At 50.7% G+C, this 70,466-nt stretch overlaps 1 protein-coding gene across 1 annotated transcript; it reads right to left on the reverse strand.

Annotated features, from left to right (window-relative positions):
* Nucleotides 1–376: 376 nt before the first annotated feature.
* Fat2 (FAT atypical cadherin 2) lies at nucleotides 377–52,477 on the reverse strand. Its single transcript, XM_042688999.1, has 23 exons — nucleotides 49,231–52,477; nucleotides 47,058–47,372; nucleotides 43,410–43,468; nucleotides 40,908–41,219; nucleotides 39,997–40,207; nucleotides 38,419–38,558; nucleotides 36,978–37,259; nucleotides 35,229–35,439; nucleotides 29,314–33,372; nucleotides 26,835–27,031; nucleotides 26,081–26,234; nucleotides 21,227–21,460; nucleotides 18,217–18,600; nucleotides 16,050–16,264; nucleotides 14,503–14,640; nucleotides 13,179–13,322; nucleotides 10,853–11,050; nucleotides 8,811–9,621; nucleotides 7,590–7,732; nucleotides 6,269–6,716; nucleotides 4,197–4,350; nucleotides 3,301–3,761; nucleotides 377–2,138 (listed from the first exon to the last, which is right to left on the reverse strand). The coding sequence occupies exons 1-23, from the start codon at nucleotides 52,475–52,477 to the stop codon at nucleotides 1,609–1,611; spliced, it is 13,047 nt and encodes a 4,348-aa protein (XP_042544933.1). The 3' UTR covers nucleotides 377–1,608.
* Between the last annotated feature and the right edge of the window lie 17,989 nt (nucleotides 52,478–70,466).

A 70,466-nucleotide genomic window follows, 5' to 3' on the forward strand; every position in this document is an offset into this window, starting at 1 on the left:
GTTCTTGTTCTTTGAGCGCCACCTTGCGGTCACCTTTGGAAGTTCAGGCTGGGAGTGTGTGGATAAAGCGTAGAGGCCAGGGGCCAACACCTTTTCTCTTTTATGCACGCATGCGTGCCAGTATTGGGGCTTGAACTCTGTGTATCCTAGGCAGTAGTGAAGTCTCTTGATTGTGTCTGGGCCCTGTTTTTACTAGATCTTTAGGATCCTTTCCAACTCTCAGATTCTATGAACCTGGGGTCTGAAAGGCCTGTAGACACTCAGACCATTCTCCTAGCCCAGCCTGAAACAGGCTGAATGATACCAAACGTAACAGTAGAAAAAGTTACTTTATTGTTAAAAAACAACAACCACCAAGCACGCACCAGTCACGCACCGCACTCTCTCAATCCATTCTCCCCCATGCAGTTCCCTCTGGCTAGGGATAGCAGCCCCATGCAGGTCGCTGGGCAGTGGCTCTTCTATTTTGACTTTTGTCTCCAAAACAAAACCAACAAACCCCACACTTATGAAAAGGCAGTGGACCAGAGAGGGACTGGCAGAGGACAGGGCACTGAGGCCACCACAGGCCTCGCTGGCTTCTCTGCCACCCCAACTGCACACCCCCCCACACGTGTGTCTCACACACACACCATGTCCATGGTTGCTCACACCTGTGGACCCTAGCCCACAGTGACCCTCCATGCATAGGGCGGAGTCAGGGAGGGCAACACTTGATTGGCAGGCATCTGAGAGGAAGGGGCGGGAACAGGCAGGAATGGGCGGGAACTGGCAAAGGGTCCAGCCCTTGGCTCCCTGCAAACAGCGGTTCCAAGTTGCTTGTGTCTAAAGAGGAAATGTCTTTTTCTTTCATCCAGACAGCAAGGCTGAAATTTAAATGAAGTACTTATGTCCTTCCCGCCTTCAGGCCCTCACCCCCCCCCCAAAAAAAAAAGTGCCTGAGAAACTTGGGGGTAAAGAACCCAAGAGTTCCACGAAGTTTTGAATTCTTCACAAGAGCAAAGTTTGGGGGTGCTCTTGGCAGACCCAGGCTGGACCAGAGATGAAAAGAAACAAAGGAAATCCCTCTGCTGTTTGGGCTATATAAGGAGTGGCACTTCGGGGAGACTGGGGCCCCAGAGATGCTTCCGGGGGGAGGGAGAGGGGCACCTAGCCCAGTGCCTGGCACCCACAGACATAGGCAGACAGTGGATGAACGTGCGCAGAAGAACCCATGTGCAGGTGGCTTTACCTGCTGTTCCCCACTCGGCCGCTAGGTGGACCCCGGGGTGGAGCAGGGGAATGAACATCAACCCAGCCAAACTGGCCCTGTCGTCCGGGCAACGAGGTGCCAGGGTCAGCATCCAGCCCATCCCTTCTTGTCCATCCTGGGAGGCAGCGATGGCTGGTGTCCTAGGAAACCAGCTCCGAGAGCATCCCTTCTTCTCTGAACCCTAGCGCTTTTTTTTTTTTTTTAAACTCCATCCTCGGCTTCCTTCCATCCTCAGAGACTGGAAGGAAAAATTTCAAGTGGTGGGGTCCTTTCTCCAGCCACACTCCACTGGCTCCCTAGGAGACTAGAAGATGGGGGGAAGGACCTCCGGCTCCTCTTCCTCTGAGAACATGAAGCTAGAACATCACTTCTTCACAGCTCCCGTAATCACTCTCCACCATGTCTGAACCTTCATAATTGGGGGGGGCTCGGGGCTGGCCCCGACCCACAGGAGGTCCCCCTTCTACCTCACAGTCAGCGTACGAGGGTCCGGCCCTGCTGAGCCGCATGCTCACCCCCTTGTAGCCGCCCTCTGCCAGGCAGGGCCCGCCCCCTCCCTGCCGGAGCGAATGGTAGTAGCTGATGGCCGTGTACTCATTGAGAGAAGGCGGCAGCAGAGGTTCACGGGGGCCGGGGGCTGCGGGGGGCGGGGGCATCAGGTCTTCCAGGTTCTGGTTGCTGTAACGGGGTGGGAGGGGTGCCCTCTTGTTTTCCAGTTCCAGGGGGAAGGGGAACCCCCCGTAGAGACCAGCGGGCTCTGGGATCATGGCTGCACGATGATGGGGGGAAGGTGGCTGAGGATCCTGAGCCACTTCGGAGTGAGCGTACTGCCAGCGATCGCTCCTGGAGTAAGTGGGGGGCCAGACCGCAACTCTGCTGGGATACACTGCAAGGGAATGGCAAGATAGAGTGAGTCCTCCCCAGAGAAGGTTCCAGAAGGTCCTGTGGCTCCTATATATGCAATGCAGCACATGGCCACTCTCTGCCTGTTGTCTGCAGAGAAGATGGGGTGGGGGTGGGGGAGAGGTTCAAGGCCTCAGGGGTGTGTGTGTGTGTGTGTTTGCGCGCGTGTGCATGCGTGCACATGCACACTGGTCCTAGATCTTACTCAGGGCCTGAGTGGCTGTCCCTTGACAGTTAAGGTTGGTGCTCTACCACTTGAGCCACAGCTCCAGTTCTCACTTTTCTGGGGTTTATTGGAGAGGAGAATCTCATGGACTTGGTGACAGGGCCTTCAGAGCTCAGCCTCCTGAGTAGCTAAAATCCCAGGCGTGAGCTCTCCAGCACCTGGCAAAGCTGCAGGCATTGCCCAGAGCTGTCTTGCACAAATCTCTGCTTCTGGAGCCGAGGCAGCGCGAACCAGGTTCATAGCCTGACTCTAAAGCTGGATCCCACGGAGGGCAGAAATCTCCCCCCACAGAAAGAAACAAAGCATGCGCCTGCAGAGGTCACGTTGTCTGTCACAGGAAGGGATAAAATGAAGTGTGGTTTGGGAGAGATGGGGAGTCCTTGGTCGGTCCTACACCCCCTTTCTACCGCTGAGAAGCTCAGTTAGAATGAGTCACAAATACTGCACTCATTTGTAACCACTGGCAAATAGGCCAGAGAAATCAATCGAAAGTGCTTTAGCAATTCACCTACTTGTGAGCCAAAGATGGGGTTGGGGGGGGGTGGGGGAGGAGTTGTCCCTGTTGGACAACCAGAAACTTAAACCAACTGCTTGGCTTTCCTGTCTTAGAAAAGCACAAATGCAGAGACCTCTTCCTTATACTCCAGGAATTCTGCCCCAAGACCTAAGCACCACCTATGTTAAGTTTCTGGAAGGAATTGCAGTTCCGTGGAAGAGCCTTGGAATCTACAGGAGATGATCGCGGTGCCACAGAGCCACAGACTCTGGCATGAGAAAGCTGGCACTTTTCCAGCCCTGGCACGGAGACATCTGGAATACACCCCCCCCCATCAAGTCCCCTGACCCCCTAAGAATCCGATTGAATGTGTTCTCAAGGATTATTTAGGGGGTGATCCCAGAGGCTGGGGGGTGTACTGACCCATCTCCTCTCCTGACCAGGTCCTCTTCATGATGCACTTGTGGTCCGGATGTGGAGGGACCGCAGTGGATGTCGGGAGCCTGGGCGGCACGCTGCAGACCACTGGTTGCTGCTTAGAGTTTGGCCCGAAAGTGACGAGTTCACTGGGAATGGAAGTCTTGCTGGGCTCCGGTTGGTTCAAGTTGGTGCAGGAGCTGGTGGTCAGAGGGTCGAGCTCAATGGCTGGCAGGGCTTGGGTGTCTACCCCGATGCTCCGCGCGAGGAGATCGGGATCCTCCATCGTCACTGGCTTGTGAGACTTGCAGCGGCGACAGTAGAAGAGAAAGCCAGCCGTGCTCACCACCATGACCAAGATGGCCACGATAACGATCAGTAACTCCTGCTGTCCCCAGTCCCCCCGCGTGATCTCGGGTGTGATTAAGCAATGTCCTTCTGAGCAACCCCTGGCCTCCATTTCACACCTGGAGAGAGAGAGAGAAATAGGGTCCCTGGCCATTATATTGCCCCTTTCTATGTCCCCTAGTATGAGACAGGAAGTCCCACCCTTTGGGGGAGGGGCCCATGAGTGAGGGGGACATTATCAAACATCAGAACTCTCTCTCTCCTCCCTGGGAAAGTGGGATCTGCTACAGGCTCATTGGTGACTCTTTAGGAAATGGTGTGTCCATTAGTGGCAGCCAATCAGATCCAGGGATGGGATATTCTCTCCACCAATGAGGTCAGAGGTGATTGAAGTGGAAGCCATCCAGACACCCTAGCTGTCCTCTCCCAGTTGCTGCGTGGCCACTGGGACCAGGGTGCTTTACTAGGAGGTCAGAGTGCAAAGGTCACTTGCTATGGGTGTCAAACCTTAAGGGGTAAGAAGCCCAGGGCAGAGGGTGTCCCCAGGGGTTTACCTGTCCCCTGTGTAGGGGTGAGGGCAGTTACAGGAAGTTCCTTCCGGGGAGGACATGCAAGTCCCCCCTTCCAGGCACGGCACGGAAGTGCAATTCTCTCTCTGTAGTTCACAGTGCCGCCCGGAGAATGGTGGGGCACAGCTGCAGACGTAGCCTGGGAGGGAGACAGGAAGGGGGCAGAGGGACTGGCTCGTAGCTAGAGCCAGCTGCTTGCAGATCTGTGTGATCATGTCGACTCAAGAGTCTTAATGTAGGGCTGGGAAGGTGGCTTAGTGGTAGAATGCTTGCCTAGCCTGCTTGAAGCCCTGGGTTTCATTCCTCCATACCATATACATAGAAAAAGCTGGAAGTGGGGCTGTAGCTCAAAATGGCAGAGTGCTAGCCTTGAGCAAAAGAAGCTCGGGGACAGTGCCCAGGCCCTGAGTTCAAACCCCAGGACTGGCAAAAAAAAAGAAAAGAAAAGAAAAGAAAGAAATATTAATGTAGCCAGGTGTTAGTGACCCACATCTCTAATCCGAGATATTCAAGAAGTTAAGGTCTGAGAATCATAGTGCCAGCCTGGGCAGGAAAGTCCATGAGACTTTTCTTGCTAATTAACCACCAAAAAGCCAGAAGTAGAGCTGTGACTCAAGTGGTTCAGCATCAGTCTTGACTGAAAAAACTAAATGAGGACAGGAGGCCCTGAGTTCAAGCCTCAGCGCGCGCGCGCGCACACACACACACACACACACACACACACACACACACACACACACACACACACACACACACCCCTGAATGAGCCAGTCACTCATGGCTAAGTAATTCTACTTAGGAAACTGAGACTTGGAGGACACAGTTTGAAGCCAGCCTGGGAAGAGAAGTCCATGAAAATCCATCTTTGAAATAACCAGCAAAAAATAGGACTGGAGTCATGGCTCAAATGGTAGAGCTCCAGCCTAGCAAAGGCAAGGCCCTGAATTGAGATCTTAGTACCACTCACCGTACCTCCCCCCATACACAATTAATTGCCTTTGGGAACCTGGGGAGTGGAAGAAAGTGGAATATTGTCTAAAGGGAAATAAGGAAGAGTCTTTGCATGAACCACAGATGACAATAAATGCATGTCATCCTTCTATATTCAAACACCTCATTCATTCTCTCCCTCATCCCCCCAAATAGTAAAAGATATGTTTTATTGAAAGCAAAAAAAAAAAAAAAAAAGCCAGGTGCCAGTGGATCATGTTTGTAATCCTAGCTACTCAAGAAGCTGCAATCTGAGGATCAGGTTTCAAAGCCAGCCTGGGCAGCAAAGGCTGTGAGACTCTTATCTCCAGTAAACCACCAGAAAACCGGAAGTGGCACTGTGGCTCAAAGTGATAGAGTGCTTGTCTTGAGCAAAAGAGCACAAGGACAGTACTCAGGACCCAAGTTCAAGCCCCATCACTGACAAAAATAAAATACAATTAAAAAAGACTTGCTTCCTCTAGTTCAAGTCTCACACCCTCCAGCCGGCCATACAGGCTCTGAAAGGAAGAAGGCTGTTTGGTCTCAGGAAGACAAAGTTCTTCACCAAGCCCTTACACTTGACTATCTATGCCACACCAACTTGCAAACCACATGACTTTCCCTCTCTAGTCCCTTAGAGCAGCCCAGCAATCCCCTGAGCTGTGGAGAAAAAAAAAATAGATGAATATCAGCCTGGCCCAGAGCTGGTGGCTCACCCCTATCATCCTAGCTACTCAGGAGGCTGAGATCTGAGGATCTCGGTTCAAAGACAGCCTGGGCAGGAAAATCTGCAAGGCTCCTTATCTCCAATTAACTACCCAAAGAAAACAAAAAGGCAGGGGTGGAGGTGTGACTCGAGTGGTAGAGCGCTAGACCCAGGCCCTGAGTTCAAGTCCCAAAGCTGGCATAATCTAAAAAAAAAGGAAGAAAGAAAAAGGAAAGAAAAGAAAAGGAAGAGAAAGAAAACAGATGTAAATACTCTCTCCTGCCACAGGGGGGCAGTGGAGAGCAGGGGAAGAGTCTGCTTTGTGAACTGCACAGTGGTGACAGGGCCCTTTGCAGAGATTCCTGGGGTCCCGTCTTACCTGTCCCGGGGACCTGCGAGCACGTCCCCCCGTTGAGGCAGGGGTCTGGGCTGCAGGCGTCACTGCGTGGGCAGCACGGGCTGAGGGCCTCTCTCTCCAGCACGCCTGCCGTCCTCTCTGCATGACCCACAAGCTCCAGCCCCTTGCCGTTGACCACCAGGCCATCCAGGCAGCCTTGGAAACCCTGGGTGACATTGGGGGACGTGTGGGAAGGCACAGGGCCGCCACCCAGGATCAGGAGTCTCTCCTCCGGCCCCAGGCCTCGGCAGTTCTCCGGGATGATGAGTGAGGCTTTGCCCGAGCTGTCGGTCAGCAGGCGAACCCAAGCGTCCGTCAACTCCAGCCCCAGGGAATGCCACTCCCCATCATCCACCGGGATCCTGGAGGAAAGGTTGCCATAGAAACCACCTGGACAGCGGTATTCCAGCTGGGGCACACCCCTGGCCAGCTGTGGAGAGAAGAGGGTGGCCATCAGCAATGGCAAGTTGTCCTGCTAACTTTGCCCAGGTCAAACAGCGCTGTTTGTGTTTGCAGTTAGTGTTTGTGGTTGTTTTGGTGTTTGTGGTTGTTTTGGTGTGTGTGTGTGTGTGTGTTCCTGGGGCTTGAACTCAGAGTCTGGGAGCTATCCCTGAGCTTTTTTGCTCAAGGCTAGTGCTCTATCACTTGAACCACAGCCCCACATTGGCTTTTTCTAAGTAGTTTATTGGAGATAAGAGTCTTACAGACTTTCCTGCCCTAGCTGGCTTTGAACTGGGATCCTCAGATCTCAGCCTCCTGAGTAGCTAGGATGACAGGCCTGAGCCACCAGCACCTGGCCCCAAAAGTTCTTTTCTCATCTTTTTTAGGTCTAATTTTTTTATATGAATGAATTCATGTGATATGTCTTTCTGAGCCTGATTGATCTTGTTGGACAGGATGAGCTCTAGTTCCACCCATTTTCCTGCTGATGACAATTCCATTCTTCTTTATGGGTGAGTACTACTCCACTGTACACAGGTACCATTTTTGCTTTTCTCCCCCAGGGCTTGAACTCATGGGCTGGGCACTGTCCCTGAGCTGCTTTTGTTCAAGGCCAGCGCTCTACCACATGAGCCACAGCTTTTTCTGTGTATGTGGAACTGAGGAATCGAACCCAGGGCTTCATGCATGCTAGGCAAGCACTCGACCACTGAGCCACATTCCCAGCCGTGGTATCCTATTTTCTTGCAGCCAACATCCCTGGAAACCTGGTCGGCAGTGGCTTCCGGACATCCTCCAGACCTCCCTGGCCTCGTGGCTAGCCTAGGGCAGGACATGAAATCTCTTCCGCTGGCAGCCTTACCTTCAAGGAAATGGATGCCGAGTCATTAGAGACCAGGAGAATGGCCTGAGGCTGGCGTGTTTGCATGTGGAAATGGATGCGCCAGGTCCCAGCCTGCGCCCGGTACCGCACGTAGCTCTGACCATTGAACCTGGCTGCGGTGCCTACGAAAGCAATCAGAGGTATCACCACAAACTCACCATTATGGCGCCTTTGGATTGTTGGGGGCTTTAGTTTACTCTCTAATTGGACCCTCTGTTGATAAATGAGGACCTGGGGCTCAGAGGATGCGAATGACCCCCCCCCCCCCCAAAGGATAAAATGAGGGCTTGAACTGAGGCTGAGTGTAATTTTGTTTTGCCAGTCCTGGGGCTTGAACTCAGGGCCTGGGCACTGTCCCTGAGTTTCCTTTGCTCAAGGCTAGCACTCTACCACTTGAGCCACAGCGCCACTTCGGTTTTTTTTCTGTGTATGTGGTGCTGAGGAATCAAACCCAGGACTTCATGCATGCTAGGCAAGCGCTCTACCACTAAGCCACCTTCCCCCAGCCTCCAAATGTAAAATTTGAAGCTCATACCCAGCAGGCTGTGGCTCTAACTGTGGCTTTTGTAACTTGTTCTAAGTACTTTCCAAGTACTTGGAGTACTTGGTTCTGAGTACTTACTCTGGGGCAGGCTGTTGTAAGCTAGCAGCAGGAGGTCCAGATTCAGTCTCTACAATAGACCTACCCACGAATCCTCCCATCACGTGGCTACTAAATGGTAGAGCTGAGATTTGAACCCAGGCAGGCTGATGTCAACATCCATGCTCTCTGAGCTATGCTGTGAAACTGATTTGCTAAGTGGCCAGGCGCTGACTGCAATGCCAGAACTTGATTAAACCATAGCACAGAGACCACACCCATCATCATAGCACAGAGACCACACCCATCATCCTAGCTACTTAGGAGGCTGAGATCTGAGGATCAGGGTTCAAAGCCAGCCCGGGCAGGAAAATTTGTGAGACTCTTATCTCCAGTGAACCACCAGAAAACCGGAAGTGGAGCTGTGGCTCCAAGTGGTAGAGCGCTAGCCTTGAGCAGAAAGAGCTCAGGGACAGTGCTCAGGCCCTGAGTTCAAACCCCAGGACCGACCCAAAAAACAACCACCAAAAACCCCATGGCACAGAGCCATGGTGGGATTTGAACACCCGAGTAGACAGGTAAGCCCAGTGATGCGTTTTTTTTCCCAGGCCACGTCTTACCATTACAGGAGCAGCTTCTCTCCAGACGGTGTCGCGGCGTGAGGATGCTGAGCCTGGCTGTGCTATAGGGGGGCCCCACATTGGGGTCCAAGTGCACCATCATTTGGCATGACGGATCCTGGCAGCTCGGTCCCTGGCAAGGCCCCACGGGCAGGGCCGACCTTATCTGAATCCCCACCGACTGTTCCATCTCCTTGGCCGAGTGAACCAAGCCGGACGCCCATTCTTGCAGGTGGTGGAATGTTCTAGAAGGCTCCTCAAAGACCAGGAGCAGATCCACGCCAGGCCCGGCCTGGGCAGGTTGCAGGCTGGCCAGGTGGATGTTGGCACGTTTGATGTCTAGCTTGTGTCTGAGGAAACGCTGGAGGTTTCTCCAGTGATCGCTCACCAGCTCCTCCGGGGTGAGCTGCTGGAAACTCACCCAGAGGGCCTGGCGCAGGGCCTCGCGCCCCGCGTGCCACACGTGGACGTGGACCCCAGCGGTGGTGGCAAAGGTGCCGTCACTGACCGTGACGTTGAAGGAGTAGCGGCCACGGGGCAGTTCCTGGGTGGCGAGAATCTTGCCATCCGTGGACCCCACGGAGAAGCCGGTGCCCAGAGTCTCCTCGCCTGCTAGGCTGTAGGTCAGCGTGTCCTGAGGATCTCGGTCCGTGGCGTGGATCTTCCCCAGCACGCCACCGTGGAACCCCCTCTCCCCGGTGGTGATGAAAATCTCCAGTGGGAGGGCGGAGGGGGGGTAGTGGCTGGGCTCTGTGACGTGGACGTGGACCCACGTTACAGAGGACAGGGGAGGAATGCCACTGTCTGAGGCCTGCGGGGCAAAGGACACGTGGCCATTACTCCCGCATCTCTGCTCCGGGGCTGGCTGCCCTGACCTACACCCACCCCGGCCGGGCTGTGTGGTCATCACTAAAGAGCATGGAACTATGCTAGAGATCTGTGTGTGTGTGTGTGTGTGTGTGTGTATGTGTGTGTGTGCGCATGTGCGCATGTGTGCGTGCTGGGACTTGAACTCAGGGCCTGGGCACTGTCCCTGAGCTTTTTCACTCAAGGCCAGCGCACGACCACTTTCAGCCACTACTCCATTTCTGGCTTTTGGGTGGCTAATGGGAGATAAAGAGTCTCACAGACTTTCCCTGCCCAGAGGCTGGCTTTGAACCAGGATGGATCCTCAGTTCTCAGCCTCCTGAGTAGCCAGGATTACAGGCATACGGGTACCCAGTGACATGTTACTTCATGTGTTCATCTTTTGTCTCTAGTTGAACTGGAACTGTTCCTTTCTCAATCCCAGATTGTATTCCTAGTGAGTTGCATAGGATATGCAAATGAGACAGGGCTTGATTGGCTGGAGCATGGGATATACAAAGGAGAGATTGCTTGACTGGACAGATGGATGGATGGAGGCTAGGATATGCAAATGAGAGACTCCTTGATTGGACAGATGGATGACATCACCCTTGCCTGCCTGGGAGCCCATAGCTCATATCACAGCCAGATGCACTGAACTTGAGGTGGTAGAGCGGGGAGGATCTAGGGGGGTGAGGAGCGGGAGGATGGTCTGACCACCATCTCGGCCACTCTTGTGGACAATTCCTACACAGCCCGGGGGCAGTCCTGTCCACCATCTTGCCCATCGGGAGTCAGAGCTCATCTGGTCCCACACACTTCTGTAAGCTAGGCCTTGTTAGCACCTCAGTTCAGAGAGCAATCCGAGGAGGAACGAGAGCCAGGGTGATGGGCTCTGCCCGGGCACGGCGTGGGCACCGTGCGGGTTCCACACTCAAGAGCGTGACTTCCTAACAGTACCACGAGCCGGCTGCTTCACCTCTGCGTGCCTCAGTTTCCTCATCTGTAAAGTAGTTCTTTATTGTACCTGCCTTAATGAGTGTGCTATGGATGGGGGCAATGTTACTAACATGGGGGGCCCCCAGCCCGGTGTCCAGCACACATGTGGTCTCTATGCTGTTTCTACTGACAGACGCAAGCCGAGCGTGTGTGTCTGATTGCTTCCCGTCCCTGTGGCTGCCCAGCCCCGCGCTTACCTCGACCTGAAGCTGATACCGCTCCTGGGCCTTCCTGCTCAGGGCGCCGGTGGTCACCAGCCACCCATCTGGGGTCACTCGGAAGGTGGAAGCCACGTTCCCCTGCGTGATCCGGAAGGAGTAGGGCGGGCCATTCTCTGGGGAGTCCGGGTCACTCACGATCAGCTGTAAGACTTTACTTCCAACAGGGGAGTTCTCCTGACACAGGGAAGGAGGAGAAGCCAAAGGGGAGGGCTCTCAGCGCTCTGTGCCAGGATGGGCCTGGACTACAGGCTGGCGCTCATTCGCTCTGCCCACCTTTGAGTTGTTGCTTTTCAGCTGGGACCAGCATTGGGTCTTAAAATCAAAACTCGCTAGAGCGGAGATCAAAGGTGAAATCCTTTCCTATAAGACGGGGGAGGAGGGGTCCCCCTCAACCAAGACCCCACAGCTAAGGAGTCGTGAATAGAAATATTTGCATAGGGCTGGGAAGGTGGCTCAGTGGTAGAGTGCTTGCCTTGCATGCCTGAGGCCCTGGGTTCGATTCCTCAGCACCACATACACAGATAAAGCCAGAACTGGCACTGTGGCTCAAGTGGTAGAGTGCTCGCCTTGAGCTGAAGAGCTGAGGGACAGTGCCCAGGCCCAGAATTCAAGCCCCATGACCGATAAAAAGAATAAAAATAAAAGAAAGAATTGAGTAGCTGGGAAGTTCTAATTGCCAGGATCAACTGAACACTTACAAATGGTCTCTTCTTCTAGAAGATCAAATGATGTGGTAGACATTGGATGGGCACATTCAGAAATAATTAAGAATTTAAGAAAAAAATAAAGGAGGGAGGGCGTACTCCCTAATTATCATTCTAGCCTATAGTGTAAGAATTTAGTGTGATAAAACGCCACAGTGTTTATTAGCTGCTTCTTTGGAATCCCAACCTATGAACAGAACCTAGTAGTTGGCGGACACTGCTAATTGCCAACTGAACAGATATTATCTCGCTTTCTCAGAGTCGAGATACCTGAGCAAAAGAGTAAGAGGCAGAGCCCAGGCCTGAGCTCAAGCCCTACAATGGACAAAAAAAAAAGCACGTCCCCTTCTATTTGTCTTTGAAGATGATTGGTTGAGGATGTGATGGTAAACCTTTGGTAGCCACTTTGTGAACATGAGGGAGAAGGTGAAAGAATTTCAAAGAAGCTACCCAAAGCCATGATAGCATCTTCCTTCTCAAACAACCAGTTCTGGAATGGAATTTTCCACCATCCAACTTCTTGCTATATGAAATAATGAGCCTTTGTTACTTAATGAACTTTTCCTTAGGTAATCTGCTATTTGGAGCCAAAGCCTTCTAATACATATGCTAAACAAGTAAGAGTAGAGCCTGCCTAGAGATTGTACCCAGAACTTTGCCCTTTTACCTACCCTGGTCTTTACCTCCCTCATGCTTACAGCCTTGATGGTTCTCAAGGGAACCCAAGGCCCTCTTAAGTCCTATTTGCAAACCAAATTGTTTCGAATAAAGAGAACTTTTTGGATTAAAGCTTTTTTAGTTTGGTTTGGTTTGGTTGGTCCTGGGGCTTGAACTCAGGGCCCTGGTCATTGTCCCTGAGCTTCTTTTGCTCAAGGCTAGCACTCTACCACCTGAGCCACAGCTCCACTTCCGGCTTTTTCTGTGTCTGTGGTACTGAGGAATCGAACCCAGGGCTTCATGCATGCTAAGCGAGCACTCTACCACTGAGCCACATTTCCAGCCAATGCCTGATTATTTAAATCTACAGTCCCCTCTGGCTGGCTGTGTTACCCTTAGACATGACACTGGCAAGGTTATAGCCGTTTGGGTGTTTTGTTCTTCTTGTTTATGGTTTGTTTTTTTTTTAATATTGTGTGTGTGTGTGTGTGTGTGTGTGTGTGTGTGTGTGTGTCAGTACTGGGGCTTGAACTCAGGACCTAAGGGCTGCCTTTAACTCTTTTACTCAAGGCTAGCACTCTACCACTTGAGCCAACCCTTCATTTCTGGTTTTTTTGATGGTTCATTGGAGATAAGAGTCTCACAGGATAATAGACCTGTCAAGTACTTTGATGGCAGTAAATATTTCAAAATGAAAACATAGATAAAATTCTGTTGTACAATTTGAAAAAAAAAAAAAAAAAAAAAAAAAAAAAAAAAAAGAGTCTCACAGACTTCCCTGCGGAGGCTGACTTCAAATAGCGATCCTCAGATCTCAGCCTCCTGAGTAGCTAGGATGACAGGCGTGAGGCGCCGGCGCTGGCTAGCTGTTTCGGTGGACCTGCTGCTGGGAGGGGAAGGAGAGGAGGCAGGGTGCAGGCGCCATGGGTTGGCGAGCTCACCTGGACCGTGGTGCTGTAGTTGAGCTGGAAGAATCTTGGGGGATTGTCATTCACATCAGCCACGTGGACGTCCACCTCGACATCCTCGTGCTGTGGGGGCTGCCCGTTGTCTGTGGCCCGGAGTCTCAGGGAGTAGCTGGACGTCTGTCACAAGAGGCTGCGGTAACAACTAGGTCCCTCACAGGATCTGCCCTTTGACCCACGGCTCAGGTTTCCAGAAAAGATCGAGGGCCCCCCCCCATTCCCGGGGTCCTCTTCCCCTCCCACCCATAGTACTGCTGAGCTCAGAGTCCATAACTCGTAGAGAAAGACCAGCTATGAAACCAGGGGGCTGGGACTAAGCCTATGTTCCCAGGGTTGTTGTTATTATTACTATTATTATTATTGCCAGTCCTGGGGCTTGAACTCAGGGCCTGGACATTGTCCCTGAGCTTCTTTTGCTCAAGGCTAGCACTCTACCACCTGAGCCACAGCACCACTTCTGGCTTTTTCTGTGTATGTGGTACTGAGGAATCGAACCCAGAGCTTCACACATGCTAGGCAAGCATGTTACCATTAAGCTACCTTCCCAGCCCTTCCCAGGATTATTGTGAGGATCAAATGCCATAATGTGTGCAATCATTTTCCCAAGTAACTGACAAGGACCCCAAAACACCCCCACCCCACCTTGCTCAATGGTAGGAATTACCAGGCACCAGTGGCTCACACCCATCATCCTAGCTACTCGGGGGGCTGGGATCTGAGGATGGCAGTTCCAAGCCAACCTGAGAAGGAAAATCCGTGAAATTCTTTTGTTTTTGTCGGTCGTGAGGCTTGAACTCTGGGCCTGGGCGCTGTCCCTCAGCTCTTCAGCTCAAGGCGAGCGCTCTACCACTTGAGCCACAGCGCCACTTCCAGTTTTCTGGTGGTTCATTGGAGATAAGAGTCTCATGGACTTTCCTGCCCAGGCTGGCTTTGAACTACAATCCTCAGATCTCAGCCTCCTATGTAGCCAGGATGACAGGCGTGAGCTACCAGCGCCCTCCTGCCCGTGAAATTCTTTATAAAACTCCAATAAATTCCCAATGTGGAGGTGTGACTCAAATAATAAGAGCACCAAGCCGTGGGCAAAAAGGCTAAACGACAAGGCAAAGGCTCTGAGTTCAAGTCCCAGTACCAGCATGTACACACACACACACACACACACACACACACACACACACACACACAGTGGAAAATGATCTGAATCCCTTGGAAGACAGTCCAGGAATCAGGGGAGGGTGTTGATCGCAACTTGCCCTCTGGCTCTGTTAAGATCCACTTGGGCCCTTGTCACGTGACTCACCTGCTCCCAGTCCAGGGCTTTAGCCACCTGCAGCTCCCCCTTCTTGGGGTGGATGGTGAAGTGCTGGAGCTGATTCCCTCCTACGAGGCTATAGGTAATAGCACTGTTTAGGGGTCCATCCTCATCAGTTGCTGACACCTGCATGGGGGAGGGAGAGGGGGGAGGAAGGAATTATAAATGAAAGCACAAGAAAGATCACAGAGGAATCACAAGCTGCCCCTAGCAGTGTCCCCAACAATGACCACTGGGCCAGCAGCCCCTGTACCACAGACATGGTATGGGTGAAATGTACAGACATGGTATGGATGAAATCTATGGACTCCAGTGCGCCATTCATTCAATCCAGGGACAGGAGGTTGAGGGAGAAGTGTGCCCAAATGTGCATGTCTGAAGAAAATATAACATCTAGTTTTATGGGAGATTCTAAGGGGTGGGAGGGAGGGAGGAGTAAATTATTTGCCTCACGAGAGCATAGAAGTCGATGATATATTCTACCACCTGCGGAGATTAGAAAAGGATTCAGGAAGTCTCAAAGAATGAGGAGGGCCTCATCCTAGTGAGGTCATCCTAGCTCCTCAGGAGGCTGAGAGCTGAGGATCGCAGTCAGAGGCCAGCCTGAAGCAGGAAAGTCCGGGAGACTCTCCTCTCCAATGAAGCCACCCAAAGACTAGAAGTAGAGATGTGGCTCAAGTGGTAGAACACTAGCCTTGAGTAAAAAAAAATCAAGAGACAGCCACCTAGACCCTAAGTTCAAGCTTTGTTACTAGCATTAAAAAAAAAAAAACAAAAAACCAAAAAAACAAGACGATGAGGGATCTAGGGCAGAGAAACCACTTTAGGCAGAGGACACAATGCGAGAGACCACAGATGTGTGGTCGGAGCTTATGGTACTTGTTGGGAAATGGAAGGAGAGCAGTCCAGAAAGGGTGGGTCATGGAGAAGTGGGAGTGTGGGTGTGCATATTTAAATGCATGACTCTAGGCCACACACTATGATCGGCATCTTCCTTCCCAGGCTCAGGCAGGCCTCTAAAGTCTAGCTCTTCCTCGATCTTCTCTCTAGCCCATTCTCTCCCAACCCAACTCTATCGAATGGCTCTGATAGCTTCTGTCAGGAGAGATATCTTGCCCAAGCAGCTACAATTTCCAGTCTCATGTGTAGTGCATTGATTTCTTTTTTCTTTTTATTGGTGAGCATGCCCTTGTTCTGGGGCTTGAACTCAGAGCCTGGACATCGTCCCTGATACTTTGTGCTCAAGGCTAGCACTCTACCTCTTGAGCCACAGGTCCACTTCCGACTTTTTGCTGGTTCATTGGAGATAAGAGTCTCATGGCCTTTCCTACGTGGGCTGACTTTGAACCACGATCCTCAGATCTTAAGCCTCCTCAGTAGGTAGGATTATAAGCGTGAGCCGCTGGTGCCCGGTTGTAGTATATTGACTTGATAAACACATCCATATTCCTGGATGACTGTGGAGGTGAGGAGAAAGAGCCGGGGACCCATCCCCTGTGCCCTCATCCACCAAAAACAAAGCTGGGGATCCTTACTGTGAGGATGACGTTGCCCACGAAGGCGTTCTCTGGCACACTGGCACTGTAGCGCTCCTGGGAGAATCTGGGACGGTGCTCGTTCACATCTGTGATGTTGACCACAATGGTGGCCACATCACTGAGAGATGAGGAGCCCTGGCGGCTGCACTCGATGGACAGGAAGTGCTTGGGGCTTGTCTCAAAGTCCAGGCTCTGGTTGACATACAGGATCCCTGAGAAGGAGAGGTGTGTGGAGGAACTGGGTGCCGGTGGCTCATACCCGTCATCCTAGCTACTCAGGAGGCCGGGATCTGAGGATCATGGTTCAAAGGCAGGTAAGTCCCTAAGAGTCTTATCTCCAATTAATCACATACACACAACACACACAAAGCCGGATGTGGTGCTGTGGCTCAAGTGGTAGAATGCTAGTCTTGAGCAAAAAAGCTCTGGGACAGTGCCCAGGCCCTGAGTTCAAGCCCCACAACCAGAAAGAAAGAAAAAGAGTTATAGGAATAAGAGAAGTCACAAGAAACATAGGGCAGAGGACAGAGTGGTGTGGGACCAGCTTACGAAGCTCAGGAGGCTCAGGAGAGAAGCCCTTTCATTGATTCTCCTCATTGTCCTCTTTCTCTTTCTATTTTTTCTTTTTGGCTTGAACTCAGGGCCTGGGCACTGTCCCTGAGCTTCTTTTGCTCAGGGCTAGCACTCTACTACTTGAGCCACAGCGCCATTTCTGGCTTTTTCTGTGTGTGTGGTACTGTGAATGTCGAACCCAGGGCCACATTCCCAGCCCTCATCTTCCTCTTTCTTGTCCTCTCTTCTCCATCTCCTCCCATTTTCCTTATTGTTCCTGAGAGTCACCAAGTTTCCCTAATTAATTGTGTGTGTGTGTGGTGTGTGTGTGTGTGCATGCGTGTGCGCGTGTGTGTATACCAGTACTGGGGCTTAAATTCAGGATCTGTCCCTGAGCTTTTGCACCCAAGTGCTCTAGTGCTCACTTTGAGCCACAGCTCCACAAAATTCGGGTTTTCTGGTGGTTCACTGCAGATGAACTTTTCCTGCCCCAGGCTGGCTTTGAACCCTGATCTTCAGATCTCAGCCTCTTGGTGTGAGCCCAGGGCGCCTGGCTACGGACATACATTTCTCATTTTCTGGTGTCTTCACTGTAATAAAGAGGAATCATGGGTGGCTCAGGCCCTGTCATCCTAGCTACTCAGGAGGCCGAGATCTGAGGATGGCAGTTCAAAGCTCAGGCCGAGCAGGAAAGGCCAGGAGACTCCGATCTCCAATCAACCATCAGAAAACCGGGAGTGGTGGGGTGGCTCAGGTGGTAGAGCGCCGACCTTGAGCTAAAGAGCACAGGGACAGCACCCAGGCCCAGCAGGGTTCAGGCCCCACGATGGAGGTGAGGATGGGGGTGGGGGTGGGGTCCAGGCCTGGGGATCAGGCCCCACGATGGGGGGGGGTCCAGGCCCAGGGTTCAGGCCCCACGATGGGGGAGGTAGGGGGGGTCCAGGCGCGGGGTCCAGGCCCCCGATGGGGGGTGGGGGTGGGGGGTTCCAGGCCCGGGGTTCAGGCCCCACAATGGGGGGGGTGGGGGGGTCCAGGCCCCACGATGGGGGGGGTGGGGGGGTCCAGGCCCCACGATGGGGGGGGTGGGGGGGTCCAGGCCCCACGATGGGGGGGTGGGGAGTTCAGGCCCCACCATGGGGGGAGTGGGGGGGTCTAGGCCCCACGATGGGGGGGTGGGGGGGGTCCAGGCCCCACGATGGGGGGGGTGGGGGGGTCCAGGCCCCACGATGGGGGGGAGTGGGGGTCCAGGCCCCACGATGGGGGGGAGTGGGGGTCCAGGCCCGGGGTCCAGGCCCCACGATGGGGGGGGTGGGGGGGTCCAGGCCCCACGATGGGGGGGAGTGGGGTATAGAGGCCCCATGATGGGGGTGGTGGGGGGTCCAGGCCCGGGGTTCAGGCTCCACGATGGGGGGTTGGGGGGTTCCAGGCCCCACGATGGGGGGAGTGGGGGATAGAGGCCCCATGATGGGGGTGGTGGGGGGTCCAGGCCCCACGATGGGGGGAGTGGGGGGTCCAGGCCCCACGATGGGGGTGGGGTGGGGTGTGGGGGTCCAGGCCCGGGGTCCAGGCCCCACGATGGGGGGCAGGGGAGGCAGACCCCCCCCCATCTCACCTGTGCCGGCATCCAGGCGGAACCGGCCCTGCTCGTTCCCGCTGAGGAGGCGGAAGCCCGCGTGCCCGGCCCCGGGGCGCGCGAGCGCGGCCAGCGGCAGCAGCGGCGTGCCGGGCGCGGCGTCCTCGCGCACGCGCACGCTGTGCTCCGGGCTCAGGAACGCCGGCAGGTAGTCCTCCAGCCCCACCACCGCGACGGCCACCGTGCCCAGCGCCGACAGCGGCACCGGGCTGCCCAGGTCCGAGGCGCGCACCGTGAGCTCCAGCGCCGCCCGGGCCGGGCCCTGCAGCGGCTTCTCCAGCCGGATCACGCCCGTGGCCGCGTCGATGGAGAACTGGCCGTCGGCAGAATCCGGCAGGGAGTAGACCACCTGCGCGTTGGCGCCTGCGGAGAGAGACCGAGGGGGGCGTGCGTGAGGCCGGCCGCTGGCGCCCCTGGCGGCGCGGTGGGGGTACCGCCGCGTGAGGCCGGCCGCTGGCGCCCCTGGCGGCGCGGTGGGGGTACTGCCGCGTGAGGCCGGCCGCTGGCGCCCCTGGCGGCGCGGTGGGGGTACCGCCGCGTGAGGCCGGCCGCTGGCGCCCCTGGCGGCGCGGTGGGGGTACTGCCGCGTGAGGCCGGCCGCTGGCGCCCCTGGCGGCGCGGTGGAGGTACTGCAGCCCGCCAAGGGAGGCGTCCTCAACCATCAGACAACAAAAGCTGGTGACCCTGGGACTTTGCACCTCAGTTAGAATGAAAAGGAATAAAATACTGTCCTCGTCAGGCGCTGGTGGGCTCCCGTCTGTCATTCCAGCTACTCAGGAGGCTGAGATCTGAGGATCGTGGTTCAAAGCCAGCCCCAGCAGGAAAGTCTGTGAGACTCTTATCTCCCAATAAACCACCAAAAAATCAGAAGCGGCGCTGTGGCGTAAGTGGTAGAGCGCTAGCCTTAAGCTGAAGAGCTGAGGGACAGCACCCAGGCCCAGAGTTCAAGCCCCACGACCATAAAAAAAAAAAAAGATGATAGTACTCATAAACATACATGCTGAATTGAAACTTACTTGTACAACTACTTGAAGAGAACAAAAATTAAACCTGGTGCTAATGGCTCATGCCTATAATCCTAATTGCTCAGGAGGCTGAGATTGGAGGATTGTGGTTTGAAGCTAGCCTGGACAGGAAAGCCTGTGAGATTCTAATCTTCCATGAAACTACACACACACACAACAACAACAACAACAACAATAATAATAACCAGAGTGGCGCTGTGGCTCAAGTGGTAGAGTGCTAGCTTTAAATCAAAGAAGCTAGCTTTGAATCAAAGCTCAGACTCAGAGTTCAAGGTCCAGGTATGACACAAAAAAAAAAAACAATTTTTTTTTTAAAGCAGGGGCTTTGACTGGGTTGTCCAAGGCCTTCCCTGCTCCTTGTGGAGAGAGGTTATCTTTGCAGACTTCCTGTGTTATTTGCAACGTTTTATCTGGAATATCCAATATCAATGTATAGATAAGAATTGTGTAAAATAAAATGCGAATTGTAGTAAACTCCTTAAGGCAACAGAGCAATTCTGCATCTGATTGTGTGTTAGTTACGTGAATCTATACAAGACATCGTACTTCACGCACATACTTATACACACACAAGCTCATGCTACTGATAGGCCCACGAAAGGTTGCAATGTAATCTGAATAATCAGAATAAGCAGTAAATATAGATAGTAGTTCTCTGATTATTATTATTATTATTATTATTATTGCCAGTACTGGGGGTTGAAATCAGGACTTGTGTTTTCTCTTTCTTTTTTTGGGGGGGGGGGGTTCCAGTGGTGGGGCCTGAACTCTGGGCCTGGGCGCTGTCCCTCAACTCTTCAGGTCAAGGCTAGCACTCTGGGACTTGTGTTCTCACTTGTCTTTTTATTGCTCAAGGCGTGTTCTACTGCTTGAGCCACACCTCTACTTCTGGCTGGCTTTTTTTGGTAGTGAATTGGATAGAAGAGACTCCTAGACATTTTTGCCTGGGCTGGCTTTGAACTGAGGTCTTTAGATCTCAGCCTCCTGAGAACCTAAGATTACAACATGAGCCATTGCATTTTGGCTACCTTGAAAGTGTGTGTGTGTGTGTGTGTGTGTAGCCTGGGGCTTGAACTCTGGGCCTGGGCACTGTCCCTCAGCTTTTCAGCTCAAGGCTAGCACTCTACCACTTAAGCCACAGTGCCACTTCTGGCTTTTTTGGTGATTAATTGGAGTTGAGTTGCATAGACTTTTATGCCTGGGCTGGTTTCCAACCGTGATCCTCAGATCTCAGCCTCCTGAGAAACTAGGATTCCAGGCATGAGCCACCTGACTACCTTACATGGAAAATAGTTCAGCTTTAGCATCCAGAAATTGAAGAATGAATCGGAAGCACTACAGTGGTATTAGAACCAAAGGTTCCTTTTTTGTTGTTGTTGTTGGTGGTGGTCATGGGGCTTGAACTCTGGGCCTGGGCGCTGCCCCTCAGCTCTTCAGCTCAAGGAGTGCTTTACTACTTGAGCCACAGCGCCACTTCTGTGTTTCTGGTGGTTCATTAGATATAAGAGTCTCACAGACATTCCTACCTGGGCTGGCTTTGAACTGTGATTCTCAGATCTCAGCCTCCTGAGTAGCTAGGATTACAAGCATGAGCCACCAGCACCTGGCCACAGGTTCCTTTCTTCTATTGAATCCCTCCGAGTTGAACAATCCTGAGAGTGGATTTTTAATGATGCTCAGATCCAACATGGCCTTGAGGAGAAAAACCTCCCTAGGTTAAATGGCAGCCTCCAGTGCTCCCCATCTCTCCCACCTACCTGCCTTGGGGTGTCAGGGGAGAAACAGATAACCTTGTTACCCAAGTATTGTATGCACACATTGCTAAAATCACTTGACCTTGAGCACTTAAGATGGATGAACTCAACATATGTTCCATCCTTACTGGTCTCTGAAGTACCAAACCCACAGTGTGCCTAGAACCAATAGCAGCATGGTAAGAGCGGTGGCTACTTCTTCTTGCTTACCTTGGTCAGGGTCCCTGGCAAATACCACAGCCACAGGGGTCTTCACCGTGGTGTTATCGAAGACAACCACGGCACAGTGGCTGGGGAAGAACCGAGGGGCGTTGTCATTGACGTCTTCCACGTGTAAGGTCACATCTGCCTGGCACGATCGGCCGCCTCCATCTGTGGCCTTGGCAAAGAGGTAATACACATCCTTTTGCTCGCGATCGAGCGCCGTGAATGTGGTCAGCATCCCTGGGAGGAGAAATGACAGGTGCTCAACTTCCTATAGGAGATGTCAACCCCTTCTCCCTCAGAATGGTCTCTCTAGATATCAAGAGGACATAATCTTTAGCCATTGATTTGTTGTTGTTGTTGTTGTTGTCAGTTGTGGGGCTTGAACTCAGGGCCTAGGCATCATCCCTGAGCTCTTTTGCTCAAGCCTAGCATTCTAGCTCTTTGAGCCACAACGCCACTTCAGATTTTCTGGTGGTTCAATGGAGATAAGAGTCTCACAGACGGGGCTGGGAAGGTGGCTCAGTGGTAGAGCACTTGCCTTGTATGCATGAGGCCCTGGGTTCGATTCCTCAGCACCACAAAAGCAGAAAAAATAGCCGGAAGTGGCGCTGTGGCTCAAGTGGTAGAGTGCCAGCCTTGAGCTGAAGAGCTGAGGGACAGCGCCCAGGCCCACGGTTCAGGTCCCAGGACCGGAACCCCCCGCCAAAAAAAAAAAAAAGAGTCTCACAGACTTTCCTGTGGGGGCTGGCTTTGAACCACGATCCTCAGATCTCAGCCTCCTGAGTAGCTAGGATGACAGGCGTGAGCCACCAGCACCCGGTTTAGATTTTTAAAAAATAAATTTGGTGCCAGTCCTGGGGTTTAGAACTCAGGGCTCAGGTGCTATCCCTGAGCTTTTCTGCTAGTGCCCTACCATTTTATTTATTTATTTTATTGGTTATGGAGCCTGAACTCTGGGTCTGGGCGCTGTCCCTCAGCTCTTCAGTTCAAGGCTAGCGTTCTACCATTTGAGCCAGGACCACTTCCAGCTTTTTCTGTGTAGGTGGTACTGAGGAATCAAACCCAGGGTCTTATGCATGCAAGGCAAGCACTCTACTGCTAAGCCACCTTCCCAGCCCATCACCCTACCATTTAAATCACAGCTCCACTTCTGGCTTTTTTTTGGTGCTTCAGTGGAGATAGGAATCTCATGGACTTTCTTGCCCCTGGCCGGCTTTGAACCTTGATCATTTGGTCTCAGCCTCTGGAGTAGCTAGGATTACAGGTGTGCGTGCCATCCACCAGTGCCTGGCTAGCAAAATGGGGTCTCTCGTGGAAGCACACAGTCAGGAAAGAAGCCCAGCCTATATTCGCCAGCATCCACCTGCCCATCTAATCCTCTATCATCAACAAGTTAATAATCAATGACTTGTAAATGAACACTTATTTTGTGTGTGCGCATGTGCTGGTCTTGGGACTTGAACTCAGGGCCTAAGTGCTTTCCCTTAGCTTTTTCATTCAAGGCTGGTATCTGTCACTTGAGCCACAGCTCCACTTCTGGCTTTTTGGTGGTTTAATTGGACATAAGAGTCTCAGGGAACTTTTTTTTTTCTGTGCTGGCTTTGAACCTGGATCCTCAGAGCTCAGTCTTCCTGAGTAGCTAGGATTGCAAGTAGTGTGAATTTCCAGCACTGGACAAACACAAATGTGTCTTCTCCAGGCCTGGGCACTGTCCCTCAGCTCTTCAGCTCAAGGCTAGCCCTCTACCACTTGAGCCACAGTGCCACTTCCAGCTTTTTCTGCTTATGTGGGTCTGAGGAATCGAACCCAGGGCCTCATGCATGCAAGGCAAGTACTCTACCACTAAGCCACCTTCCCAGCCCCTTGTTTGTTTCCTTTTGGGCAGTTCTGGGGCTTAAACTCAGGGCCTATGTGCTCGTTCTGAACTTCTTTTGTTCAATTGAACCACAGCTCCACTTCTGGCTTTTTTTGAGTAGTTTACTGGAGATAAGAGTCTCACAGACTTTTCTGCTTGGGCTGGCTTTGAACCATGGTCCTCAGTTCTCATCCTCTTGAGTAGCCAGGATTATAGACGTGAGCCACTCACACCCAGCTATGACAGAACTTTATGTTCTGGCCTTGGAAATATCTGCAAGACAACTGCTAAATAAAGAAAATCAGGATCCAAAAGAGGATTGCATTTTCTTGAAATAATAACAAGAAGTTGGGAGATATGTAGGGAAAAGCAGTCTGGTTGGGCGCTGATGGCTCACGCCTGTCATCCTAGCTACTCAGGAGACTGAGATCTGAGGATGGCGGTTCGAAGCCAGCCTGGGCAGACAAATCTGTGAGACTCTTATTATCTCCAATTAATGAGCAAAAAGCAGGAAGTCGAGGCATGGTTCAAGCTGAAGAGTGCCTGCCTTGAGAAAAATAAACAGCTCATAGCGAACACAAGGTTCTGAGTTCAAGTCCCAGTACTGACGCACAAATCGAAGCCATCTGAGACCTCTTCAGTGGAGGGGAATGTTTGTTATGCACCCTTCCCAGTTCTGCATAACACACACCTGCTTTGCTGGCCCTTCTCTACCCCGAGATTGTTTATTTCCATTCTCTGAACAACCAAAAAAAAAAAAACCAATCCACCCAGTTTACTTTTCTTTCAAGTCCACACAGAGGCTCCTGCAGCTGAACAAACCACAGAGAGAAAGATACAATGACCTGAGTCATGCAGCAAGCAGAGCTGGGGTCAGGAAGTATGTGGTGGCCTCCTGTCACCCCAGAGTCCTGGGGACACAGCTCTTATTGGCCACTCCTTGCTCAGGAATCTAAGCGAGGGATCTGAGCCAAGAGTTGGTAGCAGGTTTTTGTGACCTGAGTTGGCCTTGCTTCTTCCTCCCCCCCCCCCCCCACTCCCTCCACCGTATCAGAAGACACGCATCCTGCCTTGGGAGTAGGCCGCCATTCACTACCCCATCTCTCCATTGGGCTAAGCTAGCCTCTCCCCTGGCTTTACCCTGAGGGGCTCTCTGCTTCCTCCTCTCTCTTGTGTCTTTAGGTTGTGGTAATCACCATCTTGTGGTGGATTTAGAACAGTTACACCCACTGAATCCTGACCAGCACTGGGTATCCTGGGCATTGTTATTGCCTGTGTGATCTTTACAAAAGTCCTAGGATTCTTGCGTTGAGCATGGTAGTGCCTGCCTATAGTCCCGGCTGCTCAAGTAGGTGTGGTCTGAGGCAGCCTGCGCAAAGTTAGCGTGAACCCTGATTGAAACAACAACAACAACAAACAAACAAAAAGCAAATGAACTGTCAGGCACTGGTGGCACTCACACCTGTCATCCTAGCTACTCATGAGGCTGAGATCTGAAGATCGTAGTTCAAAGCCAGCCCTGGGCAAGAAAGTCTATGAAATCCTTATCTCCGAGGAGCTACCCAAAAGCCAGAAGTGGGGCTGTGGCTCAACGGGGTAGAGCGCTAGGCTTGAGTCACTGACAGCCGCACTTGCAGTGGCTCTAGCTTCGCCAGAGCCTGCATTCCAGCCTCTCCACCTCTGTGCACCAGTGTAGGCTCCCTGCCCCGACCTGCGTGCTCATGTACACCCTACCCCGACAAGGCCCCCGGAATACATTCTGCCAACATGGCTGCTTCCTGTCATCTCTTATTCCCAGCTACTGTAGCCTAAGTCAGTTGCTCTTGTTATACACCCCTAAGCAACCTGTATTTCCTTCCTTTCTTCCTTCCCTCCTTCCTTCTCTCATTCCTTCCTTCCCTCCACCCTCCCTCCCTTCCTTCCCTTTCCTTCCTTCCTTCCTTCCTTCCTTCCTTCCTTCCTTCCTTCCTTCCTTCCTTCCTTCCTTCCTTCCTTTCTCTCTTTCTTTCTTTCTTCCTTTCTTTCTTCTTTTCCTTCCTTCCCTTCCTCCCCTTTTCTTTTTCTTTCTTTCCCTTCTTTCCTTCCTTCCTTCTCTCATTCCTTCCTCTCTCCCTTTCTTCCTCCTTTCCCTTTTCTTTTTCTCTTTCTTTCTCTCTGTTACTTCCCTCTCTTTTCTTTTCTTTTTGGGGGAGGGGTTCCAGTCATGGGGCCTGAACCCTGGGCCTGGGCGCTGTCCCTCAGCTCTTCAGCTCAAGGCTAGCGCGCTCTACCACTTGAGCCACAGCGCCACTTCCGGCTTTTTTCTTTTTGCTTATGTGGTGCTGAGGAATTGAACCCAGGGCCTCATGCATGCAAGGCAAGCGCTCTACCACTGAGCCACCTTCCCAGCCCCCTTCCCTCTCTTTTCTTTCTTTCCTTCCTTCCTTCCTTCCTTCCTTCCTTCCTTCCTCCCTTCCTCCCTTCCTTCCCTCCTTTTCTTTGTTTTGGTGGGTGGTGTGTATATGTCAGTCCTGGGGCTTGAACTCAGGGCCTTGTTCTCTCAATCAGCTTTTTCACTCTAGGTTCGTCCTGTACTATTTGACCTACAGCCCTACTTCCAGCTTTGTGCAGGTTCACTGGAGATAGGAGTCTCGTGAACTTTCCTGCCAGGGTTGGTCTTGAACCATGACCTTCAGATCTCAGTCTCCTGAGTAGCTAGGATTTCCAAGCATGAGCCACCGGTATCTGGCTGTACCTTGTATTTCCAACTCAGCCACCACCCATTCACAAATTAACTTTCTCATTTGATTATGACATAGATCTTATCTTCTCCCTTTGGTGTTTATGTCCCCCAGCATCTATCCTAGTGTTTGTGCGGCAACATGCCAATTTTCTGGATGTGTCTTTGCTGATGGATGAACAGATAGATTAGCAGATTCTTGCTGCTTCTGCCAGCGTGGTACTGAGCACTTGGTATTCACCAAATTGTCCGTGGTTTGGTCTCTGGCGCTCGAGAGACTCACCTGTGTGAGGGTCTAGCTTGAATTCGCTCGCCCCAGGGCCATGCAGACTATATGTGATCTGGGCATTGGCGTCTGCATCCAAGTCCGTGGCAGAAACTTTCAAAATGGAATGTCCTGGAGAGACATCTTCACGGACCTTGCCAGTGTAGACAAGCTAGGAAGGAAAGACCAAGAGGGAGATCTGAGCTGCACTCAGATCTGGGGCGGGGGAGAGATCAGAGAGGGAGACAGAAGCGACTGAGAAAGTACAGATAGACAGAGACACACAGAGAAAGAGAGACCAGAAAAGCAGGGAGAAGGTAGAAAGGCAATGCAGGGACGTAGCTTAGGCTGAAAACACATCAGGAAAATGGAGATTAAAATCCAGAAGTGGGCGGGGTATGAGTAGCTCACATCTGTCATCCTAGCCACTCAGGAAGCTGGGATCGGAGCGTCCTGGTTTGAAGCAGCTTGGACAGCAAAGTCCATGAGACTTTTATTACCACTACATTTCCAAAAGAGCCAGAGGTGGCGCTGTGGCTCAAGTGGCAGAGTGCTAGCCTTGAGGAAAAAAGCTCAGGGACAGCATCCAGGCCCAGAGTTCAAGCCCCATGACCAACAAAAAGAAAAGGAAAAGAAATGGTTTTCTACCTCCAATAGGAAGAGACCAGGCTAACTAAGATCAGTGACAGCCAGTGGATCCTTCTTTCTCCTGCTCTTACCTGACCTCCCCTCCTGGCCTCCATGTTCCAGCCCGATCCTCGCCCAGACTCACCTGGGAGCACTGTGGACTGTTATCATTGATGTCCAGGACAAAGACTTCCACAGGAACCGAAGTCTGGAATTTGCCATCAGACGCTGTGATTCTGAGCAAGTACTTGGCCGTGTGCTCACGATCCAGGGTTTCTTTGGAGGAGATCTTCCATTCGTCGCCATCTTGATGGATGCTGAACTGGCCCAGGGGATCCCCCTCTACAAAATACAATTAAACACAACGGACGCACACCTGCTGAGGAGCAGCAACCAAACTGGGCTTTGCATGTTGCTGGCAGCCCAGCAAGACACTTGCTTAAGGATTGTGAAGAAACACATTTTTTCCCCCTTAACTAGGAGCCCACAATTCTACAGTGAGTTCATTTTGGGGGGTTAAGAAGCCTCTCCCCACTTAAATATCTTCCTTGTAAGTAAGATGCAAGAAATACTATGCCAAAATAATCAGCAGGAAGCCGGGCATCAGGAGCTCATGTCTGAAATCCTAGCTATTCAGGAGGCTGAGCTGTGAGGATCATGGTTCAAAGCCAGCCCAGGCAGGAAAGGCCATGAGACTCTGATCTCCAATAAACCACCAGAAAACCAGAAGTGGCACTGTGGCTCAAGTGGTAGAATGCTTGCCTTGAGCTGAAGAGCTGAGGGACAGCTCCCAGGCCCAGAGTTTAAGCCCCACAATGGGCAAAATAATAATAATAATAATCAGCAGCAGCAGCATCAGGAAGACGTCCTGGAGCTTGAGCTCAGGGCCTAAGCACTGTCCCAGAGCTGTTTTGCTCAAAGCTAGCACTCTACCACTTTGAGCCACAGCTCCATTTCTGGCTGTTTTGGTGCTTAACTGGAGATTAGAGTCTCGTGAACATGGCTGCCTGGGCTAGCTTCAAACTGCGATCCTCAGATCTCAGGCTCCTAAGTAGCATGAGACACTGGCACCTGGCCCACTTCTTGTGGCTGGGCGACATTGGAGGAAGTCAAATGGAAATAAACTTTAGCTTCTGTACGAGAACTGTCTGATATACGCTACTATGAATGAATCCGCAGTAGTATGGAAAGCGATTGACAAAACTCTGATTTTATGATACACCTCCTGGTGGACCATGTGGAGGGCCAATCAGAGCACACTGTATGAGGAAGTCATTTCTCCTTGATGTATCTGTCACCAAGGACAGTGACCGGAAGATTCCAGAGTTATAAGATTCAGCTATTTGCTAGGTGCCGTTGGCTCACGCCTGTGACGTTAACTACTCAGGAGGCTGACATCTGAAGATCGCAGTTTGAAGCCAGCCCAGGTAGGAAAGTCCATGAGACTCTTATCTCCAATGAACCACTGGAAAACCAGAAGTAGGGCTGTGGCTCAAAGTGGTAGAGTGCTAGCCTTGGGCGGAAAAAGCTTAGGGACAGTGCCCAGGCTCTGAGTTCAAGCCCCATGATTGACCCAAAAAAAGAAAGAAAGAGAGAGGAGGGGGGAGGGAGAAGGAAGGAGGGAGGGAAGGAGGAAGGAAAGAAGGAAGGAAGGAAGGAGCAACATCTCATGCATTAGGAATAAAATTGCTGCTATAATCAAGAAGAGTGTGGGCTGGGAAGGTGGCTCAATGGTAGAGTGCTTGCCTTATATGCATGAGGCCCTGGGTTCGATTCCTAAGCACCACATAAGCAAAAAGAAAAAAGATTAACATTAGAAGACTGTATCTGCCATCAGACATACCCTCAATCTTGCAAGACCACCATTAAAGTCTTGTTTGGGGCTTCAATTCTTGCCTCTGAGCCCCTCCTTTGAACTCAGGAGGTGAGGGTGCTCTCCTAAGATAAGATTCTATTTTTCTAAGACTACAGATCTTGTCTGTGTCTCCAGGAATATATGATTATTTTTTATTTTTGTCAGTTGTGGGGCTTGAACTCAGGGCTTGAGTGTTGTCCTGGAGCCACAATAACACTGCGGGTTTTCTGGTGGTTAACTGAAGAGTCTCATGGACTTTCCTGCTTGGATTGTCCTCAAACTGTGATCCTCAGATTTCAGCCTCCTGAGGAGTTAGGATGACAGGCGTGAGCCACCAATGCCCAGCTTGCAATGTACGTACTTTTCTGTTTTTTTGGTCAGTCGTGGGGTCTGAACGCTGGGCCTAGGCGCTGTCCCTCAGCTCTTCAGCTCAAGGCTAGCGCTCTACCACTTGAACCACAGCGCCACTTCCAGCTTTTTCTGCTTATGTGGTGCTGAGGAATCGAACTTAGGGTCTCATGCATGCCAGGCAAGCGCTCTACCACTGAGCCACCTTCCCAGCCCCTGCAATGTACTTTCTAAGAGCTTTTCCCACTTAGATCTTCTAAGCATCCTGAGAGGTGAATGAGAACTGGTTCTCTAGCATGACAAATGATTGGTGGAAATGCTACTGATCTAGGACTTAATGCAATGTACCTTAATGCTTTTCTGTCTGTACTCTGCTCGGGGCAGCCTGCTCCTTGTGATGCATGATGACACAGGTCCTTACCTGTGATGTAGCAGGTGACCTGTCTGTTCTGCTCAGAGATGTCAGCATCCAAAGTCTTTAAGGTTGCTACCAGTTCTCCTGGCTCACCGTTCTCCACCACCGAGCCTCTGTAGTCTTCTAAAGCAAATCGAGGAGCGTTGTCATTTTCATCGGTGATGAAGACCTCAACCAGGGCTTGGGAGGATAACTGGATGGTCCGTCCATGATCAGAGGCGACTACGTAAAAGTGATAAGTCTGTTGGGCCTCACAGTCAAGTTCTTGGAGCGTGGTGATCCAACCACTGTCACTATCAATGGCAAACAGCTCGTGGATCTGACTACCAGACTCTGCCAAAAGCCTATAACTCACTTGGCCATCACTGCCAGTGTCCTGGTCATTAGCTGTCACTTGGATGACCGTGGTCCCTCCGGGCATATTCTCAGTGAGGAAAGCCTTGTAGGGATCCGCCTCAAATATAGGCCTGTTGTCGTTGACATCTTCCACTTGGATGTTGACAGAGACCAAAGACACCAAGTCGGTGTCCTCATGGGGGCAGTGAGCCATCAGATCGATCTGGTACCATTTGGTGGACTCATGGTCAATGGGTTTCCTCACTTTCAAGACCCCGGTGTCTTGATCCAAGGAGAAAACCCCATCTTTGTTACTCTCGGGTGTGGTACCTTCCACTAGACTATAGATGATTGGATCTTGACCGGCCACAGCTTTAACAAACCCAATTTCAGACCCTTCTGGGAGGTCTTCGGCTGCAGAGAAAGTATACAAAGGTTCCGAGAATTTGGGTAAAGAGACTTCATTAGGAACAACCTGAAGTCGGATGGGCACCAAAGATTCCCAGTGAGGAGGACCCCCATCCTGGGCTTTGATCTGGAAGTCAACAGCCCTGTTTTCCAATCCTACCAGGCTCTCTTTCACCTTAACCACTCCAGTGCTTGGGTTGATGGTGACGATCTCTCCAACCAGGACTTCCGGGGAGTCAACGGAGTAGGTCACATCGGCATTCCGGCCTTCATCGGCATCGTAAGCCAACACCTGGATGACCGGAGAACCCCGGCTGACATTGGACGGGATGGATACAGTGTACCCAGAGGCCTTGAACTGTGGGGGGTTGTCATTTTCATCAGTGACAATGATCTTCACAGTACAGAAGGCCACTTTCCCCCCTCCGTCCCTCGCCATGACTTTGATGGCGACCACTCTTTCGGTGGAATTTTCTCGATCTAATTCCTGCAGTGTGGTGATCTGGCCGCTGGGGTTGATGGTGAACTTCTCCCCTGCCAGTTTATTGATTATTGTGTAATCTACTGTGCCGTAGGGACCGCTGTCCTTGTCGATCGCCAATAACTCGATCACCTTTGTTCCCACTTTGGCGTTCTCGGCTAATTCTGCCTCGTAAATGTGCTGCTGGAACTCTGGGCTGTATTTGTTGGCATTGGTAGTGTTTATATACACAGGGACGGCAGCCCGGAAGACCCCATCAGAAGCACCTACCCTCAAATGATAAGAAGATCCCAATTGTTTCTTGCAAAGATTGAACATAGAAATGACCCCCGAGGAGCTGTTAATGGAGAAGTGTCGGTCTTGATTGCCAGAAAGAATCAGGTACTCTAGGCGGGAAGTATCTCCCAGGTCAGGATCGAGAGCCTGGACTTTAAGAACCAAGTGGCCACAGGTCGCTAGCTCACTGACAGTGGCTTCGTACTGAGGCTGCTGGAACTCAGGGGCGTTGTCATTGACATCAGACACGTTCACAATCACAAGGGTTTCTCCAGTGAGAGGAGGATCGCCCCTGTCCACAGCCCTGACCTTCACGTGAAAATATTGCTGGACTTCATAATCCAATTCCTGAGCAGTGAACATCTCCCCGGTACTCCCATTGATCTGGAAAACATCAGAGACCCCCGATCCATCCTCCAGGATCTGATAGGAGATATCACTGTTCTGCCCAGAGTCTTGATCAGAAGCTAACAGTTGGATCACAGGGGTATGAGCAGGGAGACCTTCGGAAATCGAAGCGGTGTAGACCAACTGGGGAAACGTGGGAGGATTGTCATTCACATCGCCCACCAAGACTTCCACTATGGCTTCAGAAAAGGAGCCCAGCGCCGTATCCGTGGCACGGACCGTGAACACGTGCTTTCTCCGAGATTCATAATCTAAAGGTCCTGTCACGGTGAGGACGCCGGTCTTGAAGTCAGTTGTAAAGAGCATCAGGGGTTCTTCCTCTACGATATTGTAGATCAGTCTGAGGCCTTCCGGGCTCCGCGCTTGGGTATGAAGGATGGGCGTGTAGAGTGTGATGTTCTCGGGAACTCTGACTTTGTAGTAAGGACTCTGAAAGAGTGGATTGGATTTATTTCTCACGATCACCAGGACTTCTTCCTCCGTCTGCAAAGCGGGGGTTCCTCCATCCCGCGCGATCACTTTGAGGCGATACTTATTTAAAGCTTGGTAATCAAAAGGTTTCTTCAGGGTAATGTCTCCCACGTAAGGGTCAATTCGGAAATAGGTATACTCTTCGGCAAAGGCAAACGTGACCGTCCCATTGGCTCCCAAGTCTTCATCCGTGGCCGATACCTGAAACAGGACGTCTCCTGGCTCCGTGCCATCTTGGATGGTTGTGTAATAGGGCAGATGCTGAAACACAGGGGGACTGTCATTAACATCCTCCACGGAGACCCTGACCAATGCCTGAGCCACCCTGGGAGGGACACGATTGTCCCTCACTTCCACCGCCACCACGTGAGTGTCCTGCCGTTCCCGATCCAAGGCCACACCTCTCGTTTGCAGCACCCCTGCTGACCTGACCATGCGAAAGCAATCCGTACCATTCAGGAGGAAGAAGGAAAGGGTGTCATTCACACGGTGGCCCTGGACACGGAGAATCACCAAGGCTTTCCGCTCCTGGCTATTCTCATCCACGCTTGCGCCATAAACCTCCCGATCGAAGCGCAAACTGTTGTCAGGGTTGTGGGCCAGAGAAATCTTGACCAATGCTGTGTCTTGATACACACCATCAGAGGCCCGGATGAAGAGCTTCCTCGGGGCCCCCAGGAGGGCGGGATTCAGCACAGAGAGGCGACCGCTGAGGGGGTGAAGGGCCACGGCTTCATCTGTGTTACCAGTTTTGATGCTGTAGTGGATTTCTGAGTCCTCATCACTGGCTCGAACCACAAGAAGCTCCATCCCTGGGTGGGTGGGTCCCGTGAGTGTAACTTCATAAATCTGCTCTGAGAACCTTGGGGGAGAATCATTCACGTCTCTGACCTTGACGATGACCTTGGCAGGCCTGGGTGCAAACAAGAGGGGATTCCCTTGGTCGTGCACGTAGACGTTGAACTGGAGAGAGGGTGTGGCCTCATAATCGATCTCTGATGCCATGGTGAGTGTCCCCATACTGGGGTCTATTGTGAAAAACTTTAGGGCTTCTGGTTGTAAGATTTGATACACCAACAAGGAGTTGGCTTCTTTGTCCAAATCGGAGGCACGGATGACGAATGGCTGGTTTTTCTCATCCACAATCAGACTGTGCAATGGAGCTGCTTCACTGACGGAACCCACAAACGTGGACTTGAAGAACGCAGGTGCATTGTCGTTGTCGTCGATGATGTAAACCAGGACCACGACATCGGTGTAAGTACCTGCCATATTGCTGCCCCGGATCTTCAGTTGGTAAGATGAGATTTTCTCATGATCGAAGGTCTTCTGGGTGGAAAGGAGGCCAGAATAGGAATTCAGGGAGAACACGCTATCCTTATTTCCTTCTCTCAATTCATAGGTCACTTCTGTGGGACTGGTAGCAGATACCAGGAGGATCGGTGAGCCATGAGGGATGGATTCGGGGATCTCGATGAAGTACTCAGGTTGTGAAAAGATAGGAGCGCTACTGTCTGAGGGGTAGACATGAATGATCACCGTAGCCAGGTCTTGCTTCTGTGGGGAACCTTGATCTTCGGCCTTCACGGTCAAGGTATACCGGCCGTGATTTGTCTGATTGAGTTTCTGGGCTGCTGTGATGATACCTAGGAGGGAATCGATGTTGAAGAAATCCTCACTGTTGCCTGAAAGAGAAGATGAGACCAAAGAGCTCCATGCATCCTCAAGGGACAACAATGACACTATTATTATTACTATTACTATTATTGTTGTTATTTTGGCCATAGGGCCTGGGTATTGTCCTTGAGCTCTTTTGCTCAAGGCTAGTGCTCTACCACTTTAAGCCACAGTACCACTTTTGGTTTTCTAGTGGTTCATTGGAATAGAAGAGTCTCATGGACTTTCCTGCCCAGGCTGGCTTTGAACCGTGATCCTCAGATCTCAGCCTTCTGAGTAGCTAGGATGACAGATGTGAGCCACTAGCGCCCAGAGAAAGCTCTGATTTCCTGAAGATACAAAAAATGAACATTGTGGTCTAGGAGGTGGAAAGAAAACCTTGTTCCTCTTTGTCTTTCCATAGTAAGTATCCATAAATGTTCATCATGATTAAAGGTAATTATTACTGAATGCCACTAATTATGCATTATTACCATTACAAATTACCCTTAATCATCCATTGGAAACTGGATATTGTCACTTTAGTTACGTTAATTACTTATAATTGACACTCGTCAATAATAGTACAATATTTTATGTATTAACACACATTTGTGTGTGTGTGAGTGTGTGTGTGTGTGTGCTGGTCCTGGGGTTTGAACTCAGGGTCTGAGCTTCTTTGGCTCAAGGCTAGCACTCTAACCTCTTGAGGGACAGCTTCACTTGTAGCTTTTTGTGGTGCTTAATTGGAGATAAGAGTCTTATGGACTTTTCCTGCCCAGGCTGGCTTTGAACCCTGATCCAGAGATCTCAGCCTCCTGAGTTGCTAGGATTATGGGTATGAGCCACCAGCACCTGGCACATTTTTCTTTTTGAATCTTCACAACTTTCTTTTTTTTTGGGGGGGGAGGTCCGGTCATGGGGCCTGAACTCTGGGCTTGGGTGCTGTCCCTCAGCTCTTCAGCTCAAGGCTAGCACTCTACCACTTGAGCCACAGCACCACTTCCGACTTTTTTTCTTTTTGCTTATGTGATGCTGGGGAATTGAACCCAGGGCCTCATGCATGCAAGGCAAGCACTCTATCACTGAGCTACCTTCCCAGCCCCTCTTCACAACTTTCTAGCAAAGGTAATACTCCCATTTTCATGATGGCAAAAACCATAAAGCACATGCTAAGTCATTATGTGACCTTAGCAGAAAATAAAAGTTATCCTTAAAAGCAATAGCATATCATGCCTGTAGTCTTAGCTACTCAGGAGGCTGAGATCTGAGGATCGAGATTCAAAGCCAGCCTGGGCAGGAAAGTCTGTGAGACTCTTATCTCCAATAAACCACAGGGAAAAAAAAAAAAACTGAAATGGCATTGTGGCTTAAGTGGTGGAATGCTAGCCTTGAGCCGAAGAGCTCAGGGACAGCACCTAGGCCCAGAGTTCAGGCCCCATGACTGACAAAACAAAATAGCATACAATCTATAAAAATAAAAAACTTACACATCTTCCTGATACACATACAGGAACTTGCTGTATTCTCAAACCTTGCTCGACTTGCACAAGTGCCTTTCACATATATGGTCATTGAGTGGTGTACATCTTACTGTGTGTAAATGCTCCCCAAATGAGAGCAAAGTCCAAGAGCTGCTATCGCTAATTAACCAGCAAAATGCTGGACTGGAGGTGTGGCTCAGGTGGTGGAGCACCATCGATTTATTATTTATGATTATGATTGCCAATCTGGAAGTACATTAGCTCGGGTGATTCTAGTTCCACAGGATGCTCTAGAGCTGTCCTTGACCTATGCTTAAGACAGCTTGGTACTTGATTAATCCGATCATCGATTCATTTCAGAAGCAACTTTTCTCATCTTCAGAAACCCTAGCCATTCTCACCTTTCAGGAGGGAGTAATGGATCTCCGCATTGGCTCCCCGGTCAGCATCCACGGCTCGGACCTGGAGCAGCTCTGTGCCTGGGACTGTTGTGTCGGGGACCCTGGCTTCATAATGAGGCTGGATGAACTTGGGCTTGTGGAGGTTCCCATCTTCCACGTGAATCGTCACCCACACAAAGTTCCTCTTGATGGGCATCTCTTGATCGCGAACCTAGGGACCCAAAGGAGGGACCAGGATGAGCTTCAAACTGATGGGGGGAGGCTGGGTTTCGTAAACTCCATGAAAGAGAATGGCAGTGAAAATGATACCTCATCCGTGCATATTTCTTTAAATCCTGGATCAGCCCCTACGCTCTTCTTCCCTCCCTCCCTTCCTTGCTTGCTTCCTTCCTCCTGTTCCCTTCTCTCTCCTTCCTTCCTTTCTTTCCTTCCTTCCTTCCTCCCTTCCCTTCCCCTTTCCTTCCTTCCTTCCTTCCCCTTCCTTCCTTCCTTCCCTTCCTCCCTCCCTCCTTCCTTCCTTCCTTCCCTCCCTCCCTCTCTCCCTCCCTTCCTTCCTTCCCTCCCTCCCTCCTTCCTTCCTTCCTTCCTTCCTTCCCTCCCTCCCTCCCTCCCTCCTTCCTTCCTTCTTCTTTTTGCAGATAAATTCACCAATTCATGATGATCAGTCTTAACTTGTTTTCTTGTATAATTCTACTTGAAGAGAAAAGGAGAGACAGAGAAATTTTATTTTCCAGGTTAGGTCTTGAGAGAAGTTAGTTCTTGGAGATGTTAGCATGTTGTACAGGAAACAAAAATGCTATGTGGTCTCGTGAATTTGGGAAACGCTAAATTAAATGAGGTGAAAACAGTTATTATCTTTTTGTGTTTTTTTTGGGGGGGGGTCCGGTCATGGGGCCTGAACTCTGGGCTTGGGCGCTGTCCCTCAGCTCTTCAGCTCAAGGCTAGCGCTCTACCACTTGAGCCACAGCGCCACTTCCAGCTTTTTTCTTTTTGCTTATGTGGTACTGGGGAATCGAACCCAGGGCCTCAGGCATGCAAGGCAAGCGCTCTACCACTGAGCCATCTTCCCAGCCCATCTTTTTGGTGTTTTTTTTTTTTTTGGTCAGTTGTGGGGCTTGAACTCAGGGCCTGGGCACTGTCCCTCAGCTCTCCAGGCGAGTGCTCTACCACTTGAGCCACAACGCCACTTCCACTTTTCTGGTGGCTCATTGGAGATAAGAGTCTCACAGACTTTCCTGCCTTGGCTGGCTTTGAACCAGGATCCTCAGATCGCAGCCTCCTGAGTAGCTAAGATTACAGGCATGAGCCACAGGCACCCAGCAAGTATCTTCATTTCTGAGACCGCTCAGAGACTTCAGAATATACTAGTGTGTGTATCCTGATGTGTGTGTGTGTGGGTGTGTGTGTGTCTGACATACACTAATATGTGTATCTGAGGTCTGGGAGACAGGAGGCCAGATTGACTCAGGTTTCATCTGAAGCTAAATAACCTGTATGACGGCGAACACATCTTTCTACTATGGGACAGGCAATAAGATGAGAGTAATGGGTGGTCTCATTGCTAGGATGAATGCGGTAGGTGCAACATTTAAGGGTGCTCTCATTCTCAAGACTGGGAATAACCCTGTCCACAGAGTGATCGCTTTGGCCATCCACACATCGGGCTCGTCAGGAAAGCCCTTCCATACATTCCCCATGTGGCCACCGCACACCCCAGCACATCTGCACCCCACTTCCAGATTCCCTCACCATAACGGTCAGCGTGTGCTGGGAAGGTCCTGAGCCCAGATCCAATTTCCCCACTGTCACTAAAGCACCGCTGTTGGGGTCCAGCTGGAAGAGGCCAGTGCTTCCTGGGTCTTGGCTGCCCTGGATGGTGTAGATGAGACCCTTGCCCTTGTCTTCATCCGTAGCTTGGACTCGCAGGAGCTCCACCCCAGCCCGGGTGTCCTGAGGGACCCGGACCTCATAATGCGGCTTCCGAAACTGCGGCCGGTGACGGTTCACGTTGGCGATCATGAAGATGTAGACCTGGAGAGATGGCGCCACAGAAGGCGGATCGTGAGATGCATGCGGACCACACAGGGAACTGGATGTGTCTGTACCCTTCCCTGTGCCATCCCAGGGCCCGGGATCCACCCAGCGGCTGCTCTGTGCCACAGATCACAGGCTGAGTGAGTGAGAAGACTTCAAAGCCAAAGCCAGTGGCTTCCAACAACAAACAAAAAAATCATTCATTGGCCCTTTCTTCCTTCCGTCCTTCCTTCCTTCCTTTCTTCCTTCCTTTCTCTGTCTCCATTCCTTCCTTCCTCTCTTCCTTCCTTCCTTCCTTCCTCACTTCCTTCCTTCCTTCCTTTCTCCCTCCCTTCCTACCTCTCTTCCTTCCTTTTTTCCTTTTCTTCCTTCCTTCTTCTCTCCTTTCCTTTCTTCCTTTCTTCCTTTCTTTCTTCCTTGCTTCCCTCCCTCCCTCACTCCTTCTCTCCTTCCTTCCTTCCATTCTTCCTTCCTTCTTCCCTCCCTCCCTCCTCCCCTCCCTCCCTCCCTCCTTCCTTCCTTCTATCTTTCTTTCCTTCCTTCCTTCTTTGGTACCAGTCCTGGGGCTTGAACTCAGGGCCCGATCATTGTTCCTGAGATTTTTCTCTACCACTTGAGCCACTGCTCCACGTCCAACTTTTTTGGTGGTTCTTTGGAGATAAGAGTCTCACAGACTTTCTTGCTGGGCTGGCTTTAAACTACAATCCTCAGATCTCAGCCTCCTGAGAAGCTAGGATTACATGTATGAGCCACTGGCACCCAGCTCACTGGCTATTTCTTCCAATGAATTGTATAAAATCCAATCCACCAAACCAAGACTTTCTATTTCAGCCAGCCTTGAAGTGGGGAGCTCTCTTCACTGACAATCATTCTTTGTGGCCAAAATAGCTCCCTGGCATCCTAGGTTTAATTAGAACTGCTCATTTGGACATGTCGGGGGGCGGGGAATCTGTGTGGAGCAAAGATTCCCCCCAAGATTGCAGAAGTAGAATGTTATTAAAGGAAGACCGGAGCCAGAACTTGGACTGTAATTCGAGCATTCTTGGAGGCGGGCCACACCCACAGGAGACCTGTGGCTCCTGTCCAACCAAGCAGGCCACTCCCCACTACCCCCCCCATGGTCCCAGGGCAGGAATTGCAGGCTGAAGCCCATCACCTGAGTGGCAATGGTGTGGAATCCATCGGTCACCTCCACTGTCAAGTTATAGCGGGATCTTCTCCTTGTGTCCAGAGGTCTGGCGATGACGATGCTGCCTGTGGTCTTCTCGATGTCAAAGTCCATGTCTTTGTCACCATCTGGGGGAGGGGGGAAGGGGAGAGGAGATCACACGTGGCCTTGATGACAGGCTGCAGTCATCCAGTGTGAATGTGGCTGTGGCTATCAGATTTACAGCTTGGGACTGACCTTGGCTGACCTTGGCTGATCAAGACTCAAGGAAGAACGCGAGTCAGAGGAGCCTAAGAGTGTTTTAAAAACTGTTGCTAGCTGGGTGGCAGGCTGGAGGTTAGCTCCTGGGAAATCCTAAAAAGCTACCACTAAGTCAGGTGCTGGTGGCTCAGGCCTGTCATCCTAGCCACTCAGGAGGCTGAGATCTGAGGATCGCAGTTCAAAGCCAGCCCGGACAGGAAAGCCTGTGAGACTCATGTCTCAATTAAACATCCAAAAAAGCCAGAAATGGAGCTGTGGCTCTAGTGGTAGGGCACTAGCCTTGAGCAAGCAGGAGTTCAGGGACAATGCCCAGGCCCTGAGTTCAAGCCCCAGGACAGACAGACAGACAGACAGACAGACACACACACACACACACACACACACACACACGTGTGCATGCGCAAATAGGAATGAGAATAGGGCTTGTGCTACAGTTCAGTGATACATCACATGCTTAGCATTCTTGAGTCAAAAAGGAAAAGAATTAAAATAAAAATAAGAAGAAAAACAGGACACTGTGTATGGCCACAAACTTATTTCAAGTTCACAGTCGACCAATTCATTCTATGTTGATTTTATGGTTTCACTTCTGGGACTTTTTAGAGACCATTCATCTTAGTAACTAAGATACTGCCCGGCTCTAATCGGGGTCACCAGGAAGACTGGGGAGGTGATCCACTGGAGATCAAGTTTGTAATGGCAACATGGCTGACATAAATCATTTTCATTGCACTCTGGCCACTAATCAGGATAAGATCTGGAGGACAGAGGTTCAAAGCCAGCTCAAGAGGGAAAGTCTATGAGCTACACCATCTCCAAAATGACCAGCAAAAAATAGCTGGGCTGGAGCCATGGTTCAAGGAGTAGACTACCAACTGAGTTAGCAAATGACTCAAGTATAGAGCCTTGAGTTCAAAACCAGGTACTGAGCCAGGAGCCGGTGGCACACGCCTGTAATCCTAGCTACTCAGGAGGCTGAGATCTGAGGATCGTGGTTTAAAGCCAGCCCCGGCAGGAACATCTGTGAGATTCTTATCTCCAATAAACCACCAGAAAACTGGAAGTGGCGCTGTGGCTCAACGTGATAGAGCTCTCACCTTGAGCTGAAGAGCTCAGGGACAGCACCCAGGCCCAGAGTTCAAGCCCCACGACCACGACAAAAACAAAAAACAAACAAAAACCCTGGAAGGGTTGAGAAAGGGTGAATGCCACTCAGGGGTAAAAGGTATACGCAGGAGAGGGAGGGGTGTCAGAAAGATAACCCGTGAGGACCAAGGCTGGTCTAGCATTTTCCTTGGATCTCACCTGAGATGTTGAACCAGAAGAGGCCAGGCCGGCCTTCTACACTGATGACCCCTAGCATATGGTTTACGGGGTCTGTCTCCATGACCGTGAAGCTGTACTGGGGTTCATCAAAGATGAGGGGTACGGAGGATGGCCGAGGCTGAGGAATCCACTCAATATGTAGCCGGACGCTGGTTGAGAGTGGCGGTTGCCCACTGTCGGTTGCCTTGATCTAAAAAGACATCAACACCTGTATTTGAGCGCTCCTTCCCATCTGCTCGCTCATTCATGGAACACACACATGAAGTCTGACTAGAAACAGGCACCAGGGCTCGTTTCCAGAAGCACCATGAGTATCGGAGGTCCAGAACTTCCTGGTTTGAGGACAATAATCAAAACCACTCTTTTTGCTGTTGCTGCTGCTGCTGCTGGTAGTGGTGGGGCTTGAACTTGGGGCCTGGGCTCCGTCCCTGAGCTTTTGTTTTTGCTCAAGGCGAGCACTCTACCACTTTGAGCCACAACGCCACTTCCGGTTTCCTGGTGGTTCATTTGGAGATAAGAATCTCGGGGTCTTTCCTGCCAGGACTGGCTTTGAACCATGATCCTTAGATCTCAGCCTCCTGAGTAGCTGGGATTACAGGCGTGAGCCACCAGCGCACCCAGTTAGGCACATCTTGATTCCAACCCTACCCCACCTCACCCCATTCACTAAATTTTCATCTGGAGGAACAGAGTGGATTCCCTAGTTCTTTACTTAAAGAGAAAGGCCTGGAATTCTGATCCTGGAGTGAGATGAGGATTTCCGGTTTCTCTGGGCAGAGACCCGGAAGATGATTGCTGCTTCCACTGCACTGACAGTGGTCTGTCTGTCCTCCTCTCCTCCAGTCCTTCCCGCCCCTCTGGCTCCATGGCCTCCCCCTGTCTCCGCTCACCGTGAGGATGTTATATTCTCCAGCTGCAAAGGTACTGCTGGATGACACCACACCGATGCCTGGGTCGATTCTGAAGCCCTCCTCATCGCTCTCTTCGATACTGTAGGTGACTCTGCCATTGAGACCCTCATCCGGGTCTGAAGCCACCAGCCTGTACACAGGCCCAGGAGGCACGGGGCTCAGCCTCTCTGGAAGGCGGACATTGAGGAGCTTGTGGGAAAACACAGGCGGGTTGTCGTTGACATCCAAGATGCTCACCACCACTCTGGAAGTGGACTTCAGGAGGGGTTCTCCATTGTCCAGCACAGTCACCTGGGGACAGAATGCAGCGGGGAAACATCTGGATTAAAAGTCACAGCTTTTCCAGGCTGCAAAGGGCAGGCAGTAGTCCTGGTTTGGAATACGCTTATTATGGCTATTCGCATAACCTCACCCACTTGGAACATAGCTCTCCGGGAACCTTACACACAAGAAAATCAGGGAGAACAGGAGAAAGAAACGAGAGGGAACAGGAAGAAGCCAAAGCCAGAGTCTCTGGGCCCAAGCTGGTGCTCTTTCCCCTGGGAAAGCCCTCTGGACCATTTCTTAGAGACTAGCTTGTAATCTTCAGCTTTCCTCAAGCTGCTTCGAGATGAGATGTTCATGCAGGAACAGGTGGAGACTTCTAGGCCAAATATACAGCCAGATGTATGAAATAAAGTCTAGATGGAGGGAAAAGGCTCTAAGGCAATAGCAGAAGAAAGAGCTACTCTGTACAGGGGCCGATGGTCCCAGGTAAAGACCTGGTAGGAGAGAAGGTAGGGAATTTGATTCACAATGATTCAGGATTTTGTTCTGTGTTTAGATTTGTGGGAATGTAGTTTAGTGGGAGATCACTTGTCTAACTGCACAAGGCTCTGGGTTCAATCTCTAGCATCACACATCTATATTTCTGTGTATTTATCTATCATCCATTTGTCATCTATACCTGTCTATCACGATCAACTCTCTGTCATCTATCTGCCTATCTCTTAGCTATATCTATCATCACCATCTGTCATTTATTTATCTATAGGTATATAATTATCTATATCTATTATATCTATCATCTATCTATTTGTCATCTAGATCTATATCATCCTCATCATCTATCTTTCATCTATTTATCTACATCCTTTTGGGGTTTGTTTGTTAGCCGTGGAGCTTCAACTCTGGGTCTGGGCGCTGTCCCTCAGCTCTTCAGCTCAAGGCAAGTGTTCTACCACTTGAGCCACAGCGCCACTTCCGGTTGTCTGGTAATTAACTGGAGATAAGAGTCTCACAGACTTTCCTGCCTTGGCTGGCTTTGAACTGTGATCCTCAGATCTAAGCATCCTGAGTAGCTAGGATTACAAGCATGAGCTACTGGTGCCCAGCCTACCTATCTATATCTGTCTGTTATATGTATATATTGTCACAATTTGTCATCAATCTGTATCTATCTATTATATCTACCAATCAATCAAGCTGTCTGTCTCTCTGTAGATATCTGTTACTGAGCTATGAACAATGCTTCCTGCTTCTGTCCATATGAATCTTAAGAGGCCATTTAGCTATTACTTCCTAACAATACCCAGTTCTTTCAAGAGAAAAGAAAATTTCCAAACTTGCAAGCTTGGAAGGAAAAAATGATTCAAAGTCTTCTAGAAAGTTTGTATCCCTACCTCCTGGTACCTCAAGACTAGAAGAGATGTCTGTTCATCAAGTATGGATGGGCTGGGGTGGGGAGACATAGCTAGATTTCCCACCTAGTACTTTTTGCTCTTGATTTAATCCCCTCTAGATCACTGATGGACACCTCTCAGTATGATGGATATGAACCCAAATAAAAACATGAATATAGGTGTGTGTGTGTGTGTGTGTGTGTGTGTGTGTGTGTGTGTGTGTGTGTGTGTGTGTGTATACTCAGTACCAGAGCTTGACTTCAAGACCTTAACCTCTTCCTTAGCTTTTTCATTCAAAGCTAATGCTCTTCCAGTTGAGCCACATCCCCACTTTCAGCTTCTTTTTTCCTGGTTAGTTGGAATAAGAGTCTCACTGGGTTTTCTGTCCAGGCTGGCTTTGAACCAAGCTCCTCAGATCTCAGCCTCATGATTACGTACAATGACCAGTGTGAGCCCACCAGCACCCAGCTGGCAAAAAGTTTCCCTGCTAACTCTGCTACTAACCTAGCACTTGACCTTGAGCGATTCCTGCTCAGTCCACACAGCACGTGTGTCTTCTTCCTTCCTCCCTCCCTGCGTTCACTTCCGGCATTACTCATCTACCTGTGGTTCCCGCCCACCTGGATATGGTTTCCCCTTTCTTTCCTTCTTCTTGGTGCTGAGGAGTTAGCAGAGACCTGAGGACTTTTGCCAGCAACTTCAGAAAGGCTGGGAGCCGGAGTCATAAAGGTGACTTCAAGGCTGATGTTGGAATCAGAAGTGGCGCCCAGCCTGGCCTCCTTCCGGTTCAAAGGCAGCAACCAGGTTCACCAACACTCACCTCTAGGATGTGTTCATCCTTGCTCTCTCTGTCCAGCTGCCTGGCAGTAGATAGGAGACCTGGGAGGAGAGGTGATCATAGAATATAAATGAAGGGCTCCCAGGGACAATGATCTAAAGTATTGCATTCAGTGTCCAGAGGAGAATTCTTCTGGTCTTTGGAGAAACAAATATGTTAAGGGGAAATGGAACTCTGGGTAAAAGGAAAAGGGAGATGGCAGGAGAGATAAGGTACTAGCTGGCATTCCAACCTTCATTAAAAAAAAATGGGGGTGACAGATTCATGCTCAGCTATTGGCTTAGCCTCTGTAGCTTGCCCAATCAATGTGCTCCACAACTCAGATGCCTAGCTAATCAGCAGCCTGCCCAATCAGATGTCTGGCCAATCAACAGCCTAACCAATCAGCAGCTTCTACAACCAGCAGCCTGCCCCCAAGTCAAATACCTGACCAATCCGCAGCTTGCCCAACCAGATGCTGGGCCAATCAGCAGCTGGTCCAATCAAAGCCCATGCCATCAGAATGGTTACACAGAGTCATGGTGATTATCAGCACCTTCTCTTCCTGGTTAGAAGTTCATGAGATCTGTTTTTGCTTCATTATCTTCTGTGGGGATGGGCGTGGCCTGGGGTGCAGAGGAGCAACCAGGGTCTTTGGAATTGGGAAGTTCTCATTCAATAAGGATGCTGCTGCCAGGCTCAGCCCCTCCCTTCCTCCTATGGCATGGCCAATCCTCCGTTCTAGCCTCAGTTTCCTTACTCAGGAGAGGCCTTCTATGCCCCTCCTTCAGAAGTCATCTACCTATCCCTCCTCCTCTGTGCTGGGTTGTTAACCCTCTGAAAAGAAAATTGAATTAGATGACCTTTCAGATCCTTCTGGAAGGTCAGAACTGGATGTCTCCATTTGGAGGGCTTTATTCTAAAGAGATAACTAGATGATAAATCTGCATAGGTGTTCATCCCAGAAATTTAAAAAAAAAATGTAGGCTGGGAATGTGGTTTAGTGGTAGAGTGCTCGCCTAGCATGCATGAAGCCCTGGGTTCCATTCCTCAGTATCACATACACAGAAAAAGCTAGAAGTAGCACTGTGGCTCTACTGATAGAGTGCTAGCCTTGAACAAATGAAGCTCAGGGACAGTGCTTAGGTCCTGAGTTCAAGAGCCAAGACTGGCAAAAAAAAAAAAAAAGGTAAACAGCTACTTCCACAATAAATCCATTGTTGGGCAGAAAGGGCTGTTTCTCAGGGGTTCTAACAGCGAGCACAATCATTGCCTTCAGTTCTAGGAAAATCAGAGTGAAGTAGCTAGTGTTGGTGGCTCATGCCGGTCATTCTAGCTATTCAGGAGGCTGAGATCTGAGGATTGTGCTTCAAAGTCAACCTGGGCAAGAAAGCCCATGAGACACCTATCTCCAATCGAGTAGCAAAAAAGCCAGAAGCAGAGGTATGGCTGAAAGAAAAAGTGAAGTTAGAATGTAAGGCCCTGAGTTCAAGTCCCAGTACCACTAGCACAAATAATTTTTTTTTAATAAACAACTACTTATTGAGCTCCTACTGGATGCTGGGGACTGAAACTAGTCATGGTCCCTGTTCTGGGAAAACTTTGGGCAAAGATAACTAATGGACCAGTCAGAAATGAACTGTGACCCGGAAGTATATATGGTCTATCAGGAAAACTAGAAAGAAGAGGTGGGCCAGGCTGTGGAAAGCAGAAACGGGCTAGATAAAAGGGAAGAAGAGGTGACTCCTGGCAGGAAGAACTGTGGATTCAAGGCCCTGTACTGGAGGCTGCTGGGAACGGAAGCCACGCTGTGACTGTGGCCGGAGTCTAGAGAGGCAGCAGGAGGATTGGGGAAGGCAAAGAGTCCGAGGCAGCTAGGCATAGGTCGGTGAGATTTCATTGGCTCTGCCTTCATGGGCCGGCCACAGGAGGGAGGGACAGACTCCCTGACAGTAGAGAGCTTGTGACTGTTGTGCCTTCTTATTTTTTCTTTTTCTTTTTTGCTTCTTTTTGTGTGTCGATAGCTGGGCACTGGGGGCTCACACCTCTCATCCTATCTACTCAGGAAGCTGAGATCTGAGGATCACAGTTAAAGCCAGACCAGGTAAGAAAGCTCATGAGATTCTAATCTCCAAGCGAACCACCAAAAAAGCCAGACGTGGAGCTGTGGCTCAAGTGGTAGAGCGCCAGCCTTGAACAACAACGATAAAAAAAATGCTCAGGGACAGTAACCAGGCCCTGATTTCACACACACACACACACACACACACACACACGCACAAAAGTTCATTCCTATTAGAATATCTTCTCCCTGACAATGAAACAGACCATCTCTGCCTTTGAGGGCACCGTGCCAGCGCTGCTATAAGGAAAACTGTTGATAGTAAACAGAAGTAGGATTTAGAAGATCTTGAAAAGTCAATGCCCCAGGCAAAAGGTCTTTAAGCCTTTCTACAAAAGGAGGGACAGATGAGCGCCAATAAAAAATAAAAATAAAAAAAAAGCACCTCCAGATTGTTTTTCTAGGAAAAAGTACAGGGGAAAAAAAAACATTGTTCCTACTAGGCAGTCTATAAAATAAACTTTGGGGCTTGAACCCCAAGACCTGGGCACTGTGCCTTAGCTTTTTCATTCAAGGCTGATGCTCTATCCCTTGAACCACACCTCCACTGGTAGCTTTTAGTTGGCGAACTGGAGGTAAGAGTCTCATGGATTTTCTTGCCCGAGCTGGCTTTAAACTGTGATTCTCAGATCTCAGCTTCCTGAGTAGCCAGGATGACAGGTGTGAGCCACCAGTACCTGGCAGAATTGGTGGTTTTTTTTTCAGTTGGATAAAGGTTGTCCACCCAACACCTCCATATGGCTCACTACTGCCCCCTGCTGGCCCCTGGATGGGCCTCTTTTCCCATGCCCTTGCACCAAGAACAGACACTAGTAAGAGAAGCCCTAATCTCCTATGGATCCCTATGGTCATCATTCGGTGGGCAGGCCTGAGATCAGCCTGGAGCTGGGGTAAAGATGGCTTCTGAGTTATGGCTTGTCACTCAGGGGTGGGGTCACTTTGGAAATATTTGCAAGGTGGAAGTTGTCCCTGCTTGACCTCTGGGTGGTCTGCTAGACTCAAGAGCAAGAAAACTAACCTCAGACATATCTCCTTTTGTCCCGCCTGTGGAGATGCACTTTGTAGAAAAGTGTCTCAAATGTTAGCACTCCTCCGAAGAACTCCCTGCGAGGCTTGTTAAAAACAGATTGCTAGCCCGGCACCAGTAGCTCCCACCTGTTATCCTAGCTACTCAGGAGGCTGAGATCTGAAGATCGTGGTTCAAAGTCAGCCTGGGCAGGAAAGTCCAGGAGACTCTTATCTCCAAGAAACCACCAGAAAACCAGCAGTAGCGCTGTGGCTCAAGTGGCAGAGCACTCGCCTTGAGCTGAAGAGCTGAGAGACAGCGCCCAGGCCCAGAATTTTCAAGACCCAGGACTGGCAAAAGCAAGAAAACAAAAACAGATTGCTGGCCCCATCCCAGAATCCTGACTCCCTTGACCTAGGGCAGCGCTTAGATGGCCTGAATTTCCCACAAGTCCCCAGAAGCCCTTGGGGACTTCGCAGCATCACCATGGACACTGTGGTCTACCAGCTTCCTACATCCTTACCTGTGGATGGATGGATCAGGAAGAATCCCCCATGGTTCCCCCCGGTGATGTTGAACGTGAGCTTCCCCTGTGAGCTGGAATCCGGGTCCAAGGCATCCAGCTGCAACACAGAGGTGCCCAGAGGTGCATCCTCCAGGACAGAGGGGTAGAACACGGCTTGGGATATCCGGGGTGGGTTGTCATTCACATCCGTCACCTCAATGTAGACTTCAGTGACAGCAGACAGGGGTACCGAGCCCCTGTCCACAGCCAGCACTGTCAGCCAATAGGAGGGGATGAATTCTCGATCCAGGGGCGCCAGCGTCTGAATCATTCCTGGAGACAATACATCCCCCCCAATTCAAAGTACTTTTAGAGCTCAAAACAACTTTAGAAATTGCCCTTCCTCCAGCCCAGGCTGGCTTTAAACTAAGATCCTCAGATCTCCACCTCCTGAGTAGCTGGGATGTCAGGCATGAGCCACTAGCACAGAACCTGTGATACGATCTCCAATGAATCAACAAAACAAACAAAAACCCAAAGACAACAGAAGTAGAAGTGTGGCTCAAGTGGTAGAGCACCAGTCTTGAGTGAAAAAAAAAATCTAAATGGGGCTGGGAATGTGGGTTAGTGGTAGAGTGCTTGCCTAGCATGCATGAGGCCCTGGGTTCGATTCCTCAGCACCACATATACAGAAAAAACCAGAAGTGGTGCTGTGGCTCTCACATAGTAGCTTTGAGCAAAAGAAGCTCAGGCACAGTTCCCAGGCCCAGAACTGACTAAAACAAAAAACAAAAACACCAAAATCTAAAGGACAGCACCCAGGCCCTGAGTTCAAGTCCCAGTAAAAGCACAGAAATTAATTAAGTAATTAATTAGATAATAAGTCAGTGTTGCCTTTTTGGAGGGCAATTGGAAATAGGCACTACTACTGGAAATGGAGAATATCCACGAGGCATGTATGAAGCTCTGGGATTTGATCCTAAGCACCATTCATTGACACAAATGCCCAGAATCTTTTGACTTAGAAACTCTGAAGAGTTGTTATTGTGGAGAGTCATTTAAATGAGTACAGGTATTCAAATGAAGATGTGGCATCTGTGTGATAGAATAAAGAACAAAAAATATTTACGTGCTGATAAAATGTGTTGCAGGAGGTGGAAAAGGTAAAGTTTATAATAGCATCTACTGTCTTACATTTTTGTAATAATAAAATCAAGCCAGGCGCTGGCAGCTCATGCCTGTAATTCTAGCTCCTCAGGAGGCTGAGATCTGAGGATCCCGGTTTAAAATCAGAGCCTGGGCAGAAAAGTCTGTGAGACTCTTATCTTGGATAAACTAGCAAGAAGTTGGAAGTGGAGGTGTGGATCAAGTCTTAGAGCACTAGCCTTGAGCAAAAAAAGCCAAGCAAGAGCTAGAGGCTCTGAGTTCAAGCCCCAGTACTAGCACAAATGAAGACAGACAGACATACAGTAAATAGTGAAAATATATCAGATACACAGAGTACAAAATCAGATCAGAAACTAAATTGTTGGTAAAGATTATATTTGGGGAGATGAGACATAAAAGAATATTTGAACTCAAGACCTGGGCACTGTCTCTGAGCTTTTTTTTTTTTTTTTTTTTTTGCTCAAAGCTAGCACCCTAGCCACAGTGCCACTTCTAGATTATTTTGGGGGGGATAGTTAATTGGAGATGAGAGTCTCACAGACTTTCCTGCCCAGGCTAGCTTTGAACTATAATCCTCAGATCTCAGCCTCCTGAGTATTATCTAGGATGATAGGCGTGAACCACTGGTGTCCAAATGGAACACTGATTTCTTATGTATAATTGTATTTTATAATGTATAATCAGCATAAATTACTTTCATAAGCAGAGAGAGAGAGGAAGAAGGAGGAGGAGGAGGAGGAGGAAGAAGAAGGTGTTATGTGTGTGTGTATCTAGTAAAGATAATGTTTAATTTTTAAATTTTTCTTTTTTCTTTCTCACATTCTTTTTTTCTTTCTCTCTCCCTCCCTCCCCCCTCTTGCTGGTACTGGGGCTTGAACTTAGGACCTAGTTGCTGTTCCTTGGCTCTTTTCATCTTTGTTTTCCACTCGGCCTGGCTTCCTCCAGCACATTCCTAACCTCCTGCCCACCCTCACCTTTCTTCCTGCTGACCCTGACACCTCCCATTCCACCTCACCCTCTGTACCTGTATCCCGGTCGATACTAAAGGCATCAAGGCCGGTACCAGCCCGCAGAAAGTACTGCAGCTCCCCATCCGAGCCGTCGTCATCATCCTGGGCGGTCACCTGCATTACAGGCATCCCCGGGGGGCTCTCCTCCCGCACCTGGCCCTGGTGCACGAAGGAGACGAAGCGAGGAGGGTGGAGATTCTCATTCACGTCCAGGACCGTCACTTCCACATGACAGAGGGTCCTGCGGGACAGGGGCCTTCCACTGTCCCTAACCCACAGGCTCAGATTGTACCCAGCCCGCTTCTCAAAGTCCAACTCTCTCTCCAGACTCAACACCCCTGTCAGCAGGTCAATCCGGAAGGTTCCGTGGACATCATCCAACAGGACATAACGCAGGTCCCCTGAGGGGCCGAGATCGGGGTCGAAGGCATCCAGGAAAGTCAACACAGTCCCGGGGGGCAGGTCCTCGGGGACCCTCAGGCGGCTGGGCTCGGGGACACACTGGGGGGCATTGTCATTGGTATCGGCCACGGTGATGATCAAATCTGTAACTGAGTAGAGCTGATGGCCCGTCCTGGGTTGATCCCTGGCTTCTACCTTGAGCACATAGCGGGGTTCGGATTCGCGATCAAGGGGCCCCGTGACCACCAGCACCCCAGTGTGAGGATGCAGGGAGAATCTGTCCGTGGGACTCAGCAGGGTGTAGCGAACCCTGCCATTTTCCTCCAAGTCAGCATCATGGGCTTGCAGCTCTGCGATGGTGGTTCCCACATCGGTGTCTTCCGAGACGGTGAGCTGGTACCCACCCGGGGGAAACTGAGGCGCATTGTCATTCCAGTCTTGCACGGTCACCGTCAGCAGCTTCCAGGAGGACTTCTGAGGCGTGCCCAGGTCGAACACGGTCACGTTGAGCACGTAGAAACTGGTGGCCTCATAATCCAGGGGGGCCGCTACCCTCAGCCACCCCGTCTCCAGCTCAAGGTCAAAGCGACCTTCATCGTTGCCTTCTGCAATCACGTAGACCAGTTTGCCATGGAAGCCCTCATCGGGGTCGGTGGCGGCCAGGTGGGCCAAGGGTGTGTCCGTGGGAACCTGCTCAGAGACATCAATGGTCTGAGGGAAGTGGTCCTCAAAGCGGGGGGCGTGGTCATTGATCTGATAGGTGCTCAGGGAAGCAACTTCTTCATCACTGAACTCCTGGTCCTGGAGGCTCACAGAATGGAGGATGGTCTGGGTGAAATGTGTCAAGACCCCCGTTTTGTCACAGGTGGCCGGGGCTTCCAAACGGGGATCCTGCACCACGGTGACATTCACCGTGGTGGGCGTGGCGTGGTGTTGGCCATCGGTGGCTGTGATCTTTAAGGAATAGCTCATGGGCTGGCCACCAGTGAGATTCGTAAAGGAACGCCTGAGGGAGATCACCCCGGAGAAATGATGGAGATCAAAATACCCCTGCTCGTTGCCCGACATGATCTCATATCTGAGGTTCTGGAGCTCATCCACGTCGATGGCCGACATGGTCAGCACGGACCTGCCCACCGGTGAGTCTTGGCGCAGAGACACGGTACAGTTGACCTCTTCGAACATAGGCTGGTTGTCGTTCAAGTTCTTGAGCCGAATGGATACCGACACTTCTTTCTCTTGGCGGAATGGAGACCCCCAATCAGACGCCCGTACACGGAAGGTATAAATTCTCTTCATGAGCTCGTAATCCATGGGTTTGGTGGTGGAGATGACCCCTGAGAAAGGATTGATGGTAAATGGCACCCCTTGGGGACCCACAAGGCAATAGGTGAAGCAGCCATTCTCTCCAGGATCTTGATCAGTGGCTGAGACGGTCAAAACTGGGGTGTCAAGAGGCAGGTTCTCCTCCACTACACCCTCATAGGAAGGCCTGCTGAAGACGGGGGCATGGTTATTACCATCCACCATGTCGATGACCACGGTGGTAGAAGCCACGCCCACCGAGGTTCTGATATGCAACTGGTATTGGGCACCATCTTGAAAATCCAAGACCTTGGTAGTGGTGATCAACCCAGTACGGGTGTTAAGTTTAAAGCCCGCGCTATCAGGGGATGGCTTTAGGACATACTGAAGGGTGGGGACAATCGGGGTCACTTTGACCAGGGCTACCCGACTCCCAGGAGGAGAGGACTCGTGAAGTTGAACCCTGTACATGGCCTTCTCGAACCTAAGCGAGTCCAGCGGGGCCGGTGGGAGGTGGAAGGCCTTGATGTGGGAATGGAAAGGTTTGTTCACACTCCGGGCCTGGAGGCTGAGATTGAACCCGTGGCGATACACGACCCAGTCGATGTCCTTGGTGGCCACCAGGTTGAACTGGTTGCCGTGTGCATAGGATTTGATGGTTTTGAAGTGCTGACCCGGGTCACCACTGACAATTTCCAGAGATTCCACGTCGGCCCCCACGCCATCCACGGTGACTGTGGCGTAGCTGCCATCCTCATCTGTCGAAGTCACCACCATGGAAGCGATGGCCGGGGGCTTCCTGGAGGAGGGTTCCACGTAGATGATCAGGGGAGCCACATTTCCAAAGCCATTACCCTCTGTCAGCTTGCGCATGCGATCCACAGCCAGGACCTGGAGTTCGTGTTTCCCTCTCTGGGTGACGTTGAGTTTGCCGGCCACAGTAATCACGCCACTGGTGGGGTGGATGGCAAACACGTCTGATCTGGTGTTGAAGGCATAATAGAAGTCAGCGTTCCTGCCCAGATCGGCATCGGTGGCTGTCACTTGGCAAATGGGTCTCTTGAGGGGTGCGTCTTCTGCAATGGTGACCCTATAAGAAGGCGGGGAGAAGAGGGGCTTCAGGTCGTTCTGATCCAGGATGCGCACGGCCACACTGGTAAGGGCCTCCATCTCTGAGGACTTTTCGGAGGCCTGGATGATGAGCACGTACGTGTCCCGTACCTCTCTGTTCAGGAGGGCCGTGTTGCTACTCTTGGTCCGGATTCTCAGAAAGCAGAAGTTGCCCACCACATGCTCTTCGGCCTTGAACACATTCGATGCGTCCCCGGCGATGATCCGGTATTTCACTGTCCACCGAGGATCGGCCAGGTAGATGCCCATCTTCACCAGGCTTTCCACGTAGGTCTTGGGAGCCGAATTCTCGTAGATGGAGACGTTGTAGAGCGAATGCGTGAAGCGCCATGCGGGGAGGGACGGGGTGCCTTCTGCGGGGGGTGGTTCACTGCTGACATAATGGATGGACCAGACAGCCAAACCCAGCAAGACAACAGTCATGGTGGAAAGATCCTGGGGAATCCTGGCTGGAAAGAAAGGAAACACGTGAAGGTTAGGAGAGAAATGGTTCAAGGAAGATGTATTGTATTGTATTTATTTATGGTTGGTCATGGGACTTGAACTCTGGGCCTGGGCGCTGTTCCCTCAGCTCTTCAGCTCTACCCCTTGAACCACAGCTCCACTTCTGGTTTTCTGAGTGGTTCATTGGAGATAAGAGTCTCACGGCCTTTCCCGCCAGGGCTGGCTTTGAACTGCGATCCTTGGATCTCAGCATCCTGAGTAGTTGGGATTACAGGTGTGAGCCACTAGTACCTGGCTTGTTTTTTTTTTTATTTTTATTTTTTGGCTTTTATCCTTGTGCCTCTGGTTCTGGGGGCATGTGGTATTCTTGCTTGGCTTTTTCTGATCAAGGCTGGAGCTCTACCACTTGAACCATACCTCCACTTCTGGCTTTTTGCTGGCTAATTGGAGATACAAATTGCATGGAATTTTCTACCTGGCCTGGCTTTGAACCAAAATACTCAGATCTTATCTTCCTGCCTAGCTGGGATTATAGGCTACCAGTGACCAGCTTGTCCTGGTGATTTTTGGCATGAGGTCTCACCTTTTGCCTAGGCTGACTTCTAACCATAATCCCCCCAATCTTTCTCTCTAAAGTAGCTTAGATTACAGAAATGAGCCACCCGCACCTGACCTACTTTGCTTCTTTTATTATTGAGGGGAGAAGGCTAAACCTATGGTTCGAATTCAGGACCTGGGTACTGTCCTGAAGCTTCTTTTGCTCAAGGTTGGCATTCTACAACTTGAACCATGGCTCCACTTGCAGTTTTGTGGAGTTTTTTTTTAGTATGTTATTGAACATAAGAGTCTCATGGACTTTTCTTGCCCAGGCTGGTTTCGAACCACAATCCTCAGATCTCAGCCACCTGAGTGGCTAGGATTGCAGATGTGAATCACTGGTGCTTAGTGACTAATTTGCTTCTTGAAGTAGAGTCTCAAGGTCTGGGAATGTGGCTCAGTGGTAGAGTGCTTGCCTAGCATGCATGAAGCCCTGGGTTTGATTCCTCAGTACTGCACAAACGGAAAAAGACAGAGGTGGCTCTGTGGCTCAAGTGGTGGAGTGCGAGCCTTGAGCAAAAGGAGGTCAGGGACAGTGCCTAGACCCTGAGGTCAAGCCCCAGGACTGGCAAAATAAACAAACAAACAAATAAACAAAAAGAAATAGAGTCTCAACCTAATTTAACTCTGAGGACTGGCCTTAGAATGTGATCCTCCTATCTCCACCTCCTAAGTAGCTGGGACCACAGGCATGAGACAATACTTGGCTACTATTAACCATCAGTAAATGGAAATTAATTTTTTTTAAGTAGGGGTGCTCAGGGAATTTCAGTTGTCAGGAGAAAAAGCAGAGCAGGAGCCCCGTGCACAAGTCTGACGCTGCCTCCTCTCGTGAACTAGAACACAGCCAGCCCCCAGATTCCTGGAATGTCAGAGCAGAAGAGAGTCTTAAAGATGAGAGCACTCAGTCCCTACTTCTCATGCACAGATGGGGGAAAAAGGTCCAGAGTGGGCACGAGTTTTACCCCAGATTATGCAATGGGTGGACCGCTAAGAACTGGTCCACAGCTGGGCCCTGGTGGCTCAGGCCTGTCATCCTAGCTACTCAGGAGGCTGAGATATGAGGATCTTGGTTCAAAACCAGCCCAGGCAGGAAAGTCTGTGAGACTATTAGCTCCAGTTAACTGCCAGAAAACCGGAAGTGGAGCTGTGGTTCAAGCGGTAGAACATTAGCCTTGAGCTGAAGAGCTCAGGGGCAACGCCCAGGCCCAGAGTTCAAACTCCATGGCCAGCAGAAGTAAAAGAAAAAAAATAATAATAAAGATTCGATCCACAAATGGACGTTCTGCCTCTGTCAGCCTCTCCCCTGTCCCTATCCACCTTTTCCAAAAGGTCCTAGAGCGCCTGTCCCTAATCTAGCCCAGGCCCTAGTGAGACTCCCTGGGATGGGGGTTGGGGGCAAAGCCAGAGCTCGGAGGCGGGGCAGGCATAAGGCTGAGTACACCAACTAGTGCCCCACCTGCCCTTAGGAAATCCCACTCCTGGCAGCTTCCTGGCCAGGGGCCAGGAGTGCTAGAATATTCTTGGATGGAAAAGCCTGACTCGTTTTTCCAGTTGCCTGACTCTTCAAAAGGCAGGAAAGTGTTAAACTTCCAGGGTGGAATTGAAGCCTGGAACCAGGTCTAACCTGAGACCTATGAACCCCACCCCACCCCATACCCCCTGTTCCCAGATGTGCCAAACTGGGGTGATAGAAAGTCCAGCAGGGACAGAAAAGATTCAGAACAACTCCATCCTAGCTGCCTGGGGCCATCCCACACGGCCTGTGCTTGAGAAGATGGACAGGATGGACATGGGCCCGCATCTGGGGTACGAAAGCCGATGTTAGGAATTGCTAGTAGAGGACATTACCAATGACTGAAGAGAGAAAAGGGGAGGGGGGAGAGGAAGGGCTGGTCCTGGGGCTTGAACTCAGGGCCTGGGTGCTGCTGTTGAGCCCTCTACCCCTTGAGCCACGGCTCCACTTCCAGCTTTTTGCTGGCTAAATTGGAGATAAGCGTCTCACGGGCTTTTCTACCCTGGCTGGCTTTGAACTATGATCCTCAGATCTCAGCCTCCTGAGTAGCTGGGATGGCAGGTGTGAGCCATCGGCTTTCAGCCTGAAGATGGTTTTGCTTTTCAGCTACCCACTCTCCTGCTCCCAGGCAAAAACCACACCTCCAAGCCGGGCTCCGGTGGCTCACGCCTGTCATCCTAGCTACTCAGGAGGCTGAGATCTGAGGATCACAGTTCAAAGCTAGCCAGGGCAGGAAAGTCCGTGAGACTCTTCTCTCCAATAAACCACCAGAAAACCGGAAGTGGCGCTGTGGCTCAAGTGGTAGAGCGCTCGCCTTGAGCTGGAGAGCTGAGGGACAGCGCCCAGGCCCAGAGTTCAAGCCCCATGACTGACAAAAGCCAAACACACCTCCACTTTGCCACCGCAGAAGTGGGAACCACTCCCCCCCCTCTCCTAAATCATTGGGGTCCCAGGCCTGGCAAGATGGCACTGCTCTTGATGCTAAACACCTCTCCTTCCCTTCCCCACTGAACCTCACCCCCAAAATCCAAGTCCTTTACCCAAGCTCGGTGAGTAGAGCTGTATGCAGTCTGCCTGCCAGTGGCTCCTGCCCTAAGGGAGCAGTTTCCTGTTCACCAGGTCAGCTCAACATGGGCAGGCCCCAACAAGATACCACCACCACCCCCAGCCAGGCCCAGCTCAACCCAGCCCAGTCTGCACAGGGCGCCAGGCTGAGCAAGCCGTTAAAATGAGCTGGAGGCAACAGCTTGGCCCCTCCCCCAGGGGAAGAGAAGAGAGAGAGAGAGAGAGAGGGCGCATGTGTGGGAGAGGAGGCTAGTGGCTGGTCACAAGATTCTAGGGTGCTATCTTGGCCCAGGTAAATGCATCAGTAGGGTATAAAAGCATATTGAGGCCCCTAAACCCAGCACCAATATTGTATGTATGTATGTATGCATTTTTGTGCCCATCCTGGGGATTGAACTCATGGCCTGGACACTGTCTCTACTTTTTTTTTTTTTTTTGCTCAAGGCTGGTGCTCTACTACTTGAGCCACAACTCCCACCTCTGTCTGGCTTTTTTTTTTTTTTGGTAGGTCGTGGGGCTTGAATTCTAGGCTTGGGCGCTGTCCCTCAGCTCTTCAGCTCAAGGCGAGCGCTCTACCACTTGAGCCACAGTGCCACTTCTAGGTTTCTAGTGGTTTATTGGAGTTAAGAGTCTCATGGACTTTCCTGCCTAGGCTGGCTTTGAACCGTGATCCTCAGTTCTCAGCCTCCTGAGTAGCTAGGATTACAGGCGTGAGCTACCAAGAGCTTGACTTAATATTTTTAAATACCTTTTTTGTGTGTGTCTGTCACAGGGCTTGAACTCTGGGCCTGGGCGCTGTCCTTCAGCAGTTTAGCTCAAGGAGAGCACTCTACCACTTGAGCCACAGTGCCACTTCCTGTTTTCTGGTGGTTAATTGGAGATAAGAAGGCTGGCTTTGAACTATGATCCTCAGATCTCAGCCTCTTGAGTAGCTAGGATTACAGGCGTGAGCTACCAGTGCCCAACCATTTTTTTTTTTTTTTGCATGTTCTGAGTCTTGAATTCAAGGATTGGTTGCTGATTCATTTAGTATTTTCACTCAAGGCTGGTGTTCTACCACTTGAACCACAACTCCACTTATGGCTTTTTTTTTTTGGTGGTTCATTGGAAATAAGAACATCACAGACTTTCCTGTCCAGGCTGGCTTTTGAACCACGATCCTCAGATTTCACATCCTGAGTAGCTAGGATGACAGGTGTGAGCCACCAGAGTCAGGCTTGAAGGAGCTTGTAAAGATTTAAATCAATTCCTATCACTTACGGACTTAAACTTTTTTTTTTTTTTCGGTAACTGCTTCCTGTAGCACTTAGATTAAAATCTAATGACCTTGCTATGATTTAAAAGGATTTCTTGCTCCCTCCCCTCCCCTATCACCATATGAGCTTCACCCAGAATGCCGTCCAACAATCTCAACCTTACCAAGCTATAACACACAGGGTTCCTTGCTCCTCGGCAAACACTTACCATGCTGGGACCTGCCTCAGGACCTTTGCACTTGAAGTCTCTCTCTACATAAGAGTCTCGCAAGGATGTTTCTTTCTTGTGATCTAGTTTTCCCCTCAAATGTTTACCTAGTAAGCCCTAATTTAAAGCAACTCCTGTCCCCATTGGCTGCGTTATTCATCAGTTCATGGTACATTCTTTATGGTTCATATCACCTCTCAAAATATTTTTATGTGTGTGTGTGTGCCAGTATCATGATTTGAACTCAGGGCCTGCCTCATGCTCTTGCTCAGCTTTTTGTTTTTCACTCACAGCTGGTGCTCTACCACTTGAGCCACATCTCCAGTCTGGCATTTTGCTGGTTAAGTGGAGATAGGGAGTCTTGAGGACTTTTCAGTTCAGGCTGGCTTCAAACTAGGATCCTCCAGATTCCTATCTCCTGAGTAGCTAGGATGACAGGCATGAGCCACCAGCACCTGGCCCTCCCTGATACGTTCTTATTTAACTGTCTCCCCCAGTTGACACCAAACTCCACAAAGACCAAAAAAAAAAAAAAAATCAACAAAAAACATATGTCTCTTATTCATGGTTGAATTCCCAATGTCTCCATCCGCCAAGTAAATGCGGGGCTCAATAACGGCAAGGTGGAAAATGGAAGATTCTGGATTTAATGAAAATGGAAAGTGAGCCGGGTGCTGGTGGCTCACACCTGTCAACCTAGCTACTCAGGAGGCTGAGGTCTGAGGATCCCAGTTCAAAGCCATCCTGGGCAAGAAATTCCAGGAGACTCTTATCTCCAATAAACCACCAAGAAAAAGCCGGAAGTGGAGCTGTGGCTCAAGTAGAAAAGCACCAGCCTTGAGGGAAGAAAAGAAAAAAAGCTCCAGGACAGTGCCTAGGCCCTGAGTTCAAGCCCAGGACTGGCACCAAAAAAAAAGAAAAGTAGAAAGTGTTTAGAAGTCATCTCTTCCTTCTCCCCCAAGTCCTAGGGCTTGAACTCAGGGTCTGGGTACTGTCCCTGAGCTTCTTTTGCTCAAGGCTAGCGCTCTACCACTTGAGCCACAGTGCCACTTCTGGCTTTTTCTGTGTATGTAGTACTGAGGAATCGAACCCAGGACTTCATGCATGCTAGGCAGGCATTCTACCACTGAGCCACCTTCCCAGCCCATCTCTTCTTTTTGAAGTTAGACAATAAATAAGGGCCCAGATAAACAAAAGGACTTGCCAAGGTCACCGAAAGAACCAGAAGCCGGTGGTTTCTTCCTGTCTCTGTGGCCAAAAAGGCACCACGGGCCTCTGACAAGTTCTCACCCCGGCTCTGCCGCCAGCTGAGTGTCTATGCCTGAGTCAGTCCGTTCCCTCCCACCTCCGAGCCTCAGTTTCCCCATCTGTAAGCGGGCGTTCCCAGAGGCGTCTGGATGCAAGTAAGAGCTTACACGTCCTGTGCCTTCCATCAGGCCTGGCTCCCGGTCGGCTCTCCGTGGAGATGAGTTATTTTTAGCTCTTGATGCCAAGGCTGAGTCAAAGCCTGTTTTGGGGGTGAGGGTGGGGTTCACAGAACTCCCTAGAATCAGGAAGCTGCGGGTGTCTCCTCCAGTCTAAGCTTGCTGGCCCCGCTAGCGGTGGTTCTGAGATGCTACAAGCAGGCGCTTGTCTTGGGCTGGGCCTCGAGCTCCTTGGCTCTGAAGACTTGCAAGAGATGCTTGTGCTGAGTGTGTATATTTGCACTGTGTGTGTGTGTGTGTGTGTGCTGGGCTTGAACTCAGGGGCTGAGCTCTGTCTTTTTAGCTTTTTAGCTCAAGCCTAGGGGCTCTACTTAAGCCACATCTCCACGACTGGCTTTTTGGTGGTAAATTGGAGATAAGAGTCTTATAGACTTTCCTGCCCAGGCTGGCTTTGAACCATAATCCTCAGATCTCAGCCTCCTGAGTAGCTAGGATCACAGGTGTGAGCCACCGGTGCCTGACTAAAGTTTTGGATAACCTCATATGGTGTGTAGCTGTGTAACTGTTCATGACTATATTAGAGAGACACAGAGAGAGAGAGAGAGAGAAAGAGAGAGAGAAATGGATGGATGGATAGATAGATGAATGGGAGATAAATGATAGACAATAGGATGAATGGATGGATAAATAACAGGTGGATAGATGATAAATTATAGACAAAGAAATGAATGGATGAATAGATAAATAATAGGTAGATGCTAAATGATGGATGGATGGATGGATGGATGGATGGATGGATGGATGGATGGATGGATGGATGGATGGATGGGTGGATGGATGGATGGATGGATTTCTCAGACTGCCACCAAGTAACTCACCCACTGTACAAACGTGGACGGCAGCAGAAGGTAGCTGACTGTGTATCCTTGGACAAATGGCTTACCTTCTCTGATCTTCAGTTTCCCTATGCCAGCATGGATTTCCCAATGACAAAATTATTCTATGAGTATCAGTATGGTAATGGGAAGTTCTTTCATAGGATGTGATGGCTCTCCTTGGCCTTTGACTAGGGGGATAGAGTACTGAGAGAATTCAAGGTTAAGCAGGATTGTGGTTCTGAGGCATCTGGGCAAAAGCAAGAGACTCAATGTCACAAACAAACTAAAGCAAAAAGACTAGGGGTATGGTTCAAGTGGCAAAACACCTGCTTGGCAAATATGAGGCCTTGAGTTCAAACCCTAGTATTGGAAAGAGAGACAGAGAGAGGAAGGAGGAGGAGGAGGAGGAGGAGAGGAGGAGGAGGAGGAGAGGAGGAGGAGGAGGGGGGAGAGGAGGAGGAGGAGGGGGAGGAGGAGGAGGAGGGGGAGGAGGAGGAGGAGGGGGAGGAGAAGAGGCAGAGGAGGAGACAAAGGAGAAGAAAAAGGAAGGGATAAGGAAATGGAAGGAGGAAGATGAAAGGGAAGAGTAAATAGGGAGAAAGGAAGGAAGAAGGAAGGAAAGTTAATAGATGCATGAAGAAGTGTCTCTAGCACCCTTAGCCATAAGGCTAAAACCACACATCCCATCTTACATCTGCATTCAGAACTGCAGCCATTAAGAAAACAAACAACCAATACTGGCAAGGATACAGGAGGAAAAGAATCCCTGTCTACTGCTGGTGGGAATGTAAACTAGTATATCCACTATAGAAATCCATGTGAAGATTCTTCAAAGCTCTAAAAACAGGTCTTCCTATGACTCCACCCAACCACTATTGATCATTTATTTGAAAGAAAGTAAGAGCTGGGTGCCAGTGGCTCACACCTGTCATCCTAGCTGAGATCCTGAGATCTCAGGATCAGAGTTCCAAGCCAGTCCAGGCAGGAAAGTCTATGAGACTCTTATCTCCAATGAACCACCAGGAAACCAGAAGTAGTGCTGTGGCTCGAAGTAGTAGAACACAAGCCTTCAGTGGAAAAGCTCAGGGACAGTGCCCAGTCCCTGAGTTAAAGTCTTAGGACTGGCACAAAAATAAATACAAAAAACATAAACTGGGCACCAGTGGCTCACACTTGTCATCCTAACTACTTAGGAGTCTGAGATCTGAGGATCACAGTTCAAAGCCAGCCTGGGCAGGAAAGTCTGTGAGACTCTTATCTCCAATAAACTACCAGAAAACCGGAAGTGGCATGGTGGTTCAAGTGGTAGAGCGCTCGCCTTAAGCTGAAGAGCTGAGGGACAGCGCCCAGGCCCAGAGTTCAAACCCCCAGGAATGACAAAAAAACAAAACAAAATAAATATGAGTCTAATCTGTGCATCTAAACCAGATGCACATCCATCAGATAGGTGTGCTGGTAACAGACCTGTAACCAGAACCCAGGCTGGCATTCCTGGGGTTCTTTCCCCTAAGATGCTTTCTGTACCCCAACTCTTCTCTGACCTTGTGGGTCCCTCAGGAAGCCACCAAGCTGGAACCAGCTTGGTCATCAGCTAAGTGCACAGTTCCCGGGGGGATGAACCAGGCTGAAGTACTTGCTTCAGTACTGCCTCTGACTTGGGCCCAGGGCCATGGCTGAGCCTAGCCAAGCCTCAGTTTCCCTCTTCTGAATCAGACCAACACGCTGCATCCTTCACCGGAGGACTGAAGGGCCGGCACGTGGAAGGCATTTGGTACCAAGCCAGGGGTACAGAAAATAGCCGATAGGCTGTCGTTTGTTGTTGCTACAGAAGGTGCTCGGAAAATGTGTGGAATGCAGGGGCTCTGTGTGTGTGTGTGTGTGTGTGTGTGTGTGTGTGTGTGTGTGCGTGTGTGTGTGTGCGTGCGTGCGTGCATGCGTGCGTGCGCACACATGCATGTTGGCTATTGCATTGTCAGGACTATCTGGTCAGAGCCATCCCTCCGTCCCCAGCTTCCTGGGCCTTGAACACAGTCCCAGAGCTTTTGGGCTCAACGCTAGCACCCTACCCACTGAGCCACCAGTTCCACTTCTGGCTTTTTTTGGGGGGGAGAGGGAGGGTGATTCATTGGGTATAAGACTTCCCTGCCCAAGGCTGGCTTTGAACTGTGATCCTCAGATCTCCACCTCCTGAGGAGCTAGGGTACCTGTGACCCCGCAGTGCGTCATCTCACTCAGGAGGAGCAGGCTAGAAGGTTCTAGTCCTCTGAGGGCCACGGCAGGGCCCAGAGTCAAAGCTCGTTTCCTGGGAATTCGGACCAGTGTTACCTGGCTGAGTTGACCCTTGCTGGATATCACCGACCTATGCCCAGAGGACAATGGGAATGTGAAATGCCAGAAGCATCTGGCCGAGACCCAGCTGGCAGCTGTTGGACATCTGCTCTGCCTTAGGCCCTGGGGGCAGCGGCTGGAAGTCTGAGCTCACCTGTATCCCTGTAATTATCCCCATTCTGTCCAAGCTATAAAGGAGACTGTAAATGAAACTCAGAGAGGATTCCGAGCTTTTAAGATCACATAGCCAAGCTAGGATTCCATCTCCAATGACAACTCAGATCTCAGCCAGGTACCCTGTGGCTCACGCCTGTCATCCTAGCTACTCAGGAGGCTGAGATTGCAAGATGGCGGTTCAAAGGCAGCCCCAGGCAGGAAAAAAAAAAATCTGAGAGACTCTTATCTCCAGTAAACCACTATAAAAACCGGAAGTGGAACTGTGGCTCAAAGTGGTAGAATGCTAGCCTTTTGTTTTGGTCCCTCGTGGGGCTTGAACTCTGGGCCTGGGTGCTGTCCCTCAGCCCTTCAGCTCAAGGCGAGCGCTCTAGCGCTTGAGCCACAGCACCACTTCCGGTTTTCTAGTGGTTTACTGGAGATCAGAGTCTCATGACTTTCCTGCCTGGGCTGGCTTTGAACTGTGATCCTCAGATCTCAGCCTCCTGCGTAGCTAGGATGACAGGCATGAGCCATGGGCACCTGGCAGAATGCTAGCCCTGAGTGGAAAAAGAAAAGCTAAGGGACAGCACCTAGGCCCTGAGTTCAAGCCCCAGGATCGGCACAAACAGACAACCTCAGCTGTCTTGGGTGACTGACAGTTCCCTGACCTATCTTCCCCCTGACTCTGGGTTGGAAAGAAAAGTTGGGCTTTGCAGGGAGGAGGAGGGGTTAGAGGGAGAATGGAAGAGTAGATCCCTCCCTCACACCATACAGCCCATTCATGCCAGCCAATCCATTCTCAGCAAGGCTCCATTTCCAGTCTTGTTTCCCTTCTATTTCCTCCAGCCTGGCTCAGCCCAACAGTCTGTCCATCTGTCCATCTGTCTGTCTCAGGCCTGTGAACAGGGAAGCCAAGGACAAAGCCGGGCAGGCAGGCAAGCAGACAGGCAGGCAGGCAGGTCATGGCAGGTATACAGCAATCTTTTAGGAGTGGGCACGATCAGGAAGCTTGGCTTTCAGAGCTGCAGCCGGTCCTACTACTGAGCTGGCTGAACCTGACCGCAGAGCCAGAAGCCCATGAGGGCTTCGAGAGATGCCCTTGGGAGCATCCTGAGATGACCCAAGGTGTCTGGGCTGCTGGCCAAGAGCCTTTGCTTTCTCATACCCTGGGGCAGGGGGGAAAACACTGTTGTGCCCAGGCCTTGGCCCACACAGATCTGCTAGATCCTCTGTTGTCTTCTACAAAACTGGTCGTTAAGCAGTGTTGACCACCACCTTTGGGAATCCCTTAAGGGAGAGGGGAAGAGGGTTAAAAAAAAAAAAAGTAATATTCCTTAACTCTACCCACAGATCTACTGAATCAAAGTTCTTAGGGGTGTGGCCCTGGGAATAGCGGCTAAGCCAGTTCTCCAAGAGACTTCGGGGTGACTGCTAAACAGGGTAACCACATTTCTTCCAGCATCTTACGTTCCATGGGGCCTTACTTCAAACTCACAATTCCCTCGTGGCCCAGACACTGGTGGCTCAGGCCTGTAAATCCTAGCTACTCAGGAGGCTGAGATCTGAGGATCCCAGTTCAAAGGCAGATTGGGTAGGAAAGTCCATGAGACTTTATTTTTACTTCTTTTTTTTTTTTCTTTTTGGTGCTGGTCCTGGTGCTTGAACTCGGGGCCTGGGCTAGTCCTCTACTAGTACTCTATTGCATGACCCACACCTCCAGTCTACTTCTGGAATTTTTTGTGGTCCATTGTGCCCAGGATGGCTTTGAACTTGGATCCTCCGATCTCAGCCTCCAGAGTAGCGAGGATTATAGAGAGGTGTGAGCCACCAGCACCTGGCTCCTTGAGAATCATATCTTCAATGAAGCACCAAAGAAGCTGGAAGTGGAGCTGTGGCTCAAGTGACAGAGCACCAGCTTTGAGTGGCAAAAGCTCAGGGAGAATGATCCAGGCCACAACTGAGACCCCAGACATAACCACTTAGTTCCCTGAGATCCTCCAAACAGACTCAGCTCCATAAACCATGGTCCCCTTGTAGGAAACAGAACTGAACCCCAAGGGAAATGCTCACTGGATGCTCACTGGCGCTCACTAGGATTTTCAGAGCCGCAAAAGTCACTGTTTTATTAGTCTCCATTGGGGGCTATCAAGACCAGAGTATGTAAGTAAATAGCGAATGGTTGTGCAGTGGAATACTATACAGCAAAGAAGTGGAATTATTGTGGTAGGCAACGGTATGGGTGAATCTCCCCTTCACATATATGGATATATACAAGGCAACCGCAGACCCAGAAAGCTTCAAAATAGGCAAAAACCAAAACACCAAGTCTAGGGATCCGATTCGATTAGATTAAAATTACTTTGATAGTATGGGATTGATGAATGACTGATGGATCGGCAAAGGGAGGTTCTGGGTGATGATACTCAGGCTCCATTCGTTTCTCTTGGAGTTGGTTAGTTTCTGGAAAGTTCACTTGCACATTTTCTATATGTACATTTGATTTCATTAGAAAGTTTCTCCAACACGTACATGTGTGTGTGTGTGTGTGTGTGTGTGTACCCGGGGTTGGCTTCCAACCGTGATCCTCAGATCTCAGCCTCTTAAGTAGCTAGAATTACAGGCGTGAGCCACCTGTGCCCAGTGAGACTTTTTTTTTTTTTTAAAGAAGACATTCAAATAAGAAAGGCATCCTATGTGCACAGAGGAGAGTTCATAGCTAAGGGGGATGTTGGACTCTTCCTATCCCAGAAACTAAGGCTTGGAAATTATGCCAGGCAACTCCTAGAGCTGTGCAAACCAATGCCTAGGTATCCCTCTCTGCTGTCTCTTTCCTGCCCTCCACAGAACCTCAAGACCTCCCCCCCATTCCCTTGGCTTTCCTAGGTTAGCTGAGATCTAGTTTTTTTTTGGGGGGGGGGCTTATTTCTTGAGTATATTCCTGTCCTCAAAGTAGCTGCCTGGTCCATGTTCTTCTTTGAGTCCCTCAAAAACCCAAATAGCGAGACAGAGACACCGAGAGTCTGAGATGTGAGGATCACAGTTCAAAGCCAGCCAGGGCAGACAAACCCCAGAGACTCCTATCTCCAATTAACCCACAAAAAAGCCACAACTACAACTGTGACTTAAGTGGTAAGAGCACCACCCCTGAGGAGACAAGCCCTACATAAGACAGCACGAAGCCCGGAGTTCAAGGCCTAGCTCTGGCACAAATGCACACACGCACGCACTCATCAGTACCAACCTAGAATTTATGCATTCAGGTTTTGACTCATTTCCCAAGGCAATGACAAAAGCCACGCCGGCCATTGGTCAGACACAAAATAGAAGGTAGAGCAGGGAGCCAATGAGATTCTTCCCCAGAGGCAGAGCTTCTCTAGCTAGAGTCTTGCAAGACACTCCAGTTTGCTAATGCCCACGACCCACTATGTTGGGTAAAGTTTACTCCCTGCAGGTCCCCGAGTCCCCACACATGAGACCCTGAGAATCATGGAAGCAGAGAGCCTACCTCATGCGATTCCCTCCCCATTTCAACAGAAGAGGAAACTGAGGCCCCGGGGCTCAGTCCACATCTCCTGAGTTCTGAATCTCCCCAGCAGAAGTCTACTTAAGAACAAACCAGCTATGGTGGCTCATGCCAGTGATCAGTGAGGAGGATCATGAGTTCGAGACCAGCCTGGCTGACATCTTTTAACCCAGAGCTGGGGGCTCATGTCTGTCATCCTAGCTACTCAGGAAGCCGAGATCTGAGGAGGCAGGTTCAAAACCGAGCCCAGGCAGAAAAAGCTGTAAGACTGTTATCTCCATGGAACCAGCCAAAAGCCAGAAGTGGGAAGTGTGGCTCAAGTGGTAAAGCACCAACCTTGAGGGGAAAAAAAATGAAAAAGCCCAAGCAAGTCAGAGCACAAGGCCCAGATCTCAAGCCCTGATACTGACACCAACACAGATAAATACGTAAACAAAGGAGCAAATCAACAAAGCTAGAACAACTCTGAATAACCCTCCTAACACCTTTATTTGATTACGTAGACCAACGAGCCCAGAGCACTAAGATACTGTCTTAGGCTGCACAGCCTGTGACTCACGGGCCTGACTGAATGAATTCTCTCTTTGCACTTCCTGGCTACGAAACCTTAAAAAATCCCTAAGAACGGACACATCTCCAGTAGTCAGGAACACAGGTTGCACGTGGAGGGAAAGTTCACCAGCTGATCCCCCCACTTCCCACCCCCCCACACCCCCAACACCAAACCAAGGATTGAGTGCTCCCCTCCACCTCCCACCTCTGCCCTAAGCCCAGATGTTGATTGGGACATATCACTACAAACCTGGGAGGAGGGGGTGGGGGGGGGCGCCTTGGGGAGGTGGGGAGGGGAAATGACACTTCCGGCCCTCCCCCTCCCCCTCCCTCACCTGGCTGCAATACTCCACTATACAGTTAGGAAAGATGAGGATCCAATCCAAGACGGTGCCTCTAAAGAATCTGTAATCCTAGCTGCTCAGGAGGCTGAGATCCGAGGATCGGGGTTCAAAGCCAGCCCGGGCAGGAAAGTCCATGAGATATTTATCTCCAATGGACCGTTAAGAAAAAAAAAGCCAGAAGTGGTGCTGTGGGTCAAGGGGTAGAGTGCTAGCCTTGAGTAAACCAACAAAGCCAGGGACAGTGCCCAGGCCCAATTCAAGCCCCAGGACCAGCACAACACAAAAGAAAGAAAAAAGAAAAGCTACAGGTGATCCAGGACCGGTCCAGTCATCTGAGTCTCCCTTAGCCCTGGGCCTTCATAGCAGGTGGTTTTGTCCACTGTAGGGCTCTAGCGTCTCCTGGACATACTTAGGTACAAGAAGCTAGAATGTCTCTCTCTGTCTGTCTGTCTGTCTGTCTGTCTGTCTGTCTGTCTCTGTCTCTGTCTCTCTCTGTCTCTCTGTCTCTCTCTCTCTCCCTGGCTTCTCTGCAAAGCATGGGACTCTAGTGTCTCCTGGACATACTTAGGTACAAGAAGCCAGAGTGTCTCTGTCTCTCTGTCTCTGTCTGTCTGTCTGCCTCTGTCTCTGTCTCTCTGTCTTCTCTGCAAAGCATGGGACTCTAGTGTCTCCTGGACACACTTAGGTATAAGAAGTCAGAGTGTCTCTGTGTCTATCTCTCTCTGTCTCTCCGTCTGTCTCTCTCTGGCTTCTCTGCTAAGCACCAACTTTGCACAGAACCAAGCCACTTCTAGAACAAAGTCCCGCTCTTGTCCACCGCCCCCCCCCCCCCCCGCCCTGGGCTCCACTGGACGCCACCCAGGCCCAGCCTGGCAGTTATCACCACAGCTGCCGGTGCCCAGGGGCAGGCGATCGAGCCGCTGCCCACCCCCCTGTCCCCCTGTCTGTCCCGCATCTCCCCTGCCAGTGGCTTCTCCGCTTCTACTCTCCAGGTGTGCCCCACGCCGCCCGGCTCGGGGAACAGGTACAGAACTGCAGTTGTCACAAAAATCCTCCACCCTCTGCGTCCCCCCCCCCCCCCACACTTCCCAGCCCCCAATCGTTCCTACCTGTGTCCTTCAGGGAGGGCAGGGCGCCCCTGGGGTGCCCCGACACCCCTTTCTCCCAGGTCTGCAGCACCAGGGTGGGGGGAGGGAGAGCAGGAACTACAGGCAGGCGCTCTGCCCGGGAGCTGGAGTAGGTGTGTCTCAGGCCTGGAGGAGGAGGAGGAGGAGGAGGGAGGGAGGGAGGGAAGGAGGGAGGGAGCCAACTGGTTTGTGGCTGGGAATCAAGTTCTGGAAAAGGAGGGCTGGAAGGCAGAGGGACAAACCCGGCCCCTCTCTACCTATATCTTCTTGGTTGCACCAGGATGAGAAGCTGAGATTTGTTTTTATTTTATTGGAGGTTTGCACCCAGAACACCACAGACAGCACTGGGTGGGGGGGAGAGGGGGGGGGATTTGACATGAAGAAGCCCAAATTGCCAGGCTGTGGGAAAGTCTGCGCTCAGCCTGGCCACTGTGGGCTGCCCAGTTCTTGCAGCTTTGGGGTGGGGGGGGGGGGGAAGGGGACAGGGCTATAGGAATCTGAGCCTCCGTTTCTCAGTTTCCTTTTTTTTTTGAAAAGATGGGGCTTCATCGGAGCTGACATCTACAGGGTGGCCAAGGAGATACAAGTGGAGGGAGTCATTTAGCTCAGGGGAAAGAAATGCCGAGGGAATGTTCACGTGAGGAGAGAGGCAGCCTCAGCTTCCTGCACAATGGGGTGAAGAAGCCCCCCCGCCCCCCAGCCTACAGGGACAGCTCTTCAGGAGCATGTTAGGGGTGTCTCTTGGCCTGGGACCTCAAGTCACTTCCATGTGTGCCCTGTGTGGGAAGCAAAGAGGGAAAGAAGGGAAGGGAGGGGAAGGGAGGAGAGGAAAGGGAAGAAGAAAGGGAGGGGAAGAGGAAAAGGAAAGGAAGTGGAAAGGGAAGGGAAATGGAGGGGAAGGGAAGGGAAAATGGAAGGGAAGAGGAAAGAGAGGGGAAGAGGAAAGGGAAGGGGAAAAGGAAGAGAGGGAAAAGGAAAAGGAAAGGAAGAGGAAAGGGAAGGGAAGAGGAAAGGGAAGGGAAATGGAAAGGGAAGAGAAGAGGAAAGGGAAGGAACGGGGAAAGGAAGGGAAGAAGGGAGAGAAAAGGGAAGGGTAGGGATGCATGCTCCTCCTCCGTGCTTAGACAGCACATACTTATTTGCCGGAGACCCTGCGCCTGCCGCCTTTTGTGTTCTGTCCTCTGGCGGTCTAGAGGTACGTGATACAGCCCCTGCCTTGAATGGCTGAGCAAAGCTCTGCCAACAGCCTGCCAGCCCCTCCCTCCACCCAGAGCCTCATCCCTGTGACCTGAGTCTTGGCTAACACATCTGATGACAAGGAGTTCAAATCCAGCCCTCTTCCCCTCACCTCAGTTCAGCTGAGCAGCAGCCTTTCAACCTGGGATAACAAACAAGAATTCTATATAGCTTCCTCTTTTTTTTTTGGTCAGTCATGGGGCTTGAACTCAGGGCTTGGGCGCTGTCCCTGAGCTCTTTTGCTCAAGACTAGCACATTTGTTGTTGTTGTTGTTACAATATAATAATGTAAGATACTATTAACAACCAATATTAACGATATTAATAGTTAATATCATTAATTTTTAATAGTATTAATGACATTGATTATTAATAATAAATGTATTATTATTCGACTCAATGTCGAAAGACAATGTCTTCTGTTTGCTGTTTCTCTTGCTCTTCTATTTGTTAAATGTGCTCACGGCTACCAGGGAGACCACAGAAGCACCAGGCTTGTTGCTCCCACAAAATAGTTTTCTTCTTTCCCAGTTATCAGGGTTTGAACTCAGGGTTTGCTTACTTGGCTGGTGCTCTACCACTTGAACCACGCCTCCAGGCTGGGGTTTATTTGGGGAGATTGTGGTTTTTTGGCTGCTTCTTTTGGAAATCGAGTCTCGATGCCTTTTCTGCCCACGTGGTCTTTGAGCCACGATCTTCTAGCTCTCAGTCTCTGGTTAGCTAGGGTGACAGGCGTGAACCACTGGGGCTAGGCCTGTAGGGACTTGTCATGAGCTGCCTGTGCATATCAAGCAGCTGCCCAAGACATCTAGAACCTTCCATTGCCGGGAAGATCCCCTGACATCTTCCCCCTATGAGCTGCCTTGGCCCCTGGCAGAAGGCCTAGGGGTCTGGAGGGGGAAGAGAGAGCTACGTGGAGAGTGATCCATTTGGCTGATTGCGACTCAATCTCCAAGTCTGGTGGGATTACGTATTAACCAGGGCTGGGGGCTGGGGAGGGAGGGGACATGCCTGATTCCTGTGACTAGTCATGTGCAGAGGTTCAGGCACCTTGCCCCTTCCCCCGACCCCACCCCCCAGCTCTGAGGGGGGCTCAGTGCTCCACACCGTCCAGTCTGTATCCCAAAGAGGAAGGAAGGGAGAGAGGAAGAAGTGAGGGTTAGGAGAAACTACAAGACTCAATATTCACCCATTTTTTCATCAGCTTCCCTGTCATTCTTCTGGACCCAGGCCTGGGCATTCACCCTGTTGGCCCCAGGACCTTTGCACTGGCTTTTTTTTCCCCCCCCCTGTAGTTTCCCATGCACTGGAAACTCCTCGGGGTCTCCCAAACATGCTGACAATCTTCTTATTCTTGAGGTCCTAACCATAGCTAGATACTTCAATCACCGCCCCCCCTCTTCTTGCTGAGATCACAGCCCATATGCTGCTCTATCCTTTGAGCACTGGAGCGTACTTCGAACTCCTGAGCAAAAGGTAATGGCAGTGCTAACATCAGAAGCTGAGACTGCAAGTCAGCTTGGCTTGGCTGGGGTAACTCACGCCTGTCATCCTAGTTACTCAGGAGGCCGAGATCAGAGTATCACAGTTCAAAGCCAGCCCGGGCAGGGAAGTTTTTATCTCCAATCAGCCATCAACAAGCCAGATGTGGAGCTGTAGCTCAAGTGGTAGAGAGGCAGCAAAATAATTAAAGGACAACACCCAGGCTCTGTGTTCAAGCCTCCATGCACCCCTCCAAAAAGAAGGAGGAAGTGGGGA

The sequence above is a fragment of the Dipodomys spectabilis genome, unplaced genomic scaffold, assembly GCF_019054845.1.
Source record: "Dipodomys spectabilis isolate Male_0828 unplaced genomic scaffold, ASM1905484v1 ptg000119l, whole genome shotgun sequence".
In the NCBI taxonomy this organism is placed as follows: domain Eukaryota; kingdom Metazoa; phylum Chordata; class Mammalia; order Rodentia; family Heteromyidae; genus Dipodomys; species Dipodomys spectabilis.

Excerpts from the sequence above, each read along its gene's own strand:
- Fat2 (XM_042688999.1), bottom strand. The coding sequence starts at position 52,477 with ATGACTGTTGTCTTGCTGGGTTTGGCTGTCTGGTCCATCCATTATGTC. Across the intron at positions 35,440-36,977 it reads AGCACACGCTGACCGTTATG|GTTCGCGATCAAGAGATGCC; the intron begins GTGAGGGAATCT and ends TTGGGTCCCTAG. Across the intron at positions 11,051-13,178 it reads ACTACAGCACCACGGTCCAG|GAGAACTCCCCTGTTGGAAG; the intron begins GTGAGCTCGCCA and ends TCCCTGTGTCAG.